Raw genomic sequence first — 72,089 nt, forward strand, 5'->3', positions numbered from 1 at the left:
ATGCCCACGGTAAGGCCAAAAATGTCAAGCGGACACCAACAGTCACTACCGCGTAAGTAAAGTATTTTCAATTTGTTTTCTTTACCGCGCAGTGCTGTAATAGCACGTTTACTGGTTAAATGGCTTATTGTTTTTAACAGAACCTTTTTCCTAGCAATTATTTCGGGGGAAAAAATTGTATGTTGCACCTGTTTCCTCAATTATTATAATTACATTCTTACATTTTTATAATCAATTCATTTAAAGACACCAATTCTATTTCAAAGTAGGAGGAGGTCTTTTCTGTTATGTTCTAGTATCTGTTTTATGTAGATTTAATCAATTGATTTTATTACCTACCTGGTGCGTCTGTCATCCCAAGGAGCAGCGCTGATATCGATCATTTTTTTCTTTGTTACTTCTGGATCGTGGTCGCGCAGGAAGTGCGTCATTACCCTTTCAGGTATCACAAGACCAGGAGACACAGAGGGGACGGACTCTCGTGAGCTGTGTGAGCTCCATCCGTGGGCTGCTGCAACTGCGGCCGCTGGCCCCACATGGGAAGCGGGTCTTACCCCTTAATGGGGTTTTTTGTTTGCCTTCCTCTGGATCAATAAGTAAGTATAGATATAGGATAAAGTATCTGTTGTCTGAATTTAGCGTAGGTTGAACTTGATGGACGGAAGTCTTTTTTTCAACCTCATCTACTATGTAACTATATAACTATGTAACTATGTAACTATGTAACTATGTAACTATGTAAGTGGCCCTTACCCCGCATCTTCAAAAGGTCTTTTTTCCTGCTCCGCACTTATATCTTATTTGGCTACTAGCTGTGGGGGTCAACCTTGTGTGGACAGACGGTTCCTTTGGATATCTATTTCAAAGTGAGTTGCACCTCTTTCCTTAATTATCACTAACTTTATTATTACTCATTATGACTCACTTGCTCACAACCCCCAATGCAGTACACAGTATACTGTTTACTGTAAACAGTATGACACACACATATAAAGTACCAGTAATATTATATTATAATGTTACAGTATATACTGTATATATATCGCGGTAGTGACTGTTGGTGTTCGCTTGACATTTTTGGCCTTACCGTGAGCATGATAGCTCACGGTGGCTGCTGGTACAATGAGGCCTGAAGTACTTAACCAGCATTGAATCTCTGACATTCGGTGTCCTCTCTTGTACATGTAGCCCTGTGTAATTTTGGTGTTACATATCTCTCTCCTTCTGTGCAGTAATCCCTGTTAAGAGGGCAGGTTGCCAGAAGTTATCATGAGGATTGGCCTCAACCCCCTGTGAGGTGTACTATGTAGCAAAGGAAGTGACAGCATGCTCTGTGTCCACTGTTAGTGACACAGGGGTGGGTCTTCTGGAACCTATATACTACGCATCACTTCCTAAAGTTAGTGTGTCAGATGAGATCCAGACAGTACAAGTGTCTGGTGCAAGAGCTGTGAGGCTGTGCAGCTCAAGTGTCAAGTGGCAGAGTGACAAGCTGACCCCACACTGTGTCCAGGGCTCTGGCACAGATGGTGGCCCTCCCTTAGGCGAGAGGTGGCAGAGATATATTCCTGGCTATATTAAAGAGTCAGGAAGAAACTTCCTTTGAGGGAGCAGCTATGATGATGTGCTGCTGAGTACCGGCTGCTATGATGGGCAGTCTGCCATGTATGGTGATAATAAAGATGCCACTGATTTAAAGACCCTTCTTGCCTGAGACTGGAGTTAATCAGTAAGAAGATGCACCCAGGAGTTCTCTTCCAGAGACTCCTCCCTGCTATCATGGGGATCTGGAAGGGATGGAGGCGCTGTACCAACTGTGAGAAGAACTCAGCACTACCTCACGAGCCAGTCTTGGTGAAATCCCCAACACCAACCAGCGGGAGACACAGGAGTCCTTTGAGCCAGCAGGTGCACCACATAACACGACATGTAACTGGGGGCAGATTCTTCAGATAGGGGCCCATATGAGATTGGGGGGGGGTCTGACCGTTACATACATATCCTTTATTCTCATGCTGAGATCCTTAGAAATCTTTTTAACAGGCATCGCTGCGTTTAGAAAGAAATACAAGCACAAGAATGTATATTCGATGTGCAGTCGATGTGTATTCAATGTGCAGTGAACCAACAAAATGGATGGTGTATTTATACTTTAATGAGTGTCATTACAGTACGCCCACTTTTAACACCTGCACCTCGTGGCCATGCACGTGACAAAAAAACTAACAGGGGCACAGTGTATAAAAGGTGACACAAATTGCATAGTCTACCACTCGCTGATCTGTATCTGAACTTGCCCTTGTCCAGATACTGCATTGTGCCATCTGCTTCCATGGATCAACCCCGATTCTACGGACGCAAAAATCTGCTTTCTTCTGCCGTGCTAAAAAGCGAAAGGCTGAAGCCTTTTCCAGGCCAAAGCCAAAGCGAAAGGCCAAGGATAATAAAGAAAACCTTTTGACGACTCCAAAGACTAAGAAGCCTGGGCCTTATTATGTCAAGAAGAAATTCGCTGATGTAGAAAGAACGCAAAACAAATGGAAGCTACCCATCCACGACGCTGCTCTCCCGGGAACCCCCAGGTCACCTTCTCCTGCACTCTTCAAAGATACTGCTCTCCCGGGAACCCCCAGGTTACCTTCTCCTGCACTCTTCGATGACGCTGCTCTCCCGGGAACCCCCAGGTTACCTTCTCCTGCACTCTTCAACGATACTGCTCTCCCGGGAACCCCCAGGTTACCTTCTCCTGCACTCTTCGATGACGCTGCTCTCCCGGGAACCCCCAGGTTACCTTCTCCTGCACTCTTCGATGACGCTGCTCTCCCGGGAACCCCCAGGTTACCTTCTCCTGCACTCTTCGATGACACTGCTCTCCCGGGAACCCCCAGGTTACCTTCTCCTGCACTCTTCGATGACACTGCTCTCCCGGGAACCCCCAGGTCACCTTCTCCTGCACTCTTTGACGACGCTGCTCTCCCGGGAACCCCCAGGTCACCTTCTCCTGCACTCTTCGATGACGCTGCTCTCCCGGGAACCCCCAGGTCACCTTCTCCTGCACTCTTTGACGACGCTGCTCTCCCGGGAACCCCCAGGTCACCTTCTCCTGCACTCTTCGATGACGCTGCTCTCCCGGGAACCCCCAGGTTACCTTCTCCTGCACTCTTCGACGATGCTGTTCTCCCGGGAACCCCTATCTCATCCGCTCCAGCACCCATCCACTCAGATGTCTACAGTACTCCTTGCACAAGATCCAGCTCGTTCGCCCGCATGCTGAATGGGTTAAGTGTCGATATCCATGACAACTCTATGTTCGCAAAGATAGATCTTCTTTTAGAGAGCATGCTACAGACGGGCCAACGAGTATTCTAAAACTTGCCTTAAACTAGCCAGGTACATCCTGGGTACATGCTGGGTACATCCTGGGTACATGCTGGGTACATGCTGGGAACATCCTGGGTACATGCTGGGTACATTTCAGTGACATTTCTGCGTCAACGCAGAAGGAATACAAGGCTTCTGAGGCACCCAGCGGATTCCCCACACGCGGTCACCAGCCCCCATTGGTACTATGCGATTTAACAGCAGCCGTCCTGTGAGTGTTATCTAGGTTTTAACCCACCGGAGCGGTCTGTCAGCCAATTGTCCTTATTATCTTCTAGTTTAATAAATTAACTTTTATCATTAGCTTTGCTTAAGTGTTATTTGTCTAGTTGTGTCTGTTTGTTTTGTCTTTGTATGCCAGCCAGTTGCAATTATGTCTGTATAAATTGTTAAACTGTGTTGCACTAAATATTTCTTTTTTCATTGCATGTTCCACTTCCACTGCATCAAGTCATACCTGAATACGCCAGGACACAGAGACTGTTAATTTCCTTGGGACTGGAACTATTTCTACTGGACATCCAGGATTCCATTATTTTTGGACTCATTAGGCGCCGGTATCTCTTTTGTTTATTTGATGTAGTTAATCCCTCACAATCCGGAACCGCTGACGCTGTAACTTGGACGTATCTTGGTAAAGCTGAGATGAATCTGACTGGGAGTGCGCTGCAGGCATCTTTATAGGGTTAAAGGTCCTATTCATAACATGCATACCCAATCCTCTCGTGGGAACAATTTTCCCCACCTATACCCATGGTAATACAATACAACAAGGTTCCAATGAGACATACATTACGCGCATGTGCCTAGCTGTCCACCATTGTTCAGTATCTACTGTAGAAGCTGCTCAGCCAATGATATTGCTGAACTACATTTTCTCGAATTGTGACTAAAATAATAGAACTAAATAACTATAAGCAAAGCGATTGTTTGCAGGAGAATGGACCGATCTGCAGTAACTAATCGCTTGTCTGTGCGCATAATGTATTGATATTTTAAAAAAAGAATAAAATACAACAGCTGTTCTGTACCTTCACCATAGAATTTGCCAATCGGTTGGCGCCGAGCCACTGCCAGTCCCGTATTCTTGATTATACACGTAGTTGACAGGTGACAGCGGGCCTGCAAAACCTGTAGTTGAGAGCTGATGAAGCTGGAAATCTTTTTGGTACATGCAAGCTTGCTGGTATCTGTACGTGAAATCTTGCTCAGGATGCAGGTATCCTGGCGGGGACAGATAGCAAGGGTTGCCGGTCACCAGGTTTTCACTGACGGTCGGACCATTATTGTTAGTCGGTGCTGGCGCTGGCGCTGTTCCATTGCTGTCCTGGGACTGACAAATCTTAGTTGGTTTTAGCATGACCTTTCGCCTTTTGAAGTCTCCATGAACAAAGATACTGGAAAAATCTGGCACAACACACCAATACCCTCCTCTAACTCCGTGTGCAGGAGCAATACAAAAAAAACACGGATCAATACATATCTTTTTCCTTATTGCACGTTTCCACACACGAGCATCTGGTGAAAATGTGTAAAAGTCATAATTTTCAATTAAATATTGATACATTTGACCAACTGTGGCCATCTTATCATCTGCTGCATTAATTGCAGACCATATTAAATAAGCGTACGTTATGTCGGGCTTTTTGAACACATACTGCGGCGGTGTACTCATCTCAGAACTCTCTGAACAATAGAACACCAGACACTGTGCACTGAGTTTTTAATATGAAATGACTAAATTGATACAGTATTGTAACTTCTTCAGTCAATTCACAATGGACCACTGTGGTATTTTTTAAACACCTGCAAGTCGACACAGCATGTACTGTAGTGTACACATTAGAATTCATTACAATTCATGAATATCTGCCACCTGGCGGATACGCAAAGAATTGCCTCCAATTAAATCCGAACCATTATAATTAAACAGATCAACCACGGATCAGCCGCCAGATCAACCGCGGATCAGCCGCCAGATCAACCGCGGATCAGCCGCGGGTGCTGGGTGGCGCGACTGCGGTATGAATGCGGCATGAATGCGGGGATGCGCGTGGAATTCAGAAGATGCACCCGCAACGCCCCCGAGAAGTTTTAAAATAAAGGCTGCCGCAGACGTATGCACACCAAAAACCAGGGTGCTGGGTGCCTCCGATCTCGAGTTAGACCCCTACTTGAAATGCCGGCTTTTGGGAACCAAGTTCACCACCTTCCCAGGTCAATTGACACAGTTCTCACGTCAATTGACTGGCTGCCTTTCAAGTTTGAAAGTTAAACGAGGAACGGATACATTCTATCGATAAGACCTAGCCGCAAACCAGTTAGCCAAACCCCAGACTTACTGCCACCAGGTAAGAGGTTGGACCCGGTATGCTAAGTAGCTCAGGTGTGAGGTTAGCACATGCTCTGTGCAATCTGGGAAGCAACTTCTGCCCTGTTTGTAATGTACTATCAAAGTCGGGTATAGGTGGGGGAAATTGTTCCCACGAGAGGATTGGGTATGCATGTTATGAATAGGACCTTTAACCCTATAAAGATGCCTGCAGCACACTCCCAGTCAGATTCATCTCATCTTTACCAAGATACGTCCAAGTTACAGCGTCAGCGGTTCCGGATTGTGAGGGATTAACTACATCAAATAAACAAAAGAGATACCGGCGCCTAATGAGTCCAAAAATAATGGAATCCTGGATGTCCAGTAGAAATAGTTCCAGTCCCAAGGAAATTAACAGTCTCTGTATCTTGGGGTATTCAGATAGGACTTGATGCAGTGGAAGTGGAACATGCAAAGAAAAAAGAAATATTTAGTGCAACACAGTTTAAACAATTTATACAGACATAATTGCAACTGGCTGACATAAACAGACAAAACGAACAGACACAACTAGACAAACAACACTTAAGCAAAGCTAATGATAAAAGTTAATTTATTAAACTAGAAGATAATAAGGACAATTGGCTGACAGACCGCTCCGGTGGGTTTAAACCTAGATAACACTCACAGGACGGCTGCTGTTAAATCGCATAGTACCAATGGGGGCTGGTGACCGCGTGTGGGGGATCCGCTGGGTGCCTCAGAAGCCTTGTATTCCTTCTGCGTTGACCTCACACTTCCCCTCTGTATAACCTCACTACACTTCTGTATAACCTCAATGCACACACTACCCCTCTGTTTAACCTCACTGCACACACTGCCCTTTGTATAACCTCACTACCCCCCTGTATAACCTCACTACACACTGCCCCTATGTAAAACCTCACAGCACACACTGCCCCTCTGTATAACCTCACTACCCCTCTGTATAACCTCAATGCACACACTGCCCTACTGTATAACCTCACTACCCCTCTGTAAAACCTAACTACACACCCTGCCCCTCTGTATAACTTCACTACCCCTCTGTATAACCTCACTGCACACACTGCCCCTCTGTATAACCTCACTACCCGCTGTATAACCTCACTGCACATACTGCCCCTCTGAATAACCTCACTACCCCTCTGTATACCCTCACTGCACACACTGCCCCTCTGTATAACCTCACTGCGCTTCTGTATAACCTCATTGCACACACCGCCCCTCTGTATAACCTCACTGCACACACTGCCCCTCTGTATAACCCAACTACCCTCTGTATAACCTCGCTGCACACACTGCCCCTAAGCATAAACTCACTACCCCTCTGTATAACCTTACTGCACACATTACACCTTGTATTACCTCACTACCCCTCTGTATAACCTCACTGCACACACTGCCCCTCTGTATAACCTCACTGCACACACAGCACCTCTGTATAAACTCACTACACACACTTCCCCTCTGTATAACCTCACTGCCCCTCTGTATAACCTCACTACCGTCTGTATAACCTCACTGCACACACTGCCCCAATACATATCCTCACTACCCCTCTGTATAACCTCACTGCACACATTTCCCCTCGGTATAACCTCACTGCCCCTCTGAATAAACTCACTGCACACACTGACCCTCTGTATAACCTCACGGCCCCTCTGAGTCCCATTTCCTGCACCCCACACTGAAAAGGTGGCGTCTCCTAGTCTGCCATTTGGGATTCTAGCCCGGGAAACTCCGACCAGAGGTGTGAAACACAACACTTTACACAAGTACCCATGTCCTGCTCTCCTCCGCCCTTGAATTCTTAATCAAGGGTGGTGAGCCTTTCATTCATGGGTTCTCCTCAGACATCCTGACGCCCTGTGGCCATTAACATTTCTTCTGGGCCAGTGGCTTTCTCGGGCTTAGAAATATCAGGGATGCAGAGTAACATTTTAATATTAAACACATATTAAAATAATCCATTCTGTGGGTCTGAGAGGGCTGAAATTTGCCATAGTGGCCAAATATCAGCCTTCCACGACCCCCAGAACCGGAGATAACAAAACCAAGTTAAAATCCCTTATTAACTTTAATGCAGGATTTTCGCTATAAGCTAAAATAAATCACTGCATTTCACTCTCCCATTGGAATCAATGGGGCCGGCGCCGCCATAGGATTCAATAGAGATACTCCGCCATTGCAGACAATGGAGAAACCATGTTTTTTCACAGTGACCCATACTCCGTTCGGTTGATCGGAGAGGGACGGGAATTGCCATGCAGTCATGCCGGAACGATGACTACATGGTGGCCAAATCCAATCCCTCTGGTGCTTACAGAACCGGAGTTATGGGTTTTCAGTTTACACATTTTTAACACTTAGTATTTGAAAGCCACACGGCTTTCTCCGCCATTGCGGTCAATGGTGGGACCCTCATGGCCAGTGCGACCCTTTCTCACTGCCATTGACTGTCGGACTCGGTTGGGGTCGAGTGAGGGGGTTCCTATGGGCCAGGGGAAAAAATGATTTTATTGCTCTTCGCCCTAGAACAAAAGTTTCACACGTTAATTGGTGGTGAACTTGACTGCTGCCTAGTTCACAAACCAACTGAGAGATCAAGCTCTTTCATAGACATTGTATCCGCTTTTGTGGTTTTGCGGTCTGGCTGGCTGCCAGCTCGTTCCTGGAGGTCGGACTCGAGGAATCCCCATTGAAATATATTACTCCATTCACTTTCAATGGGGAAGCTCCTCCTCTCGGGCGCCACCCGCAGGTCTTCTCAGGTATCTGGCCAAAAGCGGTGGAATTTCAATAGGATTGCATAGAGTTCCAATGGCGACCTATGTAAAAGGCTGCAAAAGGAGACTGAAAAGGCGGGAATGGGAACAAAGAGCCATAAACATGTGAATGCAATTAACCCTTTCCCTCCCGACCTGATCCCAGTGTATGTGGTTGGTGCATACACTGGAAAGGGACAAACACCGATAAATGGAACAATATATACATCCAGCAAAGAGAACATATTTTGCCCTGAGGCAGGAGAATAGAAATACATGTACACCCTGACTGTGGGAACATGATAACCAAAGGGACATAAATTTTGGTTGTGAAGCAAGGGAACATATGTATTATAGGTACATTTTTGATTAACCCCTCACTTCCCAGACAGTTACAGGGGGTGCCTAATGGGCGTGACCCCTTGTCACGATGACACCATCTTTTATCATTTATATTTCTGGGTACTTGATTGAACAGAACAAGTTGCAAAATAAATTGTGATTTATTTCCTTAATAGACAAACACACGACATCTGCAGAATACACTTAAAACAACACTCACTGGGAAATGGAAATGAAAGAAATTGTCCTTGGAATGAAAGAAATTGTCCTTTGCTTGCCAGTGCAAGAAATGCAGCCTTGGTTTTAAAAGTCCTGTGGTTATGTGGTTGTTAACCCATTCACTCCTGGACTGGTTGCTGCTGGGCTGGAACAAAGTCTTGCATCTTTACATCATGGATTAAAATTCAGGAATCACACTGGGAAATACCTGGGAAGCCACAGTCATAGACTGGCCAAAGCTATCTTTAACATGTGGATCCAATCCCCTCGCGGGAACAAAAAAAAACACGAATAGCCAAGTGACCCACAGTTCATAAGACCGGTCAAAAGGGCTGTCCGGTGGGCAGGGCGCATGGGTCAGGTTGACGCCCATGCCACTTAGCATACCTGGGCTACACCCATTTCTTGGGCCCACTGTGTCTGGTCTCTGACTTAGATGTGTCACTAATGTAAAAAAAAAAACACTAGATGGCGCTCTACTGCACCACAGACAGTGATAATTAAATTTTGTGCAAAAAATGTGCAGTGAAATCAAATACACATAATAAACAGTGAATAATATTGAAATAAAGGCAAAAACAACTTATCACTCGACCCCGGCAAAAGACTGTTCCAGAAGTCTCGCAGAAGTGGTGTAGTTGAAGTTCCAGGGGAGCGTCGCCGTATGCCAAAAAAGAGAAAACAGTGGATTGTGTGATATTGCAAAAAACAATAAATAAAATGTGATTTTTACAAGTTCCTACTCACAAAAGTAGCAGGAACACAAGCATGTGAGTCAATAATACTCTGTGATGCAGCCCATTCCGGAGGTTTGGTATATGGGTCAGCACATCTTGAAAAAGCAGAAAACAGCCATAGTGTAGATAGAAATAAACTGTATCTAGCATAAAAGACAATTGGAGGCTTACGGCTTTAGGAGGTTAAACAGCATTTGGGATAGAATCTTTGCTACAGCATGGATCGTCTCGTGTAGTGGTTCCTACAGGCGGCGTCCGCGATCGTCACTTCCGGATTGTGTCGTCACTTCTCGCCGGAACGGAGGACCATGAGAGTTCCCTTGCTTGTTTCCTCTACCAAGATGGCGACGAAAGCCCGACTCTACGCGTTTCGACGTAATGACGTCTTCTTCAGGAGTGGCTTACGGGTGCTAACAGCTCAGTATATATACCTACTACCTTGCTGTGATTGGTGCTTAGCAAATTAATCGCGTGATTGGTGAATGACATAGTCTAATCCATAAATTTAAATACATGATTATAAAATCAACAATCTAATGCATATAAACGATATAAGTTAATACAATTGTTATAATAGCTAATCGCATGAGAGTTATAACAAAATATTGAATAAAAATATAAAATATAAAATATATAAAATCGTGTTCATGCTGCCCCCAAACAGCATGAACACGCACAAAACTAAATACATCACTAATCTAATACTTCAATGTTAAATATGACGATTGATGCATTCTAATAATGATAAGAGGAAAGAAAAACATATTAAGAGATGAACATATTACACAGTACAATAAACATAATAAAATTTATATAAATTCATCTAAAAAAATGTTAACAGTTCTAAAACTTCTAAAAACCAATTTATAAAAATGCTTTAAAATCAAACTCAGCATTCAAACCATTAGGGACTAAAGTTTTCAATATATAGATCCAGAAGGGTTCTCTTTTGGTTAATTCTAATTCTCTGTCCCCCCCTCTCCAATGGGGGAGAACTTGTTCGATTGCACTGAATTTAAAACCTGTAAGATCACCGTTATGTTTTTTAATAAAATGTTCAGATAAAAGATGTGTTAAAACATTACGTCTGATATTACCAATGTGTTCTAGGATTCTTATATTTATTTGTCTCTTTGTTTTCCCAACATATTGTAACCCACATGGGCATTCGATGAGGTAGATGATATGATTACTCCTACATGTAATATGTTTTTTAATAGAATACTTCTTTTTAGTTGTGTTTGAGATGAACTCATATTTGTCTGTAGCTCTATATCTGCAAGCTTTGCAAGTAGTGCAACCAAAGAAACCATTTATTGTCGGTAGCCATCTGTTGCTGGCAATATTTTTTGGCAGTGCACTAGGGGCAAGCTTATCCTTTAGTGTCCTTGCTCTTTTAAAGATGATTACTGGTTTCTCTGGAACACTATCACCAATGATGTCGTCATTCTTTACAATATGCCAGTACTTATTCACGATGTTTGCAATTTTCCCAGCTTGCCTATTGTAATTAGTAATAAAAGAAAAATTTAAATCTTTTGTGATTTTGTTGTTATTTTTATTGTTACCATCTGTCAACAAATCATCTCTTTGTATATTATTTACCTTTTCTAAAGCTGAATGTACAATATGTTTATCGTAATGTTTTTCATAAAATCTGTCTTCTAAAAACTTACTTTGATTTTTAAAATTGGCTTCATCGGTACAATTTCTTTTCAATCTCCTAAATTGTCCATAGGGTACATTTTTTAGCCAACTTGGATGGTGACAACTTGTTGGTAATATATAATTATTCTTATCCACCTCTTTAAAATAGGTCATTGTCTTAACTGCCCCCTGTTCAATATAGATAGACAAATCCAAAAAAATTATCCTCTCTTTACTGTAGTTACAAGTAAAATTAAGATTCAGATTGTTGTCATTAATATATAAAATGAATTTTAAAAGGCTCTCTTCATCTCCTCTCCAAATAAAAATGACGTCATCTATAAATCTACGCCATAGGACCAAATTCGCACCCAGCTCCACAATTGACCAAATATAGTCATCCTCCCATACGGACATAAAGAGGTTTGCGTAGCTGGGGGCGAATTTGGTACCCATGGCGGTTCCACACTTTTGTAAATAAAAATTATTTTCAAACCAAAAGAAATTATGTTTTAATATAAAATGTATACTGTCCAAGATAAAATTGGCTTCTGTCTAGATGTATCACTAGCCTGACATCTGCTGTGCATCAGTATGCCAGTATGGGCCTCTGGGAATTGTCATAATTGACACTCTTTTAGACAGGGGGACTCTAAATCTGTGGGAGCCTTTTGAGGCTCCATCATAAAAATAATTACAACCCTTTCAGGCTTGGTCATAAAAATACCGAAGTTCATTCACCCATATCACAGCTGAATGTCCAAGTAATTCCTGCTTAGACTTACAAATAATACCTCCTGCCTTACATTTAAGATCTTCTATCATGTGTTGGTTAGAGGGTATGGCAAGCAATGCATCTTGTCTTTTACCCTCGCAGACAGGGAATGGCCTGCACATGGGGAATAAAAATGGCGGGGACAGGGCAACAACAGTAATGCATGGCAAATCAGGTATTAACCCTTTCCTCCCCGTCACACCCCTTTATTACTCGCTTGGCACCCTATTACCGTCACAATAACCTCAATGCACACACTACCCCTCTGTATAACCTCACTGCACACACTGAACATCTGTATAATCTCACTGCCCCTCTGTATAACCTCACTGCACACACTTCCCCTCTGTATAACCTCACTGCCCCTCTGTATAACCTCAATGCACACACTGCCCCAATGTATAACCTCATTACCCTTCTGTATAACCTCACTGCACACACTGCCCCTCTGTATAACCACACTGCACACACTGCCCCTCTGTATAACATCATTGCACTCACTGCCCCCCTGTATAACCTCACTGCATACACTGCCCCTCTGTATAGCCTCACTACCCATCTGTATAACCTCACTGCACACACTGCCCCTCTGTATAACCCCACTGTATAACCTCACTGCACACACTGCCCCTCTGTATAACCTCACTGCACACACTGCCCCTCTGTATAACCTCACTGCACATACTGCCCCTCTGTATAACCTCACTGCACACACTGCTCCTCTGTATAACCTCACTGCACACACTGCCCCTCTGTATAGCCTCACTACCCATCTGTATAACCTCACTGCACACACTGCCCCTCTGTATAACCCCACTGTATAACCTCACTGCACACACTGCCCCTCTGTATAACCTCACTGCACACACTGCCCCTCTGTATAACCTCACTGCACATACTGCCCCTCTGTATAACCTCACGGCACACACTGCCCTCTGTATAACCTCACTGCATATACTGCCCCTCTGTATAATTTCACTGCCCCTCTGTATAAAATTACTGCACACACTGCCCCTCTGTATAACCTCACTGCACACACTGCCCCTCTGTATTACATAAATCCCCCTCTGTATAACATCAATGCACACACCCCTTCTGTAGAACATCAATGCACTCATTGCCCCTCTGTATAACATCACTGCCCCTCTGTATAACATCAATGTACACACTTCCCCTCTGTATAACCTCACTGCATATACTGCCCCTCTGTATAATTTCACTTCCCCTCTGTATACCATCAATGCACTCATTGTCCGTCTGTAGAACATCACTGCACACACTGCCCGTGTATAACCTCACTGCATATACTGCCCCTGTGTATAACCTCACTGCACACAATGCCCCTGTGTATAACCTCACTGCACACACTGCCCCTGTGTATAACCTCACTGCACACACTGCCCCTGTGTATAACCTCACTGCATATACTGCCCCTGTGTATAACCTCACTGCACACACTGCCCCTGTGTATAACCTCACTGCACACACTGCCCCTGTGTATAACCTCACTGCATATACAGTACTGCCCCTGTGTATAACCTCACTGCACACACTGCCCCTGTTTATAATATCACTGCACACACAGCACCTCTGTATAACCTCACTGCACATACTGCCCCTGTGTATAAACTCACTGCATATACCGCCCGTGTATAACCTCACTGCACACACAGCACCTCTGTATAACCTCACTGCATATACTGCCCCTGTGTATAACCTCACTGCACACACAGCACCTCTGTATAACCTCACTGCACATACTGCCCCTGTGTATAACCTCACTGCACACACAGCACCTCTGTATAACCTCACTGCACATACTGCCCCTGTGTATAATATCACTGCAGTCATATATAGAAGCACATGCACACCGGTAGGTGCTGGAGGGGGGTACTTATCTGCCGGTGCGCTGTGTGCAGGGAGGTCCAGACATCCAAAAGGTAATCGAGCAAGGAAATGGAAGCAGGCACACGGCCTTTCTGAGGGTGCAGTTTATTGTGCCACAATAATTAGAAAGACCGTGTGCCTGCTTCCATTTCCTTGCTATAATATCACTGCACCCACTGCCCCTCTGTATAACCTCACTGCACCTGTGTATAATATCACTGCACCCACTGCCCATCTGTTTAACATCACTGCACATACTGCCCCTTTGTATAATATCACTGCACCCACTGCCCCTCTGTTTAAATTCCCTTTAATGTCCCCCTCTGTATTACATCACATACTGCCCCTCTGTATAGCCTCACTGCACACACTGCCCCCCTGTATAGCCTCACATCACACACTGCCCCCCTGTATAGCCTCACTGCACACACTTCCCCCCTGTATAGCCTCACTGCACACACTGCCCCCCTGTATAGCCTCGCGGCACACACTGCCCCCCTGTATAGCCTCACTGCACACACTGCCCCCCTGCATAGCCTCACTGCACACACTGCCCCCCTGTATAACCTCACTGCACACACTGCCCCTCTGTATTACATCGCATCACACACTGCCCCCCTGTATAGCCTCACTGCACACACTGCCCCCCTGCATAGCCTCACATCACACACTGCCCCCCTGTACAGCCTCACTGCACACACTGCCCCCCTGCATAGCCTCACATCACACACTGCCCCCCTGTACAGCCTCACTGCACACACTGCCCCCCTGTATAGCCTCACATCACACACTGCCCCCCTGCATAGCCTCACTGCACACACTGCCCCCCTGTACAGCCTCACTGCACACACTGCCCCCCTGTATAGCCTCACATCACACACTGCCCCCTTGCATAGCCTCACTGCACACACTGCTCCCCTGTATAGCCTCACTGCACACACTGCCCCCCTGTATAGCCTCACATCACACACTGCCCCCCTGCATAGCCTCACTGCACACACTGCCCCCCTGTATAGCCTCACTGCACACACTGCCCCCCTGTATAGCCTCACTGCACACACTGCCCCCTGTATAGCCTCACTGCACACACTGCCCCTCTGTATAGCCTCACTGCACACACTGCCCCCCTGCATAGCCTCACTGCACACACTGCCCCCCTGTATAGCCTCACTACACACACTGCCCCTCTGTATAGCCTCACTGCACACACTGCCCCCCCTGTATAGCCTCACTGCACACACTGCCCCCCTGTATAGCCTCACATCACACACTGCCCCCCTGTATAGCCTCACTGCACACACTGCCCCCCTGTATAGCCTCACTGCACACACTGCCCCCCTGTATAGCCTCACTGCACACACTGCCCCCCTGTATAGCCTCACTGCACACACTGCCCCCCTGTATAGCCTCACTGCACACACTGCCCCCCTGTATAGCCTCACTGCACACACTGCCCCCCTGTATAGCCTCACTGCACACACTGCCCCTCTGTATAGCCTCACTGCACACACTGCCCCCCTGTATAGCCTCACTGCACACACTGCCCCCCTGTATAGCCTCACTGTACACACTCTTGCCTCTGCTGGTAGCTGTGTGCCAGTCCAGGTTGTGCTGGGAATGGCTTCTGTTTGAGCACCTGGACGGCTAATTGTGTAATTCTCCCCATGACGTGGGGTGCAGATGTCTATGAATACACCAGAAAGGAGAGCGATCGGTCAGAGTGAGACAATATGAGCTTCCTGAGGCTGCTCCTTGCTGTAGCCGCGCTCTGCTCTGGGGGGCTCTGTGAGGTGGTGCAAAGCTTCAAAGAAGTCTCCTCCTGCCAGACGTTCTTCTACCTGGGGCAAGAGCCGCTGGGCTTGGCTTCTGCCAGCACTGCCCGTATCTGCCAGCGCCTGCAGGGACGGTATTACTATGCGACCTTGTACCACCGTACAGCCCGCGTGCCTGTCTACTCTGCATATGTTCTGGAGAAGTCCACCACCTCCCGGCCAGACATCTCCTCCAACAACTGGTACCTGGAGCCTATGGTAAGACCCCAGATCCTGGTATTGCATGAACCGAGCATTGATACAGTTCTTCAGTATAATGAGACTAGTACCTCCATCAGAAGGATCATATCCCTCACAACCTTACCAAGGTGTAATGCATTCAATGATTACTTTGTGGGGTGTGCTACTAACTTATTAGCGAAACGCAGCCCAAAACACAAACCTGAATCTCATCCTGGGAGTACCCCTATAGTCCCACCCTCTCCCAACACTGCCCACAATTTTCAATTTTTCCCAGTATCCAAAAAGGAGATTACACAAGCGCTCCTCAAATTAAAACTAAGCAACCAATGTGGTCCTGACTTACTGCAATCTAAGTTCCTAAGACTTGGTGCCCCAGCCATCGCCAAACCAATTGCTTCCATAGTCAACTCTATCCTGTCTGCAGGCCATATCTGAGATCAGACTCCAAAAGACTGTTCATGGTCCCAAGGCTCAACAAAGTATACGGACGTTCCTCCTTCTCTTACCGTGCACCCCAAAACTGTAACAACCTACCAGAGACTCTCACATCCACCACCAGTTTAAGTTCTTTCAAATCTAAGGCTGTCTCACACTTTAATCTGGTCTGTAACTGTTGCATACGCCCATAATATATATTATCTCTAAACGTGCATGCAATGTCTTGTTTATAATGTATACACTGCTCATTTATGTAACTATATTTGTAACCATGTATTATTTGTCTTAACTCTGTGCCCAGGACATACTTGAAAACGAGAGGTAACTCTCAATGTATTACTTCCTGGTAAAATATTTTATAAATAAATAAATAAGTGCATAGTAACTCTGGGGATAAATATAGTATCTTGGATCAGCGTGAGATAGGATCACTCGGCTAACTAACACCCAGAGATGCAAGCCTACAAATAATTAAATGTGCAGGTATAAAGCTAAGCACTTGAGTTCCGGTTAGGTTAAAGTAAGATTAGGTAGATATTTCACTAATAGTTTAGGGTTTAATTAGGTGGTGGGGGGGGAGGGGGGCTAGATGGACACAAAGAGGTCAATCTACATGGGAATTATTGGATAGAGTGTTACAACTTGTCCAGGGTTATTATATAATTTAATATTGAGGTTGTTCAAGATGCTCATTTGTTTGGTTATGTCGTTGAGGCAGTTGAATTATTTAATGTATGATTATAGTTGTTTACTAGGAGTTTTGCATATGATAACGCCGGCTGTGGCTGTGAACCGGCCGCTGCCCTGCGTCCCTACTCTCGGGTCGGGGCTCATGCCCGGGCTTTCGAGAAAGTCCTCGGGAGAGGGGGCGCGGGATCTCCGCGGTGAATGGAGGAGTGGAAGGAGGAGACACTGAGGAGGTCCCGGCCACACCCTTCAACCTAGAGGCAAGGAGAGGGTAAGGGTCTCGGACCACTGCCTTCTCTTCCATTTTGTTTTATTTCCCTTTTGTGTCTTGCTTCCCCTACTTGTTTCCTTCACCCTTTCCTCCCTCCCGCATAGATGGTTTGCTGGTGGTGGTGGGGGGGGGGGGGAGTTCCCGATACCTGGGAAGTTCTACAGACTCTCAGCCAGCCTGCAATGGTCAAGGATAAGCAGAACAGGCCCAAGGCTCCCAATAATAACACAGATGTTACAAGGTGAGATGACACACACATCATGTCACTGACTTTTCTTTCCCATAACACAAAAGGCCTAACTTGTCCCCGAAAAAGGAAGATAGCAATCCTAGATAACAAGCGGAGAAATGCTGACATCATATTATTACAGGAGACCCATTTTAGCACCACCAGCTTCCCCAAATACCTCGACAAACAGTTTAGACAGGTTTTCCTGTCCTCTGCTAAAGAGAAAAAATGGGAAGTTGCAATACTCGTCCACAATAGGGTAGGGCTGGTGGTAGATGTGACAAAAAAAGATACCGAGGGTAGATTCCTCCTGATTGCAGGTACTATTAGCCAGCAACTGTTAACTATTGTTACAATATATGCGCCTAATGGCCACGATTCTTCCTTTCATAATGTAATCGTCCCAATTATTCAAAGACATACTAAAGGCGCTCTCATTGTGGGAGGTGACTTCAACGCAGCGCTAAATGCAGCCCTGGGCAGGTCTGGACCCCCAAGGCTTTGTACTGGAAATGAATCCACATCTTTGGCGCAGGGGTTGAAGGACCTTCAACTAATTGATGTATGGAGGGAATTACATCCACTAGATAAGAATTACACCTTCTATTCACACCCACACGACACCTTTAGCAGAATCGACTACTTCTTTGTCTCTAGTAGACTGGTCCCGAAGATCTCCCATTCTGGGATCCACGATATTTCGTGGTCAGATCATGCACCCATAGGGCTACGGTGCTCCCAGATAGGCCTAGACAGGCCAGGAGCAAACTGGAAATTAAATGAATCATTATTAAAGATCCCCGAAATAGAAGAAGTTCTAGGAGGAGAAATTAAACACTTCTTTAGAGAAAATGAGGGAAGCGTCTGCTCTCATATTACCCTCTGGGAGGCACACAAAGCAACACTAAGAGGGGTCTTGATTAATTTGGTGGCCAGAAGGAAGAGCGAAAGAAATAATAAGATCCTGGAAGGATAGAATGAGCTGACTGACCTATGGAACCAACATAAGAGATCTCCAAGCTCAGCGACTCTTAAAAAGATCGCAGACGCTCAGATTAAGCTGAATCTGCTCCTCACTTCTCAGGCCGAAAAGTCACTTAGCTGGTCAAAGAGGAAATTTTTTGAGAAAGCAAACAGACCAGATACCATGCTGGCCAATCTGATCAATTCCAAAGTAAAGAATTATAATATCCAAGCCATTAGATTACAATCAGGATCGATTTCTGCTAATCCTAAAAATATAGTGGGGGAATTAAAAAATTTCTATGAGAAACTGTATGATGGTGAGAAGGTGATCCGCTCCGCTAGTACTAAAAAAGCTCTGAGGAATTTCCTGAAGAGCTCGAATCTGCCGAGTCTGAGCGAGGCAGACAGAAAGGTACTGGGTAGTGATTTCACGGTGGAAGAGCTGTTCGAGGTCATAAAAAAATTGAAACCCTCTGCAAACCCCGGGACCCGATGGTTTTTCAAACCTATATTATAAGAAATTTAGGAAACATCTGGCTCCATATCTCGTATCGTATAACCAAGTTTTAGCGGGATCCCCCTTTCCCCAACACATACTCCAGGAGTCCATCTTTATAATACATAAGCAGGGAAAAGCCACATTGGACTGTAAAAGTTATAGACCAATTTCCCTGATTAATTCGGACGTTAAAATCTATGCTAAACTATTGGCCAATAGATTAGGTCTTATCCTGCCCAGACTGGTGCACCCAGATCAAGTCGGGTTTATTATGGGTTGACAAGCAGCAGATAATACCCGACGAATCATTGATCTGATAGAAATAGCGGATTCAAGATACATACAGGTTATGGCGCTCAGTCTGGATGCTGAAAAAGCGTTCGACAGGATAGACTTGCGTATTTGGAGGCCACGCTTGGAGCATTTGGGCTGGGAACAAAATTGACAAAAGCTATATTCTCCCTCTATTCGACTCCATCGGCCAGGGTTACCCACCAGGGATTCGCTTCTGATCCCTTTCAAATCAAGAGCGGTACAAGACAGGGCTGCCCGCTTCCCCCCCCCCCCTCCTCTTTGCATTGTGTATGGAACCACTGGCAGCGTCAGATACGCGATAGCAAAGACAACACAGGTATGGTCATTGAAAACCAGTCGCATAAAGTGGCACTGTATGCGGATGACGTATTCCTGACGATATTCAACCCCCTTACCTCTCTCCCAAACCTGTTCGACTTGTTGGGAAGATTCAATAGGATCTCCGGATTCAAAATAAACCAATCCAAATCGGACGCGCTGAATGTAAATTTACCTAAGCATCTGGAGAAGCTGATCACCCTCAATTTCAACTTTAATTAGCAGCAGAAACAAACGAAGTACTTGGAAGTTAACTTAACCAATGACTTTAAACCCCTTTACCAGGAAAATTACCCAAAACTGATGCAGACCCTGAGAGGGAACTTAAAAAGGTGGGCCTCACACAAAATGTTGTGGATCGGAAAGATCAACTGTGTCAAAATGAATCTGCTCCCACGCCTCTATCTCTTCTAAACCCTCCAGGTGCCATTACGGTTGAAGGACACCCTCTCGCTCCAATCAGAGATAGATACATTTATCTGGAGAGGGAGGGAGAAAGGCGAGAGTGGGCAAGCAGATAATGCGCAGACAAACGGGGGCGGGAGGGCTAGCGGTACCTTGTTTGTTGTCTTATTATAAAGTGGCCCAATTATGTCAAATTGTGTAATGGCATGCTGACCCAGATTCTAAAAGATGGGTCGCACTAGAGAAAGAATTATTATTATTATTCCCCCCTGGAATGAAAAAATCTAATCTGACTTCCCAAAAAGGTGCGGTTAGGCACCACAATGCCGCTATCCTCGATGACCAGCTCACTATCGGTATGGGAGGCTTCCGGGCTCAAATACAAATTGACCCAAAAGAACTCTGGAATTACCCCACTATGGGGTAATCCCCTGTTTGCTCCAGAACTAAAAGGTGCCGACTTCAATATCTGGAAACAAAAACATATGAATAGACTCCATGATCTGGAGGGCAGACGAGGCATACAAACTTTTGATCAAATCAAGAAAAGATATCCCCAATGCTGACTTTTTCAGGTACCTCCAGAACAGGGCATTTTACCAATCGCAAAAACCCCAAAACCAATTGCCCAACTTCGAAAAGCTCTGTCGTTCAGGGACAAACACAAAGGGACTCACATCGCAGATGTAAAGGGAAGTGACCAGTTCTGGCTCGACTGTGACACAGAAAACAGGGTACTGTACATGACCAGATGGGAAACTGACTTAGGGGAGGAACTGGACCTGGACGAATGGACGAAAATTGTCCTGGCAACTTCAAAAAGCTCCATATGCACGACTTTGAGGGAGAACGCATATAAGGAAATGATGAGGTGGTACCTCACCCCTCTAAAATTGTCCAAATTTCTGCCTAGTTACTCCCCATTGTGCCCGAGACAATGTGGACAGCAAGCAGACTTGTTGCACATGCTGTGGTCCTGCCCCCGAATCGTCCCGGTCTGGGAATCAGTTAAAGATTGGCTGAACAGGATCCTAGACACACACATACCATTAGACCCGTGGTTGTTTCTTCTTGGTAGGCCACACCAGGGTCTCTCCAGAAAGATAATAAATTGGTGGCGCACTTTGCGACGGCGGTAAGGGGGGAGATCGCAGCACGTTGGAAACAAAATGAGATTCCCCTGATTGTGAAAATTCGGAATAGAATTTGGACAGTTTGCCAGATGGAGAAATTGACGAGTCTTGTCAATGACACTGGCGCAAATTTTGTAAAAGTCTAAAAGTCTGGACGCCATGGTTGGCCCAGACAGACTACCTGGGGTTGAATAATGGCTAATAATTGGCTAATAAAGACAAGCGCGTTCTCCCTTGATGACGTGGCGACAAGACAAGCAGACGGAACAGGATAGGGACAGAGACAGAGACAGGCTAAGGACTATTCGAGCAGTGACCCTGTTACAGGGTACATGCAACTACACACGCGGGTTTCTTGACAAGGCTTATTTATTTAGCCTTCAAAGATATACAGCACACAAAACAAAAATAGCTTTTCATCAGCAACAAACGAAAAATGGCTTTTTCTTCAGCAGACCAAACTAAACAGTTTCTCTTTAGCAGACAGTCTAAAAATAATGCAGCTACCCTTTTCTATGCAGGAGACAGACAGTTCACAATTCATCTACTTTGCTAATCAGAGCTTGTATCAGGAATTCTCTTCAGCAGCTTACTCCTCTCTCAACAGCCAGGCTCCATGTGTCTACAGCCTGGGTTTCAACACACCTTGATTAGGCAGCTGGGATCCAACTAATTGTCCTGAGGTTCCCAGCTGAAGTTAACCTAGTCAGTGCTGCACTGCAGACTAGACATAGGTTTTCCAGGCATATAACTGGTGGCTTTTATTTACCCTGTCACAGACCCCCTGCCCAGGGATGAATTGGCACTATGGGATTGGCAAGAAAGAAACCTAGCGTGGGAACTCCCCACCAGAACTGGAGAGCAAGAGAATACACAGCATCTGGCGGAGCGGCAGTGGGAGGATAGGCTGTAGAGGTTTGTGAATGGGACGCTGAAACCCATAAGAAAGCTTGCAGCCAATCAGGAGGGCAGATTCTAAGCGCCAAACCAACAGTGGCAAATTCAAAGATGCTCTGTGCTGAATAGATGCGAGCCGGGTTCAAAGATTTTGACTCAAGAATTCTTCTAAGTCCCACTTCTGAAGAACATAGCAGTCGTGTCTGGCATTGCATGCCGAAATCTGTTCCAGGACTTCGTGAGTACCTACCGGTCAAGGAAAAGGGCGCCTACAGAGGTTATTTTTGCGAATTTCGCTCTAAGGATAGATTTATTTGTTAGCCCCATTCCCAGTAAGTGTGTTAACCCTGTAAATTGTGTTACATTGTGTGCATGTCTTTTCCTGAAATAAATTACCATTTATTTTACCTCCTTGCTTTGCTTTGCTCAATCAATGATCCCGGTATAAAAAGGTGTTGATAAACCCGTTTCCCGTGACACTTCTCTTACTGTGCACCCAACAACTGGAAAAATCTACCGGAGACTCTCACAGTCACCACCAGTCTAAATTCTTTCAAAACTAAAGCTATCTCAGATTTTAATCTGGTCTGTAACTGTTACATACGCCTATAATATATATTATCTCTAACTGTGCTTGCAATGACTTGTATATAATGTATACCCTGTTCATATATGTAACTATGTTTTTGTAACCATATATTATTTGTCATCTTAACTCTATGCCCAGGACATACTTGAAAATGAGAGATAACTCTCAATGTATTACTTCCTGGTAAAACATTTTTATAACTAAATAAGATCAGACCCCCCAACTAAGTGACCCAGATCAAACCCATACCACACTAGCCAACCAAAATCAGACCCTACTCAATTCCTTTCCAAGATTAGACCCCCCACTACCTGACCTCACCCAATACTTGATGCAGATAAGACCCCCCCCCTACCAGACCCAGATCAAGGTGTAACGAGAGATCATAGATGAGATATATGGAGGTGCAGAGGGGTAACAAGAGATCATAGATGAGATACAGTATATGGAGGTGCAGAGGAGTAACGAGAGATCAGAGGTGAAATATATGGAGGTTCAAAGGAGAGTAACGAGAGGTCAGATGTGAGATATATAGAGGCGCAGAGGGGAGTAACCAGAGATCAGAGGTGAGATATATGGAGGTGCAGAGGGGTAACAAGAGATCATAGATGAGATATATGGAGGTGCAGAGGGGTAACAAGAGATCATAGATGAGATATACTGTATGGTATTGCAGAGGGGTGTAACGAGAGGTCAGAGATGAGATATATGGAGGTGCAGAGGAAAATAACGAGGTCAGAGGTGAGATATATGGAGGTGCAGAGGAGTGTAACGAGAGATCAGAGGTGAGATATATGGAAGTGCCGAGGAGAGTAACGAGAGGTCAGAGGTGAGATATATGGAGGTGCAGAGGAGAATAACGAGAGGTCAGAGGTGAGATATATGGAGGTGCAGAGGGGTGTAACGAGAGGTCAGAGGTGAGATATATGGAGGTGCAGAGGAGTAACGAGAGGTCAGAGGTGCAATATATGGAGGTGCAGAGGGGTGTAACGAGAGGTCAGAGGTGAGATATATGGAGGTGCAGAGAGGTGTAACGAGAGGTCAGAGGTGAGATATATGGAGGTGCCGAGGAGAATAATGAGAGGTCAGAGGTGAGATATATGGAGGTGCAGAGGGGTGTAACGAGAGGTCAGAGGTGAGATATATGGAGGTGCAGAGGAGTAATGAGAGGTCAGAGGTGCGATATATGGAGGTGCAGAGGGGTGTAACGAGAGGTCAGAGGTGAGATATATGGAGGTGCAGAGAGGTTTAACGAGAGGTCAGAGGTGAGATATATGGAAGTGTAGAGGAGTGTAACGAGAGGTTAGAGGTGCGATATATGGAGGTGCAGAGGGGTGTAACGAGAGGTCAGAGGTGAGATATGGAGGTGCAGAGGTGAGATATATGGAGGTGCAGAGGAGTGTAACGAGAGGTCAGAGGTGCGATATATGGAGGTGCAGAGGTGAGATATATGGAGGTGCAGAGGAGTGTAACGAGAGGTCAGAGGTGCGATATATGGAGGTGCAGAGAGGTGTAACGAGAGGTCAGAGGTGAGATATATGGGTGTGCAGAGGTGAGATATATGGAGGTGCCGAGGAGAATAACGAGAGGTCAGAGGTGAGATATATGGAGGTGCAGAGGGGTGTAACGAGAGGTCAGAGGTGAGATATATGGAGGTGTAGAGGAGTGTAACGAGAGGTCAGAGGTGCGATATATGGAGGTGCAGAGGGGTGTAATGAGAGGTCGGAGGTGAGATATGGAGGTGCAGAGGAGTGTAACGAGAGGTCAGAGCTGAGATATGGAGGTTCAGAGGTGAGATATATGGAGGTGCAGAGGTGAGATATATGGAGGTGCAGAGGAGTGTAACGAGAGATCAGAGGTGCGATATATGGAGGTGCAGAGGGGTGTAACGAGAGGTCAGAGGTGAGATATATGGAGGTGCAGAAGTGAGATATATGGAGGTGCAGAGGAGTAATGAGAGGTCAGATATGAGAAATATGGGGGTGCAGAGGAGCGTAACGAGAGGTCAGAGGTGAGATATATGGAGGTGCAGAGGGGTGTAACGAGAGGTCAGAGGTGCGATATATGGAGGTGCAGGGGAGCGTAATGAGAGGTCAGATATGAGAAATATGGAGGTGCAGGGGAGCGTAACGAGAGGTCAGAGGTGTGATATATGGAGGTGCAGAGGAGTAATGAGAGGTCAGATATGAGAAATATGGAGGTGCAGGGGAGCGTAACGAGAGGTCAGAGGTGAGATATATGGAGGTGCAGAAGTGAGATATATGGAGGTGCAGAGGAGTAATGAGAGGTCAGATATGAGAAATATGGGGGTTCAGGGGAGCGTAACGAGAGGTCAGAGGTGTGATATATGGAGGTGCAGAGGAGTAATGAGAGGTCAGATATGAGAAATATGGGGGTTCAGGGGAGCGTAACGAGAGGTCAGAGGTGAGATATATGGAGGTTTAGAGGGGTGTAACGAGAGGTCAGAGGTGAGATATATGGAGGTGCAGGGGAGCGTAATGAGAGGTCAGAGGTGCGATATATGGAGGTGCAGGGGAGCGTAACGAGAGGTCAGAGGTGAGAAATATGGAGGTGCAGGGGAGCGTAACGAGAGGTCAGAGGTGCGATATATGGAGGTGCAGGGGAGCATAACGAGAGGTCAGAGGTGAGATATATGGAGGTGCAGAGATGTAACGAGAGGCCAACCACAGATGCACGATCCCAGGACACATACCTTCCTGTTGGGGACCACATCTTCACCTTTCAGGCACTAATAACCTAAGTGACACTGAACAGTGTGATTCCCTGCTTTGTATAGCGTGTTTTCTGACACTACTTGGTTTGAGAGCTTGCACTCCACAAGCTCACTTTGTCCTATAACTCCCTGCAGGAAGTTATAGTGCAAAGCCCAATGATCCCACACGCTGCCACCGGAATAAAGCCTGTCACAGTAGACCAGGTCTTTTAACACATTTATATTTAAGGGATCGGTCACAAGGCAAAACCAGGCCGTGAAATAAATTGAGGTTTATTTGGATAAGACCTCGGAAACACACTGAAATACAAAATACAGAGAATATACACACTTACTGGGGTCTGGATGTTGAGATCTAGCCATTTCATAGTTGCAGGGCTCCTGCTTCAGCAAAAGGTGTTACCTTGTTCGCTCCGGTTGGTTCCAGCCTGCTGGCTGGGCCTCTCCATGCTTCTGTGTTGGTGTAATAGCTCTTTTCAAGTAGCAAAGTAAAAGTAGTGCACAGCCAAAAGGAGCAAGGAGAGGAACCAATAATGCAAAAAATGATTTAATGGAGACTCGGGGCATAGAGAATAACCTCCTGCGCGTTTCGAAGAGTATGTAGGAGGTTATTCTCTATTCCCTGAGTCTCCATTAAATCATTTTTTGCATTATTGGATCCTCTCCTTGCTCCTTTTGGCTGTGCACTACTTTGACTTCACTACTTAGATCCTTTGTCAGCAGCTGCACGTCTTATCCAGTCTTTGAAGTGGGTGATTTTGAGTATAAAATTTCGTATTTGAAGTGGACACTCCCAATGAAATTGAGGGTTGGTGACAACATCACTGTGACGGGGAGGAAAGGGTTAATACTTGATTTGCCATGCATTACTGTTGTTGCCCTGTCCCCGCTCCTGAGGAAGCTGCGGATGCAGTGAAACGCGTTGAGCCAAGCTAAGGAAGGAGACAGAGTACAGCTGCATCATAACCTGACGGTCTGATAGCCTGCTCCAACCCCAGAGGCACTGCTGCTGCGGCTCGGCGAGTCTTCCAACCCCCAGATCTTCCCGTCCTCACCGGAAAAGGCGTCACCCCCAGGCCAGGAAGTGACGACAGACGCCATCCATCCGGCACCGGACGAGGGGGCACCCTCGAGGAGGGGATCTCTGAGTGGAGGACGTTCTATTTCCATCTGCCAAGCCGTTTGTGTAGCTGCCTGACATTCCAAGAAACCTTTATGTGAATGTGCTCACACGTTGCATTGTGAGTACACATTTCTATGCTTCTTCTATAAATTTTTAGTGTTACCTGGTACACACTATGTTTCCCTCTTTCTCTGTATGAATGCGGTTGCTGTTCTGTGAGAGCGAAAGCCCCGGCGATCACACTATCCAGTTTACCATCATCAGTGACTGCTGTATGCTGCTATCTTAGGCGGAGGAATATATTATTCAACTTTACATACAAAAACGCTGTTTTTTATCCTGCTTCTTGTAAGTAGGCGATCTGTAAGAGCCAAGTTTTTCCTGAATTCTGACCCATAATTGTCTTTAAGTACTACACTATGATTTGTTATTGTATGTTTTTTTCTGGGTGTTCCTGACGATCCTGCTCCCTTCCTGTCCTGGATTCAAACGTTTTGTGAGGGAATCAGTGTATATTCCCTGGAAGGTTGAGAGTTTTTTTCAGTTACACAATATATTATTTAATATCACTATCACTGTGTTTTAGCGCCATACTGAATCACTGGGTTTCACACTGTTGCCCTGTCCCCGCCATTTTTATTCCCCATCTGCAGGCCATTCCCTGTCTGCGAGGGTAAAAGACAAGATGCATTGCTTGCCATACACTCTAACCAACACATGATAGACGATCTTAAATGTAAGGCAGGAGGTATTTTTTTGTAAGTCTAAACAGGAATTACTTGGACATCCAGCTGTGATATGGGTGAATGAGCTTCGGTATTTTTATGACCAAGCCTGAAAGGGCTGTAATTATTTTTATGATGGAGCCTCAAAAGGCTCCAAAAAGATTTAGAGTCCCCCTGTCTAAAAGAGTGTCAATTATGACAATTCCCAGAGGCCCATAATGTATACAATACTGGCATACTGATGCACAGCAGATGTCAGGCTAGTGATACATCTAGACAGAAGCCAATTTTATCTTGGACAGTATACATTTTATATTAAAACATAATTTCTTTTGGTTTGAAAATAATTTTTATTTACAAAAGTGTGGAACCGCCATGGGTACCAAATTCGCCCCCAGCTACGCAAACCTATTTATGTCCGTATGGGAGGATGACTATATTTGGTCAATTGTGGAGCTGGGTGCGAGTCCCCCTGTCTAAAAGAGTGTCAATTATGACAATACCCAGAAGCCCATAATGTATACAATACTGGCATACTGATGCACAGCAGATGTCAGGCTAGTGACACCTCTAAGTCAGAGACCAGACACAGTGGCCCCAAGAAATGGGTGTAGTCCAGGTATGCTAAGTGGCATGGGCGTCAACCTGACCCATGCGCCCTGCCCACCGGACAGCCCTTTTGACCGGTCTTATGATCTGTGGGTAACTTGGCTGTTCGTGGGTTTTTTTGTTCCCACGAGGGGATTGGATCCACATGTTAAAGATAGCTTTGGCCAGTCTATAACTGTGGCTTCTCAGGTATTTCCCAGTGTGATTCCTGAATTTTAATCCATGATGTAAAGATGCAAGACTTTGTTCCAGTACAGCAGCAACCAGTCCAGGAGTGAATGGGTTAATAACAACATAACCACAGGACTTTTAAAACCAAGGCTGCATTTCTTGCACTGGCAAGCAAAGGACAATTTCTTTCATTCCAAGGACAATTTCTTCCATTTCCTTATCCCAGTGAGTGTTGTTTTAAGTGTATTCTGCAGATGTCGTGTGTTTGTCTATTAAGGAAATAAATCACAATTTATTTTGCAACTTGTTCTGTTCAATCAAGTACCCAGAAATATAAATGTGTTGATAAAAGTTGGTGTCACCGTGACAATCACTTATCCCCAGTTTTCAGGGATTACGTGTCTTTTGAGTTAACTTCACGGATATACTCATTCAATTGCTTATATGAATATGGATTCACCCATGATGTCTATAATCTGGATTTAATTATTTTACAAGCCTGGTACTAGAGCATTTCTTTATGCTCCTCATTAATAGCTCCTTTCACCCAGAAGCACCTTTGAGAAGCCTGCCTGTCTGCAGCTGCTTGTCTCTTCAAATCTCCAACAGAAAAAGAGAGAGAACTGCCTGTTCTGTTCTGACTGACAGATTAAATCTGTCAGTGGTGATATTGGATACCGAGGCTTGAGCCTCATTACTCCAAGTTCTCTTGTTGAGTGTATTGTCGCACACTTTAGAAAGCTTCTTGATCTGTGTTACTTGCCACAGTTGAGTTGGTTTCACAGGGTCAGCGCTGTGATGGGTGAGAGAGAACTGCTTCACTGCTCTTCCTTATATAGGGCTTGCTGCCTATCTAATACACTGAGAGGGATGGCAGTCAATTAGAGCATGGATTGTGAGTGCCAAAACCTGCATGTCTCTTGCAATTAACACAGAGAATCCCTATACCCGAGCTGGTGGCATTGAAATGCTAATTCACATCTGGCTGCCTTTTGTCCTGTCTGCAGTCCAGCTCACAGCACAAACACAAAATGCATTGTAGTTTTAAAACACAGAAAAACTAACATTTGGTCCCTAGAGCTTGCACTGTACAATTTGGACCTAAAACATGGGGTCTGCGCACGGGGCTCTAAAACCTGCTCTAAGACCAGCTCTAATACCTTGCTGTCAGGCAATTCAGGTTAACCCTGTTTGTCCCCAAATATCACCCTTATGTGCCTGAAGTCTGCCCTGCAGCTATTTCTCGAAAGGGGCCACCCATACAAGGCAACCCACTTACAGGCTTTCACAGGCAGCTACGGGACCATGAGACCAAGGGAATACAGCATAGAATGCATTAACTGGCCCACTGGGCTTACATAGTTAACCCCACTCACGCTGTTCCTGGCTTATAACCCTATGGAGGACAGTATAAGGGAAATAGAATTACAGGGCAACACAGTAAGGTACAATATTGGACCCAAGAGCTGACACTCTCAGCCCTTGCCATATGGTTTCAGGGGCAGCCAGCCGGGCTCCACCATTATTATTGAAGGCCGGCTACACCCTACTGTCACAGCTGGAGAGTGTTGCGCCTGATGGGGACTCCTGGACTTTGGCCAGTCCAGACAATCTGGCTTTATGTGGCCAGTCTTGTTACACTGATAGCATCTCCTCTCATGTTTGAACTCGGCAGGCTTGGGTGCACTTCCTTCTGCAGCAGTCCTGTTTTTCCACTGAGCTAGCTGTGTCACCATGTGTGCAGCTGTGTCACAGTGTGTGCAGGTGTGTCACAGTGTGTGCAGGTGTGTCACCGTGTGTGCAGGTGTCACTGTGTGTGCAGGTGTGTCACCGTGTGTGTAGCGCTGTCACAGTGTGTGCAGGTGTGTCACAGTGTGTGCAGGTGTGTCACCGTGTGTGTAGGTGTGTCACTGTGTGTGCAAGTGTGTCACCGTGTGTGCAGCGCTGTCACCGTGTGTGCAGGTGTGTCACCGTGTGTGCAGCGCTGTCACCGTGTGTGCAGGTGTTTCACCGTGTGCAGCGCTGTCACCGTGTGTGCAGGTGTGTCACCGTGTGTGCAGGTGTGTCACCATGTGTGCAGGTGTGTCACTGTGTGTGCCGGTGTGTCACCGTGTATGCAGGTGTGTCACTGTGTGTGCAGGTGTGTCACCGTGTGTGCAGGTGTGTCACCGTGTGTGCAGCGTTGTCACCGTGTGTGCAGCGTTGTCACCGTGTGTGCAGCGCTGTCACCGTGTGTGCAGGTGTGTCACCGTGTGTGTAGGTGTGTCACCGTGTGTGCAGGTGTGTCACTGTGTGTGCAGGTGTGTCACTGTGTGTGCAGGTGTGTCACCGTGTGTGCAGGTGTGTCACCGTGTGTGCAGCGCTGTCACCGTGTGTGCAGTTGTGTCACCGTCTGTGCCGGTGTGTCACCGTGTGTGCAGGTGTGTCACCGTGTGTGCAGGTGTGTCACTGTGTGTGCAGGTGTGTCACCGTGTGTGCAGCGCTGTCACCGTGTGTGCAGGTGTGTCACCGTGTGTGCAGCGCTGTCACCGTGTATGCAGGTGTGTCACTGTGTGCAGCGCTGTCACCGTGTGTGCAGGTGTGTCACCATGTGTGCAGGTGTGTCACCATGTGTGCAGGTGTGTCACTGTGTGTGCCGGTGTGTCACCGTGTATGCAGGTGTGTCACTGTGTGTGCAGGTGTGTCACCGTGTGTGCAGGTGTGTCACCGTGTGTGTAGCGCTGTCACCGTGTGTGCAGGTGTGTCACCGTGTGTGTAGCGCTGTCACCGTGTGTGCAGGTGTGTCACCGTGTGTGCAGGTGTGTCACAGTGTGTGCAGGTGTGTCACAGTGTGTGCAGGTGTGTCACCGTGTGTGTAGGTGTGTCACTGTGTGTGCAAGTGTGTCACCGTGTGTGCAGCGCTGTCACCGTGTGTGCAGGTGTGTCACCGTGTGTGCAGCGCTGTCACCGTGTGTGCAGGTGTTTCACCGTGTGCAGCGCTGTCACCGTGTGTGCAGGTGTGTCACCGTGTGTGCAGGTGTGTCACCATGTGTGCAGGTGTGTCACTGTGTGTGCCGGTGTGTCACCGTGTATGCAGGTGTGTCACTGTGTGTGCAGGTGTGTCACCGTGTGTGCAGGTGTGTCACCATGTGTGCAGCGCTGTCACCGTGTGTGCAGGTGTGTCACCGTGTGTGCAGCGTTGTCACCGTGTGTGCAGCGTTGTCACCGTGTGTGCAGCGCTGTCACCGTGTGTGCAGGTGTGTCACCGTGTGTGTAGGTGTGTCACCGTGTGTGCAGGTGTGTCACTGTATGTGCAGGTGTGTCACTGTGTGTGCAGGTGTGTCACCGTGTGTGCAGCGCTGTCACCGTGTGTGCAGTTGTGTCACCGTCTGTGCCGGTGTGTCACCGTGTGTGCAGGTGTGTCACCGTGTGTGCAGGTGTGTCACTGTGTGTGCAGGTGTGTCACCGTGTGTGCAGCGCTGTCACCGTGTGTGCAGGTGTGTCACCGTGTGTGCAGTGCTGTCACCGTGTATGCAGGTGTGTCACTGTGTGCAGCGCTGTCACCGTGTGTGCAGGTGTGTCACCATGTGTGCAGGTGTGTCACCATGTGTGCAGGTGTGTCACTGTGTGTGCCGGTGTGTCACCGTGTATGCAGATGTGTCACTGTGTGTGCAGGTGTGTCACTGTGTGTGCAGGTGTGTCACTGTGTGTGCAGGTGTGTCACCATGTGTGCAGGTGTGTCACCGTGTGTGCAGCGCTGTCACCATTTGTGCAGGTGTGTCACCGTGTGTGTAGGTGTGTCACCGTGTGTGCAGGTGTGTCACTGTGTGTGCAGGTGTGTCACTGTGTGTGCAGGTGTGTCACCGTGTGTGCAGGTGTGTCACCGTGTGTGCAGGTGTGTCACAGTGTGTGCAGCGCTGTCACCGTGTGTGCAGTTGTGTCACCGTGTGTGCAGGTGTGTCACCGTGTGTGCAGCGCTGTCACCGTGTGTGCAGTTGTGTCACCGTGTGTGCAGGTGTGTCGCCGTGTGTGCAGGTGTGTCACTGTGTGTGCAGGTGTGTCACCATTTGTGCAGGTGTGTCACCATGTGTGCAGGTGTGTCACCGTGTGTGCAGCGCTGTCACCATGTGTGCAGGTGTGTCACCGTGTGTGTAGGTGTGTCACCGTGTGTGCAGGTGTGTCACTGTGTGTGCAGGTGTGTCACCATTTGTGCAGGTGTGTCACCATGTGTGCAGGTGTGTCACCGTGTGTGCAGCACTGTCACCATGTGTGCAGGTGTGTCAGCATGTGTGTAGGTGTGTCACCATGTGTGCAGGTGTGTCACTGTGTGTGCAGGTGTGTCACCGTGTGTGCAGGTGTGTCACCGTGTGTGCAGGTGTGTCACAGTGTGTGCAGCGCTGTCACCGTGTGTGCAGTTGTGTCACCGTGTGTGCAGGTGTGTCACCGTGTGTGCAGCGCTGTCACCATGTGTGCAGTTGTGTCACCATGTGTGCAGGTGTGTCATCGTGTGTGCAGGTGTGTCACAGTGTGTGCAGCGCTGTCACCGTGTGTGCAGTTGTGTCACCGTGTGTGCAGGTGTGTCACCGTGTGTGCAGCGCTGTCACCGTGTGTGCAGTTCTGTCACCGTGTGTGCAGGTGTGTCACTGTGTGTGCAGGTGTGTCACTGTGTGTGCAGGTGTGTCACCGTGTGTGCAGCGCTGTCACCGTGTGTGCAGTTGTGTCACCATGTGTGCAGGTGTGTCATCGTGTGTGCAGGTGTATCACAGTGTGTGCAGCGCTGTCACCGTGTGTGCAGTTGTGTCACCGTGTGTGCAGGTGTGTCACCGTGTGTGCAGCGCTGTCACCGTGTGTGCAGTTGTGTCACCGTGTGTGCAGGTGTGTCACTGTGTGTGCAGGTGTGTCACCGTGTGTGTAGGTGTGTCACCGTGTGTGCAGGTGTGTCACTGTGTGTGCAGGTGTGTCACCATTTGTGCAGGTGTGTCACCATGTGTGCAGGTGTGTCACCGTGTGTGCAGCGCTGTCACCATGTGTGAAGGTGTGTCACCGTGTGTGTAGGTGTGTCACCATGTGTGCAGGTGTGTCACTGTGTGTGCAGGTGTGTCACCGTGTGTGCAGGTGTGTCACCGTGTGTGCAGGTGTGTCACAGTGTGTGCAGCGCTGTCACCGTGTGTGCAGTTGTGTCACCGTGTGTGCAGGTGTGTCACCGTGTGTGCAGCGCTGTCACCGTGTGTGCAGTTGTGTCACCATGTGTGCAGGTGTGTCATCGTGTGTGCAGGTGTGTCACAGTGTGTGCAGCACTGTCACCGTGTGTGCAGTTGTGTCACCGTGTGTGCAGGTGTGTCACCGTGTGTGCAGCGCTGTCACCGTGTGTGCAGTTGTGTCACCGTGTGTGCAGGTGTTTCACTGTGTGTGCAGGTGTGTCACCGTGTGTGCAGGTGTGTCACCGTGTGTGCAGGTGTGTCACAGTGTGTGCAGCGCTGTCACCGTGTGTGCAGTTGTGTCACCGTGTGTGCAGGTGTGTCATCGTGTGTGCAGCGCTGTCACCGTGTGTGCAGTTGTGTCACCGTGTGTGCAGGTGTGTCGCCGTGTGTGCAGGTGTGTCACTGTGTGTGCAGGTGTGTCACCATTTGTGCAGGTGTGTCACCATGTGTGCAGGTGTGTCACCGTGTGTGCAGCGCTGTCACCATGTGTGCAGGTGTGTCACCGTGTGTGTAGGTGTGTCACCGTGTGTGCAGGTGTGTCACTGTGTGTGCAGGTGTGTCACCATTTGTGCAGGTGTGTCACCATGTGTGCAGGTGTGTCACCGTGTGTGCAGCACTGTCACCATGTGTGCAGGTGTGTCACCATGTGTGTAGGTGTGTCACCATGTGTGCAGGTGTGTCACTGTGTGTGCAGGTGTGTCACCGTGTGTGCAGGTGTGTCACCGTGTGTGCAGGTGTGTCACAGTGTGTGCAGCGCTGTCACCGTGTGTGCAGTTGTGTCACCGTGTGTGCAGGTGTGTCACCGTGTGTGCAGCGCTGTCACCATGTGTGCAGTTGTGTCACCATGTGTGCAGGTGTGTCATCGTGTGTGCAGGTGTGTCACAGTGTGTGCAGCGCTGTCACCGTGTGTGCAGCTGTGTCACCGTGTGTGCAGGTGTGTCACCGTGTGTGCAGCGCTGTCACCGTGTGTGCAGTTCTGTCACCGTGTGTGCAGGTGTGTCACTGTGTGTGCAGGTGTGTCACTGTGTGTGCAGGTGTGTCACCGTGTGTGCAGCGCTGTCACCGTGTGTGCAGTTGTGTCACCATGTGTGCAGGTGTGTCATCGTGTGTGCAGGTGTATCACAGTGTGTGCAGCGCTGTCACCGTGTGTGCAGTTGTGTCACCGTGTGTGCAGGTGTGTCACCGTGTGTGCAGCGCTGTCACCGTGTGTGCAGTTGTGTCACCGTGTGTGCAGGTGTGTCACTGTGTGTGCAGGTGTGTCACCGTGTGTGTAGGTGTGTCACCGTGTGTGCAGGTGTGTCACTGTGTGTGCAGGTGTGTCACCATTTGTGCAGGTGTGTCACCATGTGTGCAGGTGTGTCACCGTGTGTGCAGCGCTGTCACCATGTGTGCAGGTGTGTCACCGTGTGTGTAGGTGTGTCACCATGTGTGCAGGTGTGTCACTGTGTGTGCAGGTGTGTCACAGTGTGTGCAGGTGTGTCACCGTGTGTGCAGGTGTGTCACAGTGTGTGCAGCGCTGTCACCGTGTGTGCAGTTGTGTCACCGTGTGTGCAGGTGTGTCACTGTGTGTGCCGGTGTGTCACCGTGTATGCAGGTGTGTCACTGTGTGTGCAGGTGTGTCACCGTGTGTGCAGGTGTGTCACCGTGTGTGCAGCGTTGTCACCGTGTGTGCAGCGTTGTCACCGTGTGTGCAGCGCTGTCACCGTGTGTGCAGGTGTGTCACCGTGTGTGTAGGTGTGTCACCGTGTGTGCAGGTGTGTCACTGTGTGTGCAGGTGTGTCACTGTGTGTGCAGGTGTGTCACCGTGTGTGCAGGTGTGTCACCGTGTGTGCAGCGCTGTCACCGTGTGTGCAGTTGTGTCACCGTCTGTGCCGGTGTGTCACCGTGTGTGCAGGTGTGTCACCGTGTGTGCAGGTGTGTCACTGTGTGTGCAGGTGTGTCACCGTGTGTGCAGCGCTGTCACCGTGTGTGCAGGTGTGTCACCGTGTGTGCAGCGCTGTCACCGTGTATGCAGGTGTGTCACTGTGTGCAGCGCTGTCACCGTGTGTGCAGGTGTGTCACCATGTGTGCAGGTGTGTCACCATGTGTGCAGGTGTGTCACTGTGTGTGCCGGTGTGTCACCGTGTATGCAGGTGTGTCACTGTGTGTGCAGGTGTGTCACCGTGTGTGCAGGTGTGTCACCGTGTGTGTAGCGCTGTCACCGTGTGTGCAGGTGTGTCACCGTGTGTGTAGCGCTGTCACCGTGTGTGCAGGTGTGTCACCGTGTGTGCAGGTGTGTCACAGTGTGTGCAGGTGTGTCACAGTGTGTGCAGGTGTGTCACCGTGTGTGTAGGTGTGTCACTGTGTGTGCAAGTGTGTCACCGTGTGTGCAGCGCTGTCACCGTGTGTGCAGGTGTTTCACCGTGTGCAGCGCTGTCACCGTGTGTGCAGGTGTGTCACCGTGTGTGCAGGTGTGTCACCATGTGTGCAGGTGTGTCACTGTGTGTGCCGGTGTGTCACCGTGTATGCAGGTGTGTCACTGTGTGTGCAGGTGTGTCACCGTGTGTGCAGGTGTGTCACCATGTGTGCAGCGCTGTCACCGTGTGTGCAGGTGTGTCACCGTGTGTGCAGCGTTGTCACCGTGTGTGCAGCGTTGTCACCGTGTGTGCAGCGCTGTCACCGTGTGTGCAGGTGTGTCACCGTGTGTGTAGGTGTGTCACCGTGTGTGCAGGTGTGTCACTGTGTGTGCAGGTGTGTCACTGTGTGTGCAGGTGTGTCACCGTGTGTGCAGCGCTGTCACCGTGTGTGCAGTTGTGTCACCGTCTGTGCCGGTGTGTCACCGTGTGTGCAGGTGTGTCACCGTGTGTGCAGGTGTGTCACTGTGTGTGCAGGTGTGTCACCGTGTGTGCAGCGCTGTCACCGTGTGTGCAGGTGTGTCACCGTGTGTGCAGTGCTGTCACCGTGTATGCAGGTGTGTCACTGTGTGCAGCGCTGTCACCGTGTGTGCAGGTGTGTCACCATGTGTGCAGGTGTGTCACCATGTGTGCAGGTGTGTCACTGTGTGTGCCGGTGTGTCACCGTGTATGCAGATGTGTCACTGTGTGTGCAGGTGTGTCACTGTGTGTGCAGGTGTGTCACTGTGTGTGCAGGTGTGTCACCATGTGTGCAGGTGTGTCACCGTGTGTGCAGCGCTGTCACCATTTGTGCAGGTGTGTCACCGTGTGTGTAGGTGTGTCACCGTGTGTGCAGGTGTGTCACTGTGTGTGCAGGTGTGTCACTGTGTGTGCAGGTGTGTCACCGTGTGTGCAGGTGTGTCACCGTGTGTGCAGGTGTGTCACAGTGTGTGCAGCGCTGTCACCGTGTGTGCAGTTGTGTCACCGTGTGTGCAGGTGTGTCACCGTGTGTGCAGCGCTGTCACCGTGTGTGCAGTTGTGTCACCGTGTGTGCAGGTGTGTCGCCGTGTGTGCAGGTGTGTCACTGTGTGTGCAGGTGTGTCACCATTTGTGCAGGTGTGTCACCATGTGTGCAGGTGTGTCACCGTGTGTGCAGCGCTGTCACCATGTGTGCAGGTGTGTCACCGTGTGTGTAGGTGTGTCACCGTGTGTGCAGGTGTGTCACTGTGTGTGCAGGTGTGTCACCATTTGTGCAGGTGTGTCACCATGTGTGCAGGTGTGTCACCGTGTGTGCAGCACTGTCACCATGTGTGCAGGTGTGTCAGCATGTGTGTAGGTGTGTCACCATGTGTGCAGGTGTGTCACTGTGTGTGCAGGTGTGTCACCGTGTGTGCAGGTGTGTCACCGTGTGTGCAGGTGTGTCACAGTGTGTGCAGCGCTGTCACCGTGTGTGCAGTTGTGTCACCGTGTGTGCAGGTGTGTCACCGTGTGTGCAGCGCTGTCACCATGTGTGCAGTTGTGTCACCATGTGTGCAGGTGTGTCATCGTGTGTGCAGGTGTGTCACAGTGTGTGCAGCGCTGTCACCGTGTGTGCAGTTGTGTCACCGTGTGTGCAGGTGTGTCACCGTGTGTGCAGCGCTGTCACCGTGTGTGCAGTTCTGTCACCGTGTGTGCAGGTGTGTCACTGTGTGTGCAGGTGTGTCACTGTGTGTGCAGGTGTGTCACCGTGTGTGCAGCGCTGTCACCGTGTGTGCAGTTGTGTCACCATGTGTGCAGGTGTGTCATCGTGTGTGCAGGTGTATCACAGTGTGTGCAGCGCTGTCACCGTGTGTGCAGTTGTGTCACCGTGTGTGCAGGTGTGTCACCGTGTGTGCAGCGCTGTCACCGTGTGTGCAGTTGTGTCACCGTGTGTGCAGGTGTGTCACTGTGTGTGCAGGTGTGTCACCGTGTGTGTAGGTGTGTCACCGTGTGTGCAGGTGTGTCACTGTGTGTGCAGGTGTGTCACCATTTGTGCAGGTGTGTCACCATGTGTGCAGGTGTGTCACCGTGTGTGCAGCGCTGTCACCATGTGTGAAGGTGTGTCACCGTGTGTGTAGGTGTGTCACCATGTGTGCAGGTGTGTCACTGTGTGTGCAGGTGTGTCACCGTGTGTGCAGGTGTGTCACCGTGTGTGCAGGTGTGTCACAGTGTGTGCAGCGCTGTCACCGTGTGTGCAGTTGTGTCACCGTGTGTGCAGGTGTGTCACCGTGTGTGCAGCGCTGTCACCGTGTGTGCAGTTGTGTCACCATGTGTGCAGGTGTGTCATCGTGTGTGCAGGTGTGTCACAGTGTGTGCAGCACTGTCACCGTGTGTGCAGTTGTGTCACCGTGTGTGCAGGTGTGTCACCGTGTGTGCAGCGCTGTCACCGTGTGTGCAGTTGTGTCACCGTGTGTGCAGGTGTGTCACTGTGTGTGCAGGTGTGTCACCGTGTGTGCAGGTGTGTCACCGTGTGTGCAGGTGTGTCACAGTGTGTGCAGCGCTGTCACCGTGTGTGCAGTTGTGTCACCGTGTGTGCAGGTGTGTCATCGTGTGTGCAGCGCTGTCACCGTGTGTGCAGTTGTGTCACCGTGTGTGCAGGTGTGTCGCCGTGTGTGCAGGTGTGTCACTGTGTGTGCAGGTGTGTCACCATTTGTGCAGGTGTGTCACCATGTGTGCAGGTGTGTCACCGTGTGTGCAGCGCTGTCACCATGTGTGCAGGTGTGTCACCGTGTGTGTAGGTGTGTCACCGTGTGTGCAGGTGTGTCACTGTGTGTGCAGGTGTGTCACCATTTGTGCAGGTGTGTCACCATGTGTGCAGGTGTGTCACCGTGTGTGCAGCACTGTCACCATGTGTGCAGGTGTGTCACCATGTGTGTAGGTGTGTCACCATGTGTGCAGGTGTGTCACTGTGTGTGCAGGTGTGTCACCGTGTGTGCAGGTGTGTCACCGTGTGTGCAGGTGTGTCACAGTGTGTGCAGCGCTGTCACCGTGTGTGCAGTTGTGTCACCGTGTGTGCAGGTGTGTCACCGTGTGTGCAGCGCTGTCACCATGTGTGCAGTTGTGTCACCATGTGTGCAGGTGTGTCATCGTGTGTGCAGGTGTGTCACAGTGTGTGCAGCGCTGTCACCGTGTGTGCAGCTGTGTCACCGTGTGTGCAGGTGTGTCACCGTGTGTGCAGCGCTGTCACCGTGTGTGCAGTTCTGTCACCGTGTGTGCAGGTGTGTCACTGTGTGTGCAGGTGTGTCACTGTGTGTGCAGGTGTGTCACCGTGTGTGCAGCGCTGTCACCGTGTGTGCAGTTGTGTCACCATGTGTGCAGGTGTGTCATCGTGTGTGCAGGTGTATCACAGTGTGTGCAGCGCTGTCACCGTGTGTGCAGTTGTGTCACCGTGTGTGCAGGTGTGTCACCGTGTGTGCAGCGCTGTCACCGTGTGTGCAGTTGTGTCACCGTGTGTGCAGGTGTGTCACTGTGTGTGCAGGTGTGTCACCGTGTGTGTAGGTGTGTCACCGTGTGTGCAGGTGTGTCACTGTGTGTGCAGGTGTGTCACCATTTGTGCAGGTGTGTCACCATGTGTGCAGGTGTGTCACCGTGTGTGCAGCGCTGTCACCATGTGTGCAGGTGTGTCACCGTGTGTGTAGGTGTGTCACCATGTGTGCAGGTGTGTCACTGTGTGTGCAGGTGTGTCACAGTGTGTGCAGGTGTGTCACCGTGTGTGCAGGTGTGTCACAGTGTGTGCAGCGCTGTCACCGTGTGTGCAGTTGTGTCACCGTGTGTGCAGGTGTGTCACCGTGTGTGCAGCGCTGTCACCGTGTGTGCAGTTGTGTCACCATGTGTGCAGGTGTGTCATCGTGTGTGCAGGTGTGTCACAGTGTGTGCAGCACTGTCACCGTGTGTGCAGTTGTCACCGTGTGTGCAGGTGTGTCACCGTGTGTGCAGCGCTGTCACCGTGTGTGCAGTTGTGTCACCGTGTGTGCAGGTGTGTCACTGTGTGTGCAGGTGTGTCACCGTGTGTGCAGGTGTGTCACCGTGTGTGCAGGTGTGTCACAGTGTGTGCAGCGCTGTCACCGTGTGTGCAGTTGTGTCACCGTGTGTGCAGGTGTGTCACCGTGTGTGCAGCGCTGTCACCGTGTGTGCAGTTGTGTCACCGTGTGTGCAGGTGTGTCGCCGTGTGTGCAGGTGTGTCACTGTGTGTGCAGGTGTGTCACCATTTGTGCAGGTGTGTCACCATGTGTGCAGGTGTGTCACCGTGTGTGCAGCGCTGTCACCATGTGTGCAGGTGTGTCACCGTGTGTGTAGGTGTGTCACCGTGTGTGCAGGTGTGTCACTGTGTGTGCAGGTGTGTCACCATTTGTGCAGGTGTGTCACCATGTGTGCAGGTGTGTCACCGTGTGTGCAGCGCTGTCACCATGTGTGCAGGTGTGTCACCGTGTGTGTAGGTGTGTCACCGTGTGTGCAGGTGTGTCACTGTGTGTGCAGGTGTGTCACCGTGTGTGCAGTGCTGTCACCGTGTGTGCAGTTGTCACCGTGTGTGCAGGTGTGTCACCGTGTGTGCAGCGCTGTCACCGTGTGTGCAGTTGTGTCACCGTGTGTGCAGGTGTGTCGCCGTGTGTGCAGGTGTGTCACCGTGTGTGTAGGTGTGTCACCGTGTGTGCAGGTGTTTCGCCGTGTGTGCCGGTGTGTCACCGTGTGTGCAGGTGTGTCACCGTGTGTGCAGGTGTGTCATCGTGTGTGCAGGTGTGTCACTGTGTGTGTAGGTGTGTCTACGTGTGTGCAGGTGTGTCACCGTGTGTGCAGGTGTGTCACTGTGTGTGCAGGTGTGTCACCGTGTGTGCAGGTGTGTCACCGTCTCCCTCTCTCTTGTCCCCCGTGTAGCTGGCCGGTGTCCCTCGTCAGGACATGTTGCAGCCCTCACACAGCGCTCTGCAGTCGGACGTGTCCTCAGTGACGGAGAGCCAGGCTGTGAATGACGATTACAGGAATTCAGGCCTGACCCGTGGCCACGTGAATCCGAGTCAGCACCACAGCAGCGAGTCTCAGATCTCCACCTTCACATACACTAACATGGCGCCTCAGTACTCCGAGCTGAACAGCGGCTCCTGGAACCAGTACGAGAGCTTCCTGCGTGACAATATCCTGCCGGCCTGCAGCCAGGCTCATGTCCTGAGTGGGGTCATCCTCTCTGGGCTGAGCCCCAGCCAGGGCAAGTGGCTGCGAGACCGCGTCAACGTGCCCACCTTCTTCTGGAGCGCCTTCTGCTGCGTGCAGGGGAACGGGGGGCTGCACACTGAGGGGCGACTTGGCAGAAACATGGCTCCCTTCGACGTGGTGACCAAGACCGTTCCTGAGCTGGAAACCATCCTAAGCAAGGAGTATGGGGGGGCAGTGTCCCTATTCCAAGGGGGCTGCCAGTGACACCTCCTATAATGAGCCAGCAATGTGACTGACCACGGGCAAAATATGTGATCACTGCAAGAGATACTGCTGCGACACACTTTATTCGAGCAAATACCCAGTATGTACCTGGCAGATACCTGGAATGCACCGCTCCTCACCTCTGACAAGCCCCGTTGCGTTTGCCTTCCCAGCCATGGTTCATGCCTGGCTGACGGGCGGCTGATCTGTTAAATGATAATGATTAGGATTTAATAGGCTGCAATGCTTCGCGTGTCTACCAGATGGCATAAATTCATGAATTGTAATGCAGTATATATATATATATATATATATATATATATATATATATATATATATACTGTGCAGTATTGCAGCCAGCGGGAATAAAATGCTTCAATCCCTGCCTGGAAAATAACGCAATGCACTCGAGCAGAAAACAGTCACAAACCTCAATACACCCGGGTATACCCGAATTCGTGGGACTAGCCGAGCTCGAATAAAGTGTGTCGCCAGTGTACCCTACCTACCCACCCCTTCATCATGATACTCCCCCTACTGCACCTACCTACCCCTTTACCATCACACCCTACTATACCTAACCACCCCTTCATCATGATACTCCCCTACTATACCTACCCACCCCTTCATCATAATACTCCCCCTACTGCACCTACCTACCCCTTTACCATCACACCCTACTATACCTAACTATCCCTTTCATCATGATACTCTCCTACTGCACCTTCCTACTTCTTTACTAAGAAACCCCATACAATACCAACCCCCTTCAACCAAGAAACCCCTGTCACGGGAGACCAGGTTATTTACACCTTTTTATCAGGATCATTCATTGAGCAAAACAAGGTAATGAAATAAATTGTAATTTATTCGGCATAAATTCGCTTACACACAATGATACACACAATACAGACAAAGACACACTTACTTTGGGACTGGGGGTGAGAACGAGACTTTCCTAGGTGCAGGGAACCCTACGGGAGAGTTTTATCCTGACCGGGACTTAGCCCGGAATCTCCTGGAACCCAAATAATCATAAAGTTCCACACGCCACCGCTACGTTCTCTTCTGAGAACTTGGTCCCTCCTGACCGCGAGTTACTCCAAATCTCCTGGAACTAAAATCGGCATAAAATCCCAGCCGCGTCCTCTAAAATCGTTTCGGAGAACTTGGGCGCAGAAGTCGGGACTTAGTCCCTGGCAGGCGGCTTTTCAGGCTTGAAATCAACGCCGGTTGCTCTGCTATTCACACAGAAGCAACTTCGAAAAGCCGCCCGCGCTCTAACTACCGGAGCCTACAATCTGATCAGCACAGAGATTCTTATAGTATTCCGAGTTTCATTCACAAAACTCAGCAGCCAATCCATGCGTGGGAAAATTCCCAAGCAACCAATCAGAGCCAAGCAGGCTAGAAAAGCCGGGTCAGCGGGAAATCCAAAATAGCCAAGAGACATGCGCAAAATTGCCACCTCTCTCCCTGGCTATCTCAATGCCACCCGCTGGGCAGGCTCCACCAGGTCTAGCCGAGCCAGTGGCATCCCAGAGGACGGCCATTGATCTCCGGACCTGGTGCTCCACCTCTCCCCGCTGACCAAATGCTATTCTCACCTCTGGTTGCTTTGAACTCCGATGTCCAGCAGACTTACCGGCGCCTGTGGGTTAGCTCAGGAAGCCTGTTTGGACATCGGTTCCGAATGTAACAAGCACATTACATTATTTTAAAGTATATTTTAATATACTTCTGAGTCTCTGGGTACAGGGGACAGAAAAGGAAAAATGTTGCAGTTTTATTTCTATCTGCCTTATTCCTCACACCCCTCAACCTTATATACGGTTGGGCACCCACAAACCCTATACTGGTTCTGGGTCACCTTGGCACTATCTGGGGTACCCCACTTAACCTAGGGATTCCCTCAGCTACAGGGATACACATTTATTCCTGTGCCTCATTCTCCTTTCTGGGCTGTGCTGAAGCAGAGTACCTTAGCGGTGAGTCACGCTTGCGTTTCCAAGGGGAGGTATTGCTGGGACAATGTGCCTACATGTATCCGAGAATCAGGCATTAGTCCCGAGTACATTTATAGGGGGGCCGACAACTCCGGACCCCAACACCTAGGCACATTCTGTCAACGGTTCCTTCGCAACCCCCTTCCCTCCCCCCCACCCCCTGCCGAAACTCATACCTTAGCAATCCCTGTAAACAAAACGGGCTTGACCTTTCTTAAAGATCCTGGTTTCCCCCTTCCATCACACCCCTTACTATACCTACCTACCCTTTATCATAACCCACCTTCTATACATACCTACTGCCTTCACCATGATACCCCCTACTTTACCTACCCAACCCTTCATCATGATACTCCCTACTGCACCTTCTACCCTTAAGCATCACCCCCACCTGTACCTGCTTACACTTTTACCATGACACCCCCTTCTGTACTTACCTATAACTCCATTAGACCCCCTACTGTACCTACCACCGATCTATCATGATACTCCCCTACTGTACCCAAATATTCCACCAGAAGATCCTTATTTTGTAATTTCCTACCTCTCCACCTCCCCCTCCCCCCAAAGTACCTACTTACACCTCTATCCTGAGATGCTGGCACTGTCCCAATATACACCGCCGTTAGAAGCCTCCTATATGTGACTATGAAACCCTACTGTCATTATTCTACATTTCTAACACTACTGCTGGACTGGTCACATGTCCCAATAATATTAGTACATAGGATAACCGATCAATTGGGCATTATTGTGTCACAGCTGAAAAGGTCTTGGATAATCCGCACACTAAACAAAACATTGGTTGATTGTATTAAAGTGTATTGGACTCTGAAATAAATCTGAAATACAGCATAAAGAATGGAAAAGAAATGTTTTCTAACACCCGTATACAGCCAGAGATACCATTATATGGCCAGAGACACACTTATACGGCCAGAGATACACGCATTACGGCCAGAGACACGCGCATTACAGCCAGAGACACCCGTATGCACCCAGACACCGGTATATAGCCAGACAGTATATCCCCTCTATCACTGCAGTGAGACCCCCGGGACACAAGGTGGTGCTGTGTCACTATACACACACCCGGTATTTATATTGTAGTCCTGGGTAGTTTTGGGGCTATAGTTCTGTCCTCCTGGCTGTAATACCTAGTAAGGGCAGGTTTGCCAGGAGTAATCATGGCTTTTCCCTACACATGTGCAGTGTCAGTGAAGTAAATGTCATCAGGCTCTGTATCCAATTAGAGACACAGGAGTGGTGCTTACTGAAGCTACTTACTGCATAGCACTTCCTGATTTAGTCAGTCTGTCCCTAACCGTGAGAGGGGAAAGGTTACCCATACCAAGTTGTCAGGGCTCTGGCGGGCTTGGGGCCTCCCTTAGGGGAGTTTGGGGTTAACCAATACCTTTTATTCCACCAGGAGATAGAAGAGCAAGAACCACTCTTGGTGCCTGTGACAGGGGGAATAAACGTCACCAACCTTATGCCTGGCAGACTTATGTGTAGGTCTGCAGTGCATCAGTGACAAGGTTAACTTTCAGCTGAGTTAATTAGTCTGATCCCAGCTGCCTTATCAAGGTGTTTTTAAACCCCCAGGCTGTACACACATGCAGGCTGTCTGGTCAAGAGATAGGACTGAAATGCTGCAGTAGATTACAGCTATAAAGTCTGTCTTCAAAATGCATGTTTGATGAACTGTCTGTGTACTGTTACGCTGGAATCTAAACAGCCCTTGTTGGGAAAGGACAAGCCATGCTCAGGACTTAATTTCTGTTTTGTATGCTGAAAAGAAGCTGTTTTTGTTTTTGTGTGGTGTATTTTTTAAGGCTCAATAAATAAGCCTTTGCAAGAAACCCACGTGTGGTTGCGTGTACCCTGAAACATATGGTGTAAGAAGTGGGATGTTGAGAGGCCCCTGCAGTTGAAGGGCCACACACAAACAAAAAAAAATGGAAGAATTTTTCAAAGAGTTTCTGTGCGAGCAAGGACTGTTAATGCAGGAGCAGGCCCAACTACTATTGCAGCAGCAAACCAAGCTCCTAATCCAGCAGCAGGCAGCAAAGGATGAGCGGATGGCCAGGCTGCTGACCAAATTCCAGGGGTCTGCCAGTCCAGAACTTGCAAACAAACCCCCGTCATCCTGAGGAAAATGGCTCCGAACGAGGATCCAGAGGATTTTCTACTTTCATTTGAAAGGGTTGCCGAAGCTCAGGGCTGGTCTGCAGATCGCTGGGCAACCGCTTTGGCCCCGCTCTTCATAGGAGAAGCCCAGGCCTCATATCAGGGCCTCCCAGCAGATCAGGCAATGGACTACCAACAAGTAAAAGCCGCCATATTGGATCGCTTAGGTCTGACCCCAGAGACCTACCGGCAGCAGTTCCAGAACCTGAAGTACACCGCTAAGATGAGACCCCGGGTCCTCTCTCAGCGGTTATTGGACTTGTGTACTCGCTGGATACAACCCGAGGAGCGCGCTAAGGAGGCAATTCTTGAGCAAGTTGTTTTGGAACAATTCCTACAGATAATACCCCTTTCCGCACGCTCTTGAATAAAACGCCATGCAGCTGGAACCCTAGCTGTGGCTGTCCGACTCGAGAACTTCCTTGGGGCCGAGGATCAGGTGAGTGCCCTGGACCCGACAAATCCAACTTCACCGGCACTTGCGGACACCCAAAGAGGGAGATCGGAACAACGGGGAAACTATGGCCCCTCCATACGCAACCGCCAAGTGCCACGAAAGGAGCAGTCCTTCCAACAAGGAAGAGGTCCAAACGCTGGGCACCGCCGAGACCCTCATCCCCTTCCTGATGTCAGCTCGTCGCCAAATGAGAGGAACTTCCGAGGACGTCGCCCACAGGACCCATCAGATGCCTGGTCTCCAGTATCCGGTCTAGCGGAGCGCTATCCGCGGCACCCTCCTGCAAGGGAACCCTCTCCATGTTCCGCCTGCGGAGAACAAGGCCACCGCCATGTGGACTGTCCTCAGATGGATTGTTCCTTCAGCAGGACAGTCGCCTCAGCGTTCCCCAGAGGAAGTTGCAAGCCCTGGTTTCTTCCAGTCCAGATTGGGGGTAAAACTGTCCAGGCCCTTGTTGATTCAGGCTCTGGAAAAACGCTGGTCTTCCGGGAACTGTTACCGCCTGACGTGCTTTCCTTTGACTCCCCATGGAGTATAGAGTGTATACACGGCGATGTAAAATGGTATCCGACGGCCAAAATCCTGCTACAGGTAAAAGGTCAGGAGGCCAGGATCGAAGTAGGAGTCGCTCCTTGGCTCCCTGCCCCCGTTGTGCTTGGCTGTGACTGGTCTTTCTTTTCAACCCTAATGGCTCCAGTCTCTCAGGAGGAGCCTCATTCTCTGGCTCAGGAGAAACCTGGTAAACTGTTCCCCTTCTCGGCAGACCTGTTCCCCAGTAGACACCGGGTTCCAAAGTCTCGGAGGCAAAGACGCTATGACAAACAGGACTGGTTTCAGAAATCTGGGACTCAAGGTGGCCATACTAATAGCCAGGAGTCACAAGTGATGGCCGGGAATGGCCAGAGAGAGGGAGATATAGGTCCTGGGGATTTACCAGAGCTATACCTCCCTGATTTTCGCCACAGGCAAAGGGAAGACCCAGTCCTTGTCAGACAATATGATAAAGTGGTAAAAATTGATGAACGGATATTAAATGCACAGGGGGTGATAGTATTCCCGCATTTTGAATTGTCAAATTATATCCTGTATAGGGTGAATAGGCAGACACAAACAAGGGAGGTCACCAGACAAATATTGGTTCCCAAGGAGTTTGTTAAATCTGTATTCACCCTAGCCCAAACTGTCCCTTGGGGTGGTCACCTTGGTAGGGATAAAACATTGGACCGTATTTCATCCCAATTCTATTGGCCAGGGATGCATAGTGATATTGCTAAATTATGTGCAGCATGTCCTGAATTCCAGCTAACTAGTCCAAAGGGACAAAAAACAACCCCCTTGGTTCCCCTACCCTTGGTGTCAGTTCCCTTTGAGAGGATTGGAGTAGACTTGGTAGGACCTTAGAACCTTCTGCGAAAGGACACAGGTTCATTCTCGTAATAGTTGACTATACAACAAGATATCCTGAGGTGTTCCCCCTGAGGACAGCAACGGCGAAGCAAGTAGCCAACAAATTGTTGGAGCTGTTCTCACGGGTTGGACTTCCCAAGGTTATGTTGACAGACCAAGGTACAAATTTTATGGCAAAACTGATGCAGGATGTCTTAAAATTACTAGAGGTCAAGTCTGTTCGGACATCGGTCTACCATCCACAGACTGACGGATTGATGGAAAGATTTAATCGAACTCTAAAAGGGATGCTGAGGAAATTTGTAGATTCAGAGAAGAGAACCTGGGATGAACTTCTCCCTTTTCTGCTGTTTGCAGTGCGGGAAGTTCCCCAGGCCTCCACGGGATTCTCTCCATTTGAATTACTGTATGGCCACCAACCCCGGGGTATCCTAGACCTCCTAAAGGAGTCCTGGGAGGAACAGCGGTCAACTTCTAAGAATACCCTGCAATATATATTAGGCGTTAGGAAGCGCCTAGATGTGGTCGGCCATTTTGCTAGGGAGAATCTTAGATCAGCCCTGGACAGTCAGGAGAGACATTACAATCAAAATGCTCGCATGAGAGTGTTTCACCCGGTAGACCAGATGATGTTTTGTTACCCAGTTGTGAGAGCAAACTCCTAGCCAAATGGCAGGGCCCATTCGAAGTACTCCGCCGTACGGGTGATGTGGATTACGAGATCGCTCAACCAGGGTCCAGGAAGAGTAAACAAATTTACCATGTGAACTTGCTGAAACCCTGGAAGATGCAGCAGTCTCTATTCATCCACCCGGTGGAGGAGGAAACGGACCTGGGTCCCCAGCCCCCACGGGGGAACATCATTGGTGATGAACAAATCCCAATGGGTAGACAATTGTCCTCTGAACAAAAAGGGGACTTGTTAGAAATAATTACACAATTCAATTATGTTTTTTCTGATTTACCAGGACAAGCTAATTTAGTTTCACATGTAATAGAGACAGCACCTGGGGTAAAAATACGTTCCCGTCCTTATAGGTTGCCTGAAAGTCGTAGGGCCCTGGTAGAGAAGGAGGTACAAGAAATGTTACACTTAGGCGTGATTGAGGAATCATGCAGTGAGTGGTGTAGTCCACTAGTTATGGTCCCTAAACCTGATGGGAAGGTAAGATTTTGTGTGGACCTCCGAAAGGTCAATGGTGTATCCAAGTTTGACGCATATCCAATGCCAAGGGTGGACGAGTTAATTGACGCCCTTGGTAACGCTGAATATATTTCCACGCTGGACTTAACAAAAGGATACTGGCAAATACCTTTAAAGAGAGTAAAAACACACAAAATAGTGCAATATTGTCTACTTCAGCAAGTTAACTTCAATGCTGGAAGTTCTATAAATTTTGCACTCACGTGTTTAACGTGAAATTAGAGCGTTGTGGTTATTCAAAGTTACCAACTTATGTCTCCAGACAGATACTCCAGATCCACATAGAGAGGGGGGGAAATTCCATATACAAAAGAGGGGAAAAGCAAATAGTATAATACCATTAAAAACGTTTTTAATGTTAAAAACACAAAGTATTCCACTTACATAAGTGCCTTTGTTTGTGAGCATTCAGACCACCCTGGGTCATAGGGTCAGACAAGGTATTCACAGCAACAGCATCCGCTCCACGGCTGTCACAGCAGGTACTGGGCTGATTAGAGTTGTCCTCCACTCTAGATGTCATCAACAAGGGCTCCTTTGGTGGTCACTGATGTCACCCAACGCGCGTTTCCACTGCAAAGTCTTCCTCAGGGGCTAAGAGGAAGACTTTGCAGTGGAAACGAGCCCCAGCCACATTTCAGAGACTCATGGATAAGGTGCTGAGACCCCATAGGGCTTATGCTGCGGCCTATCTAGATGACATTGTCATTTATAGTAAACACTGGCGGGCCCATCTAAATAGGCTGAATGCGGTCCTCAGATCTCTAAGAGAGGCAGGGCTCACAGCCAACCCTAAGAAATGTGCCTTGGTTAAGGCGGAAACCAAATACTTAGGGTATGCAGTGGGAGGTGGAAAGGTAAGGCCACTGGCCGATAAGGTAGCTGCCCTGAAAGAAGTTCCGACCCCTCAAACAAAAATGCAGGAACGCTCTCTGCTGGGTTTAGCTGGGTACTATCAGCGGATCATCCCCAACTACTCTGAAGTTGCAGCCCCATTAACTGACCTCACAAAAAAGTGTGCCCCTACACAAGTGGTGTGGTCAAGCGAGTGTCAGAGAGCCTTTGAGGATGTAAAAAGGTGTCTATCAGAGGGTCCCATCCTTAGAAGCCCAGACTTTAATAGGCCTTTTGTAGTGCAAACCGATGCATCAGAGATAGGGCTAGGGGCAGTGTTGTCACAACAGTTTGAGGGAGTGGAACATCCGATCCTTTTTCTGAGTAGAAAATTGTTCCCGAGGGAAAAAAACTACTCAGTGATTGAGAAAGAGTGCCTCGCAGTAAAGTGGGCAATCGAGGCCTTGAGGCATTACCTGGCAGGATTCCTTTGACTTTGGTGACAGACCATGCTCCATTGAAGTGGTTAAATAGTATGAAAGACTTTAATGCTAGGTTGACCAGGTGGTATATGGCCCTCCAACCCTTCTTGTTTGAGATTCAGCACAGAACTGGAAAAGAAAATGCAAGTGCTGATTTCTTCTCTAGAGAAGGGGTGGATGGTCAGGCTTCAGTCGTGCGTGGCCCCAGCCACACACTAACAGGGGAGGAATGTGACAGGGTGAATAAACGTCACCAGCCCTATGCCTGGCAGACATATGTGTAGGTCTGCAGTGCAGCAGTGACGAGGTTAACTTTCAGCTGAGTTGATTAGTCTGATCCCAGCTGCCTCATCATGGAGTTTTAAAAAACCCCAGGCTGTACACACATGCAGGCTGTCTGAACAAGAGAGAGTATTGAAATGCTGAAGTAGGATTGCTGCTATAAGGTCTGTCTTCAGAATACATTTTGATGAACTGTCTGTACTGTTACGCTGGAATCTAAACAGCCCTTGTTGGGAAAGGGCAAGCCCTGCTCAGGACTTAATTTCTGTTTTGTATGCTGAAAAGAACCTGTTTTTGTTTTTGTGTGCTGTATTTTTTAAGGATCAATAAATAAGCCTATGCAAGAAACCCACGTGTGGTTGCGTGTACCCTGCAACAGTGCCTTTGGCTGGGAGTGAGTTCAGGGATATCCTAAGGGTGGGCACCCTTAGAAGAACTGCTGTGATTATGACTGCTGAATCCAGGAACCAAATAAAGCTTTCTGACCTTTTATAAAATACCTCCTGCCTGAGACTGAAGTATATTGGGAGGAGGGGGACGTGTTCTTTTGCAGAGACTTCACCCCATACAGCTGGGGACTGCACAAGATGGAGGCGCTCCACCTGTGAGTAGAATTTGGGCGACCCCAGAAGCCTGTCCTGTTCGTCCCCTATACCATCATACGGGAGACTCTAGCAGGTATGCACCACACTCAAAGTAGTAACCAGAGTAGCTTTCCCCCTAGGAGACCCTACGTGAGATTGGGGGGGGGGGTAAGCAGGGTTACATATGGAGGCGCTGCTGACATAAATCAGGACAGGCTTTCAGCAACGCAAAACTGGAAGATTAAAATGTATGCTTCCACCGAGAGTGCTAAAGAAGGAGGGAGTCTAGGGGTAGTCAGGAGAACGAAAACCTCGCAGAGCACGCCCTAGACGGTCCTAAAGAGTGAATAGGTCTGAGACATAGGGCTATTGCTGTCCTAGTCCCCCTGAGACGGGTAGTCGTATGATGCCTAAAGGGGGTAGCCTGGTTAACATGGGTCAGGAACTTCTGGAGAGGGTCTGCGATACTGGCAGCCAGGAGGAGGTGACGCCTGAGTGCTGCAGGGAGAACCCTGAGTTCTTCTGGCCCCTAGCCAGACTATGAACCACGGAGTGCTCAAACTGGACAGTCATCGTGTGCAGTGTACAGAGAAAGAGTTTTGCCTAGCATGGGGTATGCTGTTTATCACTGGTTAGAAGCTGAAATGGAGTGCAGTGTACACAGGAGAGCGAGTCCCCTTCTAAACAGTGAGGGTTGGGCTAAAGTGAAAGCCGCGGGTTCACCTAAAATGGCGGCCGCTATATTTGATAGTGCACCGCACGGTGCGAAGAAGCTAAAATGGCGGTTCCCGCCGAGTCTGGATGGCGCACGTGCTGCGTGCAAAAAGACTATGAGCAGAGTGTTTGCAGAGATTTGGCCGGGTCTGGCGCAAAAAGCTGGAGCCCCGCCTATGTACAAGGTTGTAGACCGAGGGAAGCGCCGGCCTGTCGAGGCTGTGCCCAAGAAGCCAGCGTCCCCTGCGGTAGGCTGTGGCCTAACCTGAGTCACGGACTTTGCCCCGGACATTGTTGATTCCCAGGCCCCAGTCCCTGATTCAGCCACCCTGGGTCACTGGGTAAATGGGAAGGCCCCAAGCCACTTACTGACCATCGGAATTGGGTGGGTTTGGTTCAGGACTCTGGGGTTGTGGGTAATGTTGTTCATATTGTGTCTGTTGCCCGGGTAAAACCTTATGTGCCTCCAGTGTCTGACAGAGTGGCCAGAAATTGCCAATTATCCTTACTCCATTTCCATCGTCCATGGGAGGGAGAAATTGTGTATGGTTTCTTTTTACTTAGCTGCACACCAAAAATTAGCGTGCTAGCTCTTTCCAAGCGCGCTAGCCCCTTTATTGAATGTGCGTTGATCGGGGATCACAGGCACACGCCAGCACTGAAACACACTTTATTTTTTGTATGTGGTTTCTACCTGTAGGAACAAACCAACAAAAAAAATGCGCACAGAGCGCACCGGAGGTTAATGACCAAATATAGAGAGCAGTGCTCTACTCGTATAGGGGCGCGTACATAAGGTGAGTGAATGTGAACATGCCAATGATAGAACAACACCTAATAGGTGTATGATGGCAAATGTATTCAATAATATTAATAACACACAAGGGTTAAAATAGGGTCCACAAAAGACCACAACACATTCAAAGCAAGCGGCTCCTAGACCGCTGCTCTCGCAGTGTCACTATGCATACACCCGGTATATATATTATAGTATATCCCCTCTCTCACTGCAGTGAGACCCCCGGGACACAAGGTGGCGCAGTGTCACTATACATACACCCGGTATATATATTATAGTATATCCCCTCTCTCACTGCAGTGAGACCCCCGGGACACAAGGTGGCGCAGTGTCACTATACATACACCCGGTATATATATTATAGTATATCCCCTCTCTCACTGCAGTGAGACCCCCGGGACACAAGGTGGCGCAGTGTCACTATACATACACCCGGTATATATATTATATAGTATATCCCTTCTCTCACTGCAGTGAGACCCCCGGGACACAAGGTGGTGCAGTGTCACTATACATACACCCGGTATATATATTATATAGTATATCCCCTCTCTTACTGCAGTGAGAACCCCGGGACACAAGGTGGCGCAGTGTCACTATACACACACCCGATATATATATATTATATAGTATATCCCCTCTCTCACTGCAGTGAGACCCCTGGGACACAAGGTGGCGCAGTGTCACTATTACATACACCCGGTATATATAATATAGTATATCCCCTCTCTCACTGCAGTGAGACCCCCGGGACACAAGGTGGTGCAGTGTCACTATACATACACCCGGTATATATATTATAGTATATCACCTCTCTCACTGCAGTGAGACCCCCGGGACACAAGGTGGCGCAGTGTCACTATACATACACCAGGTAAATATATTATAGTATATCCCCTCTCTCACTGCAGTGAGACCCCCGGGACATAAGGTGGCGCAGTGTCACTATACACACACCCGGTATATATTATATAGTATATCCCCTCTCTCACTGCAGTGAAACCCCCGGGACACAAGGGGGCGCAGTGTCACTATGCATACACCCGGTATATATATTATAGTATATCCCCTCTCTCACTGCAGTGAGACCCCCGGGACACAAGGTGGCGCAGTGTCACTATTACATACACCCGGTATATATATTATAGTATATCCCCTCTCTCACTGCAGTGAGACCCCCGGGACACAAGGTGGCGCAGTGTCACTATACATACACCCGGTATATATATTATAGTATATCCCCTCTCTCACTGCAGTGAGACCCCCGGGACACAAGGTGGCGCAGTGTCACTATACATTCACCCGGTATATATATTATAGTATATCCCCTCTCTCACATGCAGTGAGACCCCCGGGACACAAGGTGGCGCAGTGTCACTATACATACACCAGGTATATATATTATATAGTATATCCCCTCTCTCACTGCAGTGAGACCCCCGGGACACAAGGTGGCGCAGTGTCACTATACATTCACCCGGTTTATATATTATAGTATATCCCCTCTCTCACTGCAGTGAGACCCCCGGAACACAAGGTGGCGCAGTGTCACTATACATACACCCGGTATATATATTATAGTATATCCCCTCTCTCACTGCAGTGACACCCCCGGTACACAAGGTGGCGCAGTGTCACTATTACACACACCCGGTATATATATTATAGTATATCCCCTCTCTCACTGCAGTGACACCCCCGGGACACAAGGTGGCGCTGTGTCACTATACATACACCCGGTATATATATTATAGTATATCCCCTCTCTCACTGCAGTGAGACCCCCGGGACACAAGGTGGCGCTGTGTCACTATTACATACACCCGGTATATATATTATAGTATATCCCCTCTCTCACTGCAGTGAGACCCCCGGGACACAAGGTGGCGCAGTGTCACTATACATACACCCGGTATATATATTATAGTATATCCCCTCTCTCACTGCAGTGACACCCCCGGGACACAAGGTGGCGCTGTGTCACTATACATACACCCGGTATATATATTATAGTATATCCCCTCTCTCACTGCAGTGAGACCCCCGGGACACAAGGTGGCGCTGTGTCACTATACATACACCCGGTATATATATTATAGTATATCACCTCTCTCACTGCAGTGAGACCCCCGGGACACAAGGTGGCGCAGTGTCACTATACATACACCCGGTATATATATGTAAGGATGTGTATACATATATATGAGGGTTCCGCGCTGTCACTAACAAAGGAAGCGCCATACTGTTCTTTTGCCAGTAAGGTCATTGTGTGAATAGTCAGGCTGCGCATGCGCGAGGGAAGCGCGCGAAAGGCAACCAATCTGGAGGGACTTTGGGGGTTGCACTCTGAATTCTGAACTGTGGGAGAGTCAGCTGAGGCTGAGGACCAATAGGGTGCGAGACTCTGGATAGAGAGACAGGATGCGTGTGGGCGGTGGGAGACACGAGTGAGAGGTGAAGGAGGAAGGTGGTGGAACCTCGTGTGCGTGAGCGGAGGGTCAGTGACCCTTCCGCTTAGGTGAGAGACATTCCCCAGCCCCCAGGAGCATTACCCCTGTCATCGTAGGGTGCCGCTTTTGTAGGGACGGCCGTAGCAGTTAGGGACGTATCCCTTTAGTGCGGGTTCAGCTGCGGAGTTGCAGACGCCATCTTGGTCTGGAGAACAGACCGCACAGCATAGCGGAGTGTCAGTCAAGGCTGGAGAAACACTAGGGACCCCGTGCGAAGTGGTGTGGTCACCGCAGTGACCGGAAGGTATCGTTAGTCAACAAGTGCACCTACACCAGTCAACAGGCGCTGATCCTGCCTCCCACTAACTAATTGGGGGCACCAGTGCGCCATCATACTATTCTATACAGATACTAGTTACAGGACATACTCCTTGGGAGAGTGGCAGAGCCACCTGTGTACAGAACATTATTCCTAGCAAGGTGTGGCCGAGCCACTGTGTGTGTGTTACGTTATGTTATGTAGAGTATAAGGGTCTTATACATGTCATGTATACTCTGCAATTTTCCGTTAGTTAATCTCAATAGTAAAAGGTTGCCTGTTGCACAATACCGTTGTTATGTTTCTTGCTCAGGGTAGATTCTCTAATATGGGGATCCTGGGTAAGTGGAGGCGCTGCACCATGATAAGTAAGGGTATGACCCCAGGCTCCCCAACAGCGGAGGCTCAGAGCTCCTGAAGCCACCGGTATACACAACACCAGTAGTTTCTTTAAAGCAGGGATTCACAAAAAGGGCTACATTTGGAGGCGCTGCTGAGATACTTAGACCTGGGGTGCCCCCACATTTTTTTTATTGTGCAACCAACCCACATCATGTCGGTGCCCTCGGCGCCCGAGGTGCGCAAGTGGGCCCAGTGACGCGGGGTTCCCTTGATTCGTGCTTTCGCGCTCGGCCATGTCCCCGCCACGATCTCGCTAGGTACAGTGACCGAGCAGGTCCGCAAGCTTCCGCTCCTGGACAATGCCCAAGTACAAGACCACTTCTATGACCGCGACCAGACCTGGCGTCGGGTCTTGTATGCCACTGAACAAGATATATGCCCCGAGGCCTTGCCCCGTATACTACTACTGCCCGAGGCCCCGGGGGTGCGCTGCCCCATAGTCCAGGTGGACACCTCTGCGCCCCTGGCCACTTCCACCCCACAGAGAGAGTACACAACCGCAGTAGGTGCCGCGACTGGGGGCCCTGACCACTCCCCTGACCGTGGTCTGCAACCTCGCTGGCCGGCAGCCTTGAACCTAGGCTCCTCGTCCACCCCGCCCGGCCTGCGGTCTGGCCTCAACCGACTTAGCCTATCAAGACTGGACACTTACCCCGCAGTCGGGGATAGCTTACCGGGAGACACCTCTATTCCCGCGATAGCAGCCGCTCTCCACAACACCACCCAGTCGCTTCAGTATAGGAAGTTAAAGGCCTTCTCCGGTGAGAAACCCACGCCCCAAGGGGAAGTAGGGATAGAGGACTAGTTGGACCATACAGAACAGGTACTGCTTGAATGGACCTGCACGGACGCGGTCCGAAGACAACGCATCGTTGAGTGCTTACGGCCCCCCGCGTCCCACATGGTGCACTACTACCGAGATGACAACCCGGAGGCTGATGCCGCAGATCTCATCTACTGCCTGACAAAGGCGTATGGGGCACCGGTGGACACTTATGCGTTGATGGCCAAATTCCACGCGTTAGCCCAGAAGGAAGGGGAAATGGTATCCGACTTCCTCAGGCGACTACACCTGGACTTATGGAATCTGGTGAGGAAAGGCGTGTTGCCAAGGATAGAGGCCAATGGACTGCGCACCACTCAGCTGTTGATGGGGCTCCTACCCCTACACCCCGTGTCGGTGCGGGTCAGTAGCTGCCTAACGCCCGGGCAAGCCTTATCGTTTCACGACCTAATGGATCGGGTCCAAGCGCACGAGACGGTGTTGTTAGGACGTGACCTGGCCCCTGGGAAAAAGCCCCCGCCCGGGGGTAAGGAAGTCAAGAAAGTGGAACCCAAGGCCGACGTGCCCGAGCCTGGGGACCCCGACCCCGAGGATGCCAGCGCACCAGTGACGCCCCGGCCTCGTCTCCCGACCGGGCGAAGTTCACCAACCGGGAGAAGCGAGAATTACCTCAGCCAGATTCAGTGCTACGCGTGTGGAAAGATGGGACATCTGCGTGCCCGTTGCCCCACCTTACGGAAAACGGCGTCCCGGCCCGCGCAGTCGATGCCGTGCAAGACTCTGGAGGATGGAGAGGCGTCGCCGCCATCCCCAAGCAGCCGAATCGGCCCCGCCGCCATTATTCGGGTAGTTATCGAAGGCATCTACGCCGCCGCATTGCTGGACACGGGATCTCAGGTGACCATCGTATACCGGCCCTTCTACGATCAACACCTACATCGATTACCGTTACTCTCTGCGGATGCCATGCGACTGAGGGGATTGAGTCATGAGGATTACCCCATAGACGGCGTAGTAAAGGTGCAGTTAGACATCCCCCAACTGAACACTGGTAAACATCATCCCATGGAAGTGGAGGCCTTAGTGTGCCCTGAACCTCAGGATCACCCCAGCGCTCCGATCATCTTGGGTACTAACGCTGACATTGTGCGTGCGGTGTTTCGCATGTATTTGCAAGAGGCGGGAGAAGCCCCGCTGCTGGCCCTAGCCGCCTGCCCCGCCCTCCAAGAGGTCTGCGACAAAATCGCAACTGAAGAAGAGCATGGAATGCTCTATAATCAAGAGTGAGGACTGACTCAAATTCCCCCGGGGGAAGGAAGAATGATGGTCGCCGCATGTCACTACCCGGGCCGACGCCCGGAGGATCAGCTCTTCTCCCTAGAAAGTGTGGCCCAGGATGAGCACCGGCTGGGCTACGAAGTGTTGGCCTCCGTCAAGAAGTGGCCTGGAACAATCCCTGAGCGCACCTGGGTATACGTGCAGAATATCTCCCCATATCCCATGAGCATTGATCGGCGCCAGCCGCTGGGCAGAATATACCCCGTGACCCCCGAAGAGAAGGGCGTAACGGGGCGACCCCGTAACTATGGTTATACCTCCGGATCCCGGCTAGAATTCGACTTTGGGGATTCTCCGCTCCCCGAGGAATGGAGGGAAAGGCTGCGGATCGAGTTACATAAACGCCAACATGTGTTCTCCACCAGTGACATGGATGTGGGGTGCAGCCGCAGTGCCCGCCACACCATCCGAATGAGTGATGCTACTCCCTTCCGGGAACGTTCTCGACGGCTCGCACCACGGGACGTAGACGAAGTGAGAAGGTTACTCGCCGAAATGGAGAGGGCTGGGATCGTGCAAGGATCCCGAAGTCCTTACGCATCGCCCATCGTGGTAGTCCGCAAAAAGAACGGGACCGTACGCCTATGTGTGGACTACAGAACCCTAAATACCCGCACCATTCCCGATCAATACACGCTGCCCCCGAATCGAAGATCTACTGAACGCTCTGACGGGAAGTACATGGTTCAGCGTACTCGATCTCAGGTCAGGGTATTACCAGATACCCATGGGCCAGGAGGACCAAGAAAAGACGGCCTTCATCTGCCCATTAGGGTTTTATCAGTTCACCCGCATGCCGCAAGGGATCTGCGGGGCACCCGCCACGTTCCAGCGATTAATGGAAAAGACTCTCGGAGACCTGAACCCGCAAGAATGCTTAGTGTACCTGGATGACATTATAGTGTTCGGGCGGACTCTAGAGGAACACTCCGAGAGACTAATGAAGGTACTGGATAGACTTCAGGAGGAGGGCCTCAAACTGTCTCTGGACAAATGTAAATTCTTCTGTATTTGGTACAATTTTCAAATTACCTGAGAATTGGAGGGTACCCTTTTGAGATGTCTGGTAAAACCCTGTTGAAAAACACTGCACTAATTACTTAGACATACACAATACGCACTAATGTATTTGTATAAAGAACATACAGTTTCTTTGGAAAGTGTGTATGAATTTCTTGTGCTACTATTTCTGTTTGAATTAAAACACAAGTTTTAGCATTTTGGGGCAAGGTTTGGATATAAACTGTTTCTAAAAGACGGAGTGGAGTAAGCACGTCGAGGCGTTGGTACATGCGTATAATTGTACCCGGCATGAGTCCACCGGGTACACCCCGTACTTTTTGATGTTCGGAAGAGAAGCCCGGTTACCGGTGGATGTGCGACTGCGGATATCTACCGATGGGGTGTCCAACAGAACGCATTTTCGATATGTACAGCGGCTAAGGGACAGTTTACAGCAGGCCTATAAATTGGCTGAACGAACGGCAGCGCAATTGAATGCGGGAAATAAAAGACGCTACGATCACAAAGTACGTCACAAGGAGATTCACCCCGGAGATGCGGTTCTTTTACGCAACTTAGGTGTTCCTGGGAAACATAAATTGGCGGACCGGTGGAGGGAAGGTGTGTACGAGGTGGAGTCACAGATGCCTGGCCTTCCTGTGTATCGGATCAAGGACTCCGAAGGCCGCGTAAAAGTGTGGCATAGGAATCACCTACTTCCCATACCTCAAGTAGGGACCGACGAGTTGGAATTACCCGCTACGCCAATAGATGGAGAAGTTGAAAACCCAGAGGATGGCCTAGAGACTGTAAAAATTGCCACCTCTGAGGATCCGATGGAAGGAACCTCTCAAAGGGGCCTTCCGGCCGCGGGGGCATCTCCCGAAGGAGCCACGGGTAAAGAGCCTCTTGGCCCGAACATCGACAATCTGCCTCCAGTGAGTCAGTCCCTAGATCCACAAAGCCCATGTTTCACACCCCAGAGAGACTGTACTAATGCTGAAAACCCCTCAAGGGTAGAGATGGAAATACCAGTTGAGACTGGATACTCTGCAGAGGAAGCAGAGGAGAATCAACCTCGGCGAAGCCAAAGAACCAGTCAGCCTCCCATGCGAATGGCATACGATCAATTTGGGGCACCCCATTATGAGGCTCAGCAGTGGGCTCGGCATAGAATGCAAGCTATGGTGGTACTGTTCAACGAAATGTGTAATCTAATCTAGGAAAGAGAGGGCTGTGTAAATAAGTTCATATATATATGTTGTTTAGGTAGTCCAGCGGGGACGTTGGACTCTGGAGAGGGGAGAATGTAAGGATGTGTATACATATATATGAGGGTTCCGCGCTGTCACTAACAAAGGAAGCGCCATACTGTTCTTTTGCCAGTAAGGTCACTGTGTGAATAGTCAGGCTGCGCATGCGCGAGGGAAGCGCGCGAAAGGCAACCAATCTGGAGGGACTTTGGGGGTTGCACTCTGAATTCTGAACTGTGGGAGAGTCAGCTGAGGCTGAGGACCAATAGGGTGCGAGACTCTGGATAGAGAGACAGGATGCGTGTGGGCGGTGGGAGACACGAGTGAGAAGTGAAGGAGGAAGGTGGCGGAACCTCGTGTGCGTGAGCGGAGGGTCAGTGACCCTTCCGTTTAGGTGAGAGACATTCCCCAGCCCCGAGGAGCATTACCCCTGTCATCGTAGGGTGCCGCTTTTGTAGGGACGGCCGTAGCAGTTAGGGACGTTTCCCTTTAGTGCGGGTTCAGCTGCGGAGTTGCGGACGCCATCTTGGTCTGGAGAACAGACCGCACAGCATAGCGGAGTGTCGGCGCAAGGCTGGAGAAGCACTAGGGACCCCGTGCAAAGTGGTGTGGTCACCGCAGTGACCGGAAGGTATCGTTAGTCAACAAGTGCACCTACACCGGTCAACAGGCGCTGATCCCGCCTCCCACTAACTAATTGGGGGCACCAGTGCGCCATCATACTATTCTATACAGATACTACTTACAGGACATACTCCTTGGGAGAGTGGCAGAGCCACCTGTGTACAGAACATTATTCCTAGCAAGGTGTGGCCGAGCCACTGTGTGTGTGTTACATGATGTTATGTAGAGTATAAGGGTCTTATACATGTCATGTATACTCTGCAATTTTCCGTTAGTTAATCTCAATAGTAAAAGGTTGCCTGTTGCACAATACCGTTGTTATGTTTCTTGCTCAGGGTAGATTCTCTAATATGGGGATCCTGGGTAAGTGGAGGCGCTGCACCATGATAAGTAAGGGTATGACCCCAGGCTCCCCAACAGCGGAGGCTCAGAGCTCCTGAAGCCACAGGTATACACAACACTAGTAGTTCCTTTAAAGCAGGGATTCACAAAAAGGGCTACATATATATTATAGTATATCCCCTCTCTCACTGCAGTGAGACCCCCGGGACACAAGGTGGCGCAGTGTCACTATACATACACCCGGTATATATATTATAGTATATCCCCTCTCTCACTGCAGTGAGACCCCCGGGACACAAGGTGGCGCAGTGTCACTATACATACACCCGGTATATATATTATAGTATATCCCCTCTCTCACTGCAGTGAGACCCCCGGGACACAAGGTGGCGCAGTGTCACTATACATACACCCGGTATATATATTATAGTATATCCCCTCTCTCACTGCAGTGAGACCCCCGGGACACAAGGTGGCGCTGTGTCACTATACATACACCCGGTATATATATTATAGTATATCCCCTCTCTCACTGCAGTGAGACCCCCGGGACACAAGGTGGCGCTGTGTCACTATACATACACCCGGTATATATATTATAGTATATCACCTCTCTCACTGCAGTGAGACCCCCGGGACACAAGGTGGCGCAGTGTCACTATACATACACCCGGTATATATATTATATAGTATATCCCCTCTCTCACTGCAGTGAGACCCCCGGGACACAAGGTGGCGCAGTGTCACTATTACATACACCCAGTATATATATTATATAGTATATCACCTCTCTCACTGCAGTGAGACCCCCGGGACACAAGGTGGCGCAGTGTCACTATACATACACCCGGTATATATATTATATAGTATATCCCCTCTCTCACTGCAGTGAGACCCCCGGGACACAAGGTGGCGCAGTGTCACTATACACACCCGGTATATATATTATAGTATATCCCCTCTCTCACTGCAGTGAGACCCCCGGGACACAAGGTGGCGCAGTGTCACTATATACACCCGGTATATATTATAGTATATCCCCTCTCTCACTGCAGTGAGACCCCCGGGACACAAGGTGGCGCAGTGTCACTATACATACACCCGGTATATATATTATAGTATATCCCCTCTCTCACTGCAGTGAGACCCCCGGGACACAAGGTGGCGCTGTGTCACTATACATACACCCGGTATATATATTATAGTATATCCCCTCTCTCACTGCAGTGAGACCCCCGGGACACAAGGTGGCGCTGTGTCACTATACATACACCCGGTATATATATTATAGTATATCCCCTCTCTCACTGCAGTGAGACCCCCGGGACACAAGGTGGCGCTGTGTCACTATACATACACCCGGTATATATATTATAGTATATCCCCTCTCTCACTGCAGTGAGACCCCCGGGACACAAGGTGGCGCTGTGTCACTATACATACACCCGGTATATATATTATAGTATATCACCTCTCTCACTGCAGTGAGACCCCCGGGACACAAGGTGGCGCAGTGTCACTATTACATACACCCGGTATATATATTATAGTATATCACCTCTCTCACTGCAGTGAGACCCCCGGGACACAAGGTGGCGCAGTGTCACTATACATACACCCGGTATATATATTATATAGTATATCCCCTCTCTCACTGCAATGAGACCCCCGGGACACAAGGTGGCGCAGTGTCACTATACATACACCCGGTATATATATTATAGTATATCCCCTCTCTCACTGCAGTGAGACCCCCGGGACACAAGGTGGCGCTGTGTCACTATACATACACCCGGTATATATATTATAGTATATCCCCTCTCTCACTGCAGTGAGACCCCCGGGACACAAGGTGGCGCTGTGTCACTATACATACACCCGGTATATATATTATAGTATATCACCTCTCTCACTGCAGTGAGACCCCCGGGACACAAGGTGGCGCAGTGTCACTATACATACACCCGGTATATATATTATATAGTATATCCCCTCTCTCACTGCAGTGAGACCCCCGGGACACAAGGTGGCGCAGTGTCACTATTACATACACCCAGTATATATATTATATAGTATATCACCTCTCTCACTGCAGTGAGACCCCCGGGACACAAGGTGGCGCAGTGTCACTATACATACACCCGGTATATATATTATATAGTATATCCCCTCTCTCACTGCAGTGAGACCCCCGGGACACAAGGTGGCGCAGTGTCACTATACACACCCGGTATATATATTATAGTATATCCCCTCTCTCACTGCAGTGAGACCCCCGGGACACAAGGTGGCGCAGTGTCACTATATACACCCGGTATATATTATAGTATATCCCCTCTCTCACTGCAGTGAGACCCCCGGGACACAAGGTGGCGCAGTGTCACTATACATACACCCGGTATATATATTATAGTATATCCCCTCTCTCACTGCAGTGAGACCCCCGGGACACAAGGTGGCGCTGTGTCACTATACATACACCCGGTATATATATTATAGTATATCCCCTCTCTCACTGCAGTGAGACCCCCGGGACACAAGGTGGCGCTGTGTCACTATACATACACCCGGTATATATATTATAGTATATCCCCTCTCTCACTGCAGTGAGACCCCCGGGACACAAGGTGGCGCTGTGTCACTATACATACACCCGGTATATATATTATAGTATATCCCCTCTCTCACTGCAGTGAGACCCCCGGGACACAAGGTGGCGCTGTGTCACTATACATACACCCGGTATATATATTATAGTATATCACCTCTCTCACTGCAGTGAGACCCCCGGGACACAAGGTGGCGCAGTGTCACTATTACATACACCCGGTATATATATTATAGTATATCACCTCTCTCACTGCAGTGAGACCCCCGGGACACAAGGTGGCGCAGTGTCACTATACATACACCCGGTATATATATTATATAGTATATCCCCTCTCTCACTGCAATGAGACCCCCGGGACACAAGGTGGCGCAGTGTCACTATTACATACACCCGGTATATATATTATATAGTATATCCCCTCTCTCACTGCAGTGAGACCCCCGGGACACAAGGTGGCGCAGTGTCACTATTACATACACCCGGTATATATATTATAGTATATCACCTCTCTCACTGCAGTGAGACCCCCGGGACACAAGGTGGCGCAGTGTCACTATACACACCCGGTATATATATTATAGTATATCCCCTCTCTCACTGCAGTGAGACCCCCGGGACACAAGGTGGCGCAGTGTCACTATATACACCCGGTATATATTATAGTATATCCCCTCTCTCACTGCAGTGAGACCCCCGGGACACAAGGTGGCGCAGTGTCACTATACATACACCCGGTATATATATTATAGTATATCCCCTCTCTCACTGCAGTGAGACCCCCGGGACACAAGGTGGCGCTGTGTCACTATACATACACCCGGTATATATATTATAGTATATCCCCTCTCTCACTGCAGTGAGACCCCCGGGACACAAGGTGGCGCTGTGTCACTATACATACACCCGGTATATATATTATAGTATATCCCCTCTCTCACTGCAGTGAGACCCCCGGGACACAAGGTGGCGCTGTGTCACTATACATACACCCGGTATATATATTATAGTATATCACCTCTCTCACTGCAGTGAGACCCCCGGGACACAAGGTGGCGCAGTGTCACTATACATACACCCGGTATATATATTATATAGTATATCCCCTCTCTCACTGCAGTGAGACCCCCGGGACACAAGGTGGCGCAGTGTCACTATTACATACACCCGGTATATATATTATAGTATATCACCTCTCTCACTGCAGTGAGACCCCCGGGACACAAGGTGGCGCAGTGTCACTATACATACACCCGGTATATATATTATATAGTATATCCCCTCTCTCACTGCAGTGAGACCCCCGGGACACAAGGTGGCGCAGTGTCACTATACACACCCGGTATATATATTATAGTATATCCCCTCTCTCACTGCAGTGAGACCCCCGGGACACAAGGTGGCGCAGTGTCACTATGCACACCCGGTATATATATTATAGTATATCCCCTCTCTCACTGCAGTGAGACCCCCGGGACACAAGGTGGCGCAGTGTCACTATACACACACCCGGTATAAATATTATAGTATATCCCCCCTCTCACTGCAGTGAGACCCCCGGGACACAAGGTGGCGCAGTGTCACTATACACACACCCGGTATATATATTATAGTATATCCCCTCTCTCACTGCAGTGAGACCCCCGGGACACAAGGTGGCGCAGTGTCACTATACATACACCCGGTATATATATTATATAGTATATCCCCTCTCTCACTGCAGTGAGACCCCCGGGACACAAGGTGGCGCAGTGTCACTATTACATACACCCGGTATATATATTATAGTACATCCCTTCTCTCACTGCAGTGAGACCCCCGGGACACAAGGTGGCGCAGTGTCACTATACATACACCCGGTATATATATTATAGTATATCCCCTCTCTCACTGCAGTGAGACCCCCGGGACACAAGGTGGCGCAGTGTCACTATACATACACCCGGTATATATATTATAGTATATCCCCTCTCTCACTGCAGTGAGACCCCCGGAACACAAGGGGGCGCAGTGTCACTATACACACCCGGTATATATATTATAGTATATCCCCTCTCTCACTGCAGTGAGACCCCCGGGACACAAGGTGGCGCAGTGTCACTATATACACCCGGTATATATTATAGTATATCCCCTCTCTCACTGCAGTGAGACCCCCGGGACACAAGGTGGCGCAGTGTCACTATACATACACCCGGTATATATATTATAGTATATCCCCTCTCTCACTGCAGTGAGACCCCCGGGACACAAGGTGGCGCTGTGTCACTATACATACACCCGGTATATATATTATAGTATATCCCCTCTCTCACTGCAGTGAGACCCCCGGGACACAAGGTGGCGCAGTGTCACTATACATACACCCGGTATATATATTATAGTATATCCCCTCTCTCACTGCAGTGAGACCCCCGGGACACAAGGTGGCGCTGTGTCACTATACATACACCCGGTATATATATTATAGTATATCCCCTCTCTCACTGCAGTGAGACCCCCGGGACACAAGGTGGCGCTGTGTCACTATACATACACCCGGTATATATATTATAGTATATCACCTCTCTCACTGCAGTGAGACCCCCGGGACACAAGGTGGCGCAGTGTCACTATTACATACAGCCGGTATATATATTATAGTATATCACCTCTCTCACTGCAGTGAGACCCCCGGGACACAAGGTGGCGCAGTGTCACTATTACATACACCCGGTATATATATTATATAGTATATCCCCTCTCTCACTGCAGTGAGACCCCCGGGACACAAGGTGGCGCAGTGTCACTATTACATACACCCGGTATATATATTATAGTATATCACCTCTCTCACTGCAGTGAGACCCCCGGGACACAAGGTGGCGCAGTGTCACTATACACACCCGGTATATATATTATAGTATATCCCCTCTCTCACTGCAGTGAGACCCCCGGGACACAAGGTGGCGCAGTGTCACTATATACACCCGGTATATATTATAGTATATCCCCTCTCTCACTGCAGTGAGACCCCCGGGACACAAGGTGGCGCAGTGTCACTATACATACACCCGGTATATATATTATAGTATATCCCCTCTCTCACTGCAGTGAGACCCCCAGGACACAAGGTGGCGCTGTGTCACTATACATACACCCGGTATATATATTATAGTATATCCCCTCTCTCACTGCAGTGAGACCCCCGGGACACAAGGTGGCGCTGTGTCACTATACATACACCCGGTATATATATTATAGTATATCCCCTCTCTCACTGCAGTGAGACCCCCGGGACACAAGGTGGCGCTGTGTCACTATACATACACCCGGTATATATATTATAGTATATCACCTCTCTCACTGCAGTGAGACCCCCGGGACACAAGGTGGCGCAGTGTCACTATACATACACCCGGTATATATATTATATAGTATATCCCCTCTCTCACTGCAGTGAGACCCCCGGGACACAAGGTGGCGCAGTGTCACTATTACATACACCCGGTATATATATTATAGTATATCACCTCTCTCACTGCAGTGAGACCCCCGGGACACAAGGTGGCGCAGTGTCACTATTACATACACCCGGTATATATATTATAGTATATCACCTCTCTCACTGCAGTGAGACCCCCGGGACACAAGGTGGCGCAGTGTCACTATACATACACCCGGTATATATATTATATAGTATATCCCCTCTCTCACTGCAGTGAGACCACCGGGACACAAGGTGGCGCAGTGTCACTATTACATACACCCGGTATATATATTATAGTATATCACCTCTCTCACTGCAGTGAGACCCCCGGGACACAAGGTGGCGCAGTGTCACTATACATACACCCGGTATATATATTATATAGTATATCCCCTCTCTCACTGCAGTGAGACCCCCGGGACACAAGGTGGCGCAGTGTCACTATTACATACACCCGGTAAATATATTATATAGTATATCCCCTCTCTCACTGCAGTGAGACCCCCGGGACACAAGGTGGCGCAGTGTCACTATTACATACACCCGGTATATATATTATAGTATATCACCTCTCTCACTGCAGTGAGACCCCCGGGACACAAGGTGGCGCAGTGTCACTATACACACCCGGTATATATATTATAGTATATCCCCTCTCTCACTGCAGTGAGACCCCCGGGACACAAGGTGGCGCAGTGTCACTATATACACCCGGTATATATTATAGTATATCCCCTCTCTCACTGCAGTGAGACCCCCGGGACACAAGGTGGCGCAGTGTCACTATTACATACACCCGGTATATATATTATATAGTATATCCCCTCTCTCACTGCAGTGAGACCCCCGGGACACAAGGTGGCGCAGTGTCACTATTACATACACCCGGTATATATATTATATAGTATATCCCCTCTCTCACTGCAGTGAGACCCCCGGGACACAAGGTGGTGCAGTGTCACTATTACATACACCCGGTATATATATTATAGTATATCACCTCTCTCACTGCAGTGAGACCCCCAAGACACAAGGTGGCGCAGTGTCACTATTACATACACCCGGTATATATATTATATAGTATATCCCCTCTCTCACTGCAGTGAGACCCCCGGGACACAAGGTGGCGCAGTGTCACTATTACATACACCCGGTATATATATTATAGTATATCCCCTCTCTCACTGCAGTGAGACCCCCGGGACACAAGGTGGCGCAGTGTCACTATACACACACCCGGTATATATATTATAGTATATCCCCCCTCTCACTGCAGTGAGACCCCCGGGACACAAGGTGGCGCAGTGTCACTATACATACACCCGGTATATATATTATAGTATATCCCCTCTCTCACTGCAGTGAGACCCCCGGGACACAAGGTGGCGCAGTGTCACTATACATACACCCGGTATATATATTATAGTATATCCCCTCTCTCACTGCAGTGAGACCCCCGGGACACAAGGTGGCGCAGTGTCACTATGCACACCCGGTATATATATTATAGTATATCCCCTCTCTCACTGCAGTGAGACCCCCTGGACACAAGGTGGCGCAGTGTCACTATACACACACCCGGTATAAATATTATAGTATATCCCCCCTCTCACTGCAGTGAGACCCCCGGGACACAAGGTGGCGCAGTGTCACTATACACACACCCGGTATATATATTATAGTATATCCCCTCTCTCACTGCAGTGAGACCCCCGGGACACAAGGTGGCGCAGTGTCACTATACATACACCCGGTATATATATTATAGTATATCCCCTCTCTCACTGCAGTGAGACCCCCGGGACACAAGGTGGCGCAGTGTCACTATGCACACCCGGTATATATATTATAGTATATCCCCTCTCTCACTGCAGTGAGACCCCCGGGACACAAGGTGGCGCAGTGTCACTATACATACACCCGGTATATATATTATAGTATATCCCCTCTCTCACTGCAGTGAGACCCCCGGGACACAAGGTGGCGCAGTGTCACTATTACATACACCCGGTATATATATTATATAGTATATCCCCTCTCTCACTGCAGTGAGACCCCCGGGACACAAGGTGGTGCAGTGTCACTATACACACACCCGGTATATATATTATAGTATATCCCCTCTCTCACTGCAGTGAGACCCCCGGGACACAAGGTGGCGCAGTGTCACTATACACACACCCGGTATATATATTATAGTATATCCCCTCTCTCACTGCAGTGAGACCCCCGGGACACAAGGTGGCGCAGTGTCACTATTACATACACCCGGTATATATATTATATAGTATATCCCCTCTCTCACTGCAGTGAGACCCCCGGGACACAAGGTGGTGCAGTGTCACTATTACATACACCCGGTATATATATTATAGTATATCCCCTCTCTCACTGCAGTGAGACCCCCGGGACACAAGGTGGCGCAGTGTCACTATATACACCCGGTATATATATTATAGTATATCCCCTCTCTCACTGCAGTGAGACCCCCGGGACACAAGGTGGCGCAGTGTCACTATATACACCCGGTATATATATTATATAGTATATCCCCTCTCTCACTGCAGTGAGACCCCCGGGACACAAGGTGGCGCAGTGTCACTATTACATACACCCGGTATATATATTATAGTATATCCCCTCTCTCACTGCAGTGAGACCCCCGGGACACAAGGTGGCGCAGTGTCACTATACATACACCCGGTATATATATTATAGTATATCCCCTCTCTCACTGCAGTGAGACCCCCGGGACACAAGGTGGCGCAGTGTCACTATACATACACCAGGTATATATATTATAGTATATCCCCTCTCTCACTGCAGTGAGACCCCCCGGGACACAAGGTGGCGCAGTGTCACTATTACACCCTTTATTCTGTGTTTCTTTTGAAAGTTTTCAGCGCGGGAGAAGAGCAGGTAACACACACAGTGACACACACACAGTGACACACAGTGACACACACAGTGACACACACACAGTCACACAGTGACACTGACTCAGTCACACAGTGACACACACAGTGACACAGTCACACAGTATCACAGTCACACAGTGACACTGACACAGTGACACAGTCACACACACAGTGACACAGTCACACACACAGTGACACAGTATCACAGTCACACACAGTCACACACACAGTGACACAATATCACAGTCACACTGACACAGTGACACACACAGTCACACAGTATCACAGTCACACAGTGACACTGACACAGTGACACACACAGTGACACAGTATCACAGTCACACAGTATCACAGTCACACAGTGACACTGACACAGTGACACACACAGTGACACAGTATCACAGTCACACAGTGACACTGACACAGTCACAGTCACACAGTGACACACACAGTGACAGTATCACAGTCACACAGTGACACTGACACAGTCACACAGTATCACAGTCACACAGTGACACACACAGTCACACACACAGTGACACAGTATCACAGTCACACAGTGACACTGACACAGTCACACAGTGACACTGACACAGTATCACAGTATCACAGTCACACAGTGACATTGACACACACAGTCACACACACAGTGACACAGTATCACAGTCACACAGAGACACTGACACAGTCACACAGTGACACACACAGTCACACACACAGTGACACAGTATCACAGTCACACAGAGACACTGACACAGTCACACAGTGACACACACAGTCACACACACAGTGACACAGTATCACAGTCACACAGTGACACTGACACAGTCACACAGTGACACAGTATCACAGTGACACTGACACAGTCACACATTGACACACACAGTCACACACACAGTGACACAGTATCACAGTCACACAGAGACACTGACACAGTCACACAGTGACACACACAGTCACACACACAGTGACACAGTATCACAGTCACACAGAGACACTGACACAGTCACACAGTGACACACACAGTCACACACAGTGACACAGTATCACAGTCACACAGTGACACTGACACAGTCACACAGTGACACAGTATCACAGTATCACAGTCACACAGTGACACTGACACAGTCACACAGTGACACACACAGTATCCCTTGTACCCACTGTTCCAGCTCTGTGCATGAAATGTCTGTGAATTCCCTGTATAACCTGATCTTTCATTATAATCATGTATTTTTTATAACTCTGTGCCCAGGACATACTTGAAAACGAGCGGTAATTCTCACTGTATCACTGCCTGGTAACACATTTTTATAAGTAAAAATAAAACTCTTTGACACACACATTCTCTCTCGCTGACACAAACACACACGGACACTCTAACACACACACACACACACACACACACACACACACACACACACACACACACACACACACACACACACATTCTCTCGCTGACACACATTCTCTCTGATACACTGACAGCAGGGGGGGGGGGGGAAGCAGAGAGACTGAGCAGGAGGGGGGAGCAGAGAGACTGAGGAGGAGGGGGGGGAAGCAGAGAGACAGGAAGAGGGGGGAGCAAAGAGACTAAGGAGGAGGGGGGGTTGAGCAGAGAGACTGAGGAGGAGGGGGGAAGCAGAGAGACAGGAAGAGGGGGGAGCAGAGAGACTGAGGAGGAGGGGGGGAGCAGAGAGACTGAGGAGGAGGAGGGGGGGAGCAGAGAGACGGAGGAGGGGGGGGAGCAGAGAGACGGAGGAGGGGGGGAGCAGAGAGACTGAGGAGGAGGGGGAGCAGAGAGACGGAGGAGGGGGGAGCAGAGAGACGGAGGAGGGGGGAGCAGAGAGACGGAGGAGGGGGGGGAGCAGAGAGACGGAGGAGGAGGGGGGGGGAGCAGAGAGACGGAGGAGGAGGGGGGGGAGCAGAGAGACGGAGGAGGAGGGGGGGAGCAGAGAGACGGAGGAGGAGGGGGGAAGCAGAGAGACAGGAAGAGGGGGGAGCAGAGAGACTGAGGAGGAGGGGGGGAGCAGAGAGACTGAGGAGGAGGAGGGGGGGAGCAGAGAGACGGAGGAGGGGGGGAGCAGAGAGACGGAGGAGGGGGGGAGCAGAGAGACTGAGGAGGAGGGGGGAGCAGAGAGACGGAGGAGGGGGGAGCAGAGAGACAGGAAGAGGGGGGAGCAAAGAGACTAAGGAGGAGGGGGGGTTGAGCAGAGAGACTGAGGAGGAGGGGGGAAGCAGAGAGACTGAGGAGGAGGGGGGAGCAGAGAGACTGAGGAGGAGGAGGGGGGGAGCAGAGAGACGGAGGAGGGGGGGGAGCAGAGAGACGGAGGAGGGGGGGAGCAGAGAGACTGAGGAGGAGGGGGGAGCAGAGAGACAAAGGAGGGGGGAGCAGAGAGACGGAGG

The 72,089-nt window shown here is 49.3% G+C and overlaps 1 protein-coding gene across 1 annotated transcript; it reads left to right on the forward strand.

Moving 5' to 3' along the window:
- The first annotated feature begins 15,839 nt into the window (after positions 1 to 15,839).
- Positions 15,840 to 41,472, forward strand: LOC142484967 (endonuclease domain-containing 1 protein-like). The gene is made up of 2 exons (XM_075584212.1): positions 15,840 to 16,139; positions 40,676 to 41,472. Exons 1-2 carry the CDS (start codon positions 15,840 to 15,842, stop codon positions 41,213 to 41,215), a joined length of 840 nt encoding a protein of 279 aa, XP_075440327.1. The 3' UTR covers positions 41,216 to 41,472.
- The last annotated feature ends 30,617 nt before the right edge of the window (positions 41,473 to 72,089 follow it).

Source organism: Ascaphus truei, unplaced genomic scaffold, assembly GCF_040206685.1.
Source record: "Ascaphus truei isolate aAscTru1 unplaced genomic scaffold, aAscTru1.hap1 HAP1_SCAFFOLD_485, whole genome shotgun sequence".
Lineage (NCBI taxonomy): Eukaryota > Metazoa > Chordata > Amphibia > Anura > Ascaphidae > Ascaphus > Ascaphus truei.

What these genes read in the sequence shown, in the direction of transcription:
- LOC142484967 (XM_075584212.1), top strand. Translation starts at nt 15,840, where the DNA reads ATGAGCTTCCTGAGGCTGCTCCTTGCTGTAGCCGCGCTCTGCTCTGGG. An exon ending in ACTGGTACCTGGAGCCTATG is followed by an intron (nt 16,140 to 40,675) that starts GTAAGACCCCAG and finishes TCCCCCGTGTAG; the next exon opens with CTGGCCGGTGTCCCTCGTCA.